The sequence below is a fragment of the Cupressus sempervirens genome, chromosome 11 (assembly GCF_028749045.1).
Source record: "Cupressus sempervirens isolate cs-2001-9-10 chromosome 11, ASM2874904v1, whole genome shotgun sequence".
Taxonomy (NCBI): domain Eukaryota; kingdom Viridiplantae; phylum Streptophyta; class Pinopsida; order Cupressales; family Cupressaceae; genus Cupressus; species Cupressus sempervirens.
This window is the reverse complement of record NC_143128.1, coordinates 643,571,629-643,643,717: the sequence shown is the minus strand read 5'-3', so window position 1 is coordinate 643,643,717 and position 72,089 is coordinate 643,571,629. Positions and strand designations below refer to the sequence as shown.

General features: G+C 35.1%; 1 protein-coding gene across 1 annotated transcript; it reads right to left on the bottom strand.

Annotated features, from left to right (window-relative positions):
* Positions 1-43,973: 43,973 nt before the first annotated feature.
* LOC149531401 (uncharacterized) lies at positions 43,974-48,967 on the bottom strand. The gene is made up of 4 exons (XM_089810458.1): positions 48,568-48,967; positions 46,211-47,061; positions 45,232-45,409; positions 43,974-44,909 (listed from the first exon to the last, which is right to left on the bottom strand). Exons 1-4 carry the CDS (start codon positions 48,770-48,772, stop codon positions 44,188-44,190), a joined length of 1,956 nt encoding a protein of 651 aa, XP_089666584.1. The 5' UTR covers positions 48,773-48,967; the 3' UTR covers positions 43,974-44,187.
* Between the last annotated feature and the right edge of the window lie 23,122 nt (positions 48,968-72,089).

Below are 72,089 nucleotides of genomic sequence, written 5' to 3'. Positions count from 1 at the left end.
GCTTCAGACATGGAAGTTGTAGAAACTTCAGCTTCAAAGGGAGGAAAAACTAGGCAAAAGAAAGCTTATAGGTTTTGGAAGAATGGATTAAGTTATTCCCAGAATCCTCAAATGTCATTTTTGTAGATGGTCATGGGTTCAATGACCCTTATATATTTTTTAGAGATGCTACATGTCCTAGAGTCATTGGTTATGAGCATTTTAGATATTTTTATTGCAACAAAGAAAAGAAGATCCCTATTTGCAATCCATGGAAAAAGAACTTGGCAATGTTAATCTTTGTACAGGTCATTGTCAATGTTGATTTGGTAAAGGCCTTAATCAAATCACATAATCCAACCAAAAAATCATTCCACAAAAGGGATGGAACTATTCTATGCACACTGGATCGTGCCTCTTTTATTGAAGCATTTGGATTGGAGGTGCCATGAGTGAACCAGTAGACCTGGTTGACCTATAACTAAAATTTGAGAGAAACGCCAAAGCCTACATAGGGAAGTCAATGCTACAACATATTCCCATAGACCTAAAATAGGTAGGTGATTACCCCAAGAAGGTAGAAAAGATGATGCCTTTGGAAAAATTTAAGAATTATTTTGTGAAACCTATATGTGGTGTCCATGAGGTAGTTGGTAAAGATGGAACTAATATGGTATATGGAGTAGAATTCATCATTTCCATATATGTTTGAAATGTATCTTTTCTAATTTTATATGATATTTCAAGCCTCAAATCAGATCTTTAAAATCAAACAACCAATATTTCAAAGATCCACCAATTTCTCAATAAACCCCAAATCGGGTATGCCAGAAATAGTGCCAAAAGCTTCACAGCTTCACCTATTATTAATAAATCTGAAAGTGGAAATTTTTACAGAAATTTGAGCAGAATAACAGCCTATAAAATGATATTTTCAGATCTTTATAACATGCACACAATAGCTCCCAAATGGAGGACAAAAACAATGCTCATCGGGCTCCCGAAAATAGCACAAAATAGCCCGGAATCACCACAAAAACTTAATAATCTATCACATAAGTATAATCATATCCAAATACATCTATTCAGATCTATTTTAACATTTAAAAGTCTGATATACAGCAGCAACCCAAACTGATATGAAATACTCAATCGGAAACACCAAACTCTTATCAAAAACTACACCCGAAAACCCACAAATTTGCACTGTTCAACACAAAGGCAAACTCTGCATGAGCATGCAAATGGAATAGCTTCAAAATCCCTTCCTTAGCCTTCCTAGAAACCTGAAAACTCCTATTCTTGGGTCTCCTTCTTCACAGGTTTGGCAGCCTCTGAAGAACAACAAAGCAATGCGAAAAAATCAAGTTCTGGAATGAGCCCAAAATGCCTCCTAACCCCTTAAAAGAGGGCATAACCCTAACTCACGTCCAAGAGGGATTAATAAAACATATTTTAATAATAATTTTCATTTATTAGTCCATTCACTTCCAAAGATTATCCCCTTTTTCTGAAACTTCACCTTTTTGGGCCTGCCTGCCTTAGCAAAGATTATTATTTTTAATTATTTGAAAAGGGGACATGACAAGTCCTCCCCTCCCAAATATTGCTTGTCCTCAAGCAATGGCTAAACAATAAACCAATCAATCCACCTGGATCCTAAATGTAGTCATGAACTATACTACTGCCAATTAACACAGACTCCTACAGTATCCTCTGTAATATGACCAAGAGGAATCCATAATCAAACTGACAATTACAGCTCAACCAAACTCCAAAATCACAACTTCCACAGTCAAAAACCCACAAGACGCAAACTCTTAGAACATCAAAACCCAAGTAAAGTGGAAAAATCAAACTACCAACACAGTAAATACCATCAACGCATCCTATTGGCCTATACGAAATGTACAATCCAACTCTGCAACAATGGTGAACGCTCCCGAATGAAACTGTACCAAGTATGGAGAATCCACACACTATACAACTCCTGCAGTCAACAAAACTCTATAAATCATCGACCACTATCTCATAACCATAACTCCCATGCACTGCTGATGGTGAAAAGACATTACAAGATAAATAGAAAGAAATGGAACCCAAACCAAATTTCCCATGACCAAGTGATACAGCCCACTGTGACTGACCACCAGCTAAGTCAGGAGATTTCATAGCCAAAGGAGTAGAATCAATAACAACAACTACTGAGGCATCACTCCCAAAATCTTGCTCTAAGTCATGTATTATCAAGCTGTCAACTGTAGACCCTATCGCCATGTCATGCCCATCACAACTCTCATTCCAAGGTGTCAAACCATCCCATAATTGATGACAAGCACTATGAACCAAAGTACATCTATGTATCATCATCTCATCAACATGGTCATCAAAGGTAAATTGATGAGCACACCTCATAGTGTAGTGCCAATAGAATGCGCCAATCTTAGTCAGTGGCTCAAACTACAATCCAGATGAAACTAACTGCAATCGATCACTAACCAAGTGGGAATTGACTACTACCTCCAAAGATATTGCCAAGGGAGTAATATTACTAGTAGGAACCATGCCAACTGCCGGCTCACCAACATCACACATGATCTTTGATACAACATCTCTAGTCTATGTGCCATTAGTACTAGAGGCCACCACCATGTCAGGCATACCATAACAATTTGCTGCAGCACCCAACTCAACTGAACTTGACTCTAGTGGGAATGAACCCAATATGTCAATGTTAGTATCAAGGATGGATGCACCCCCATCTCCACTATCTCTAACAATCTCAACCATGGACATCCTTAGATCACTAAACACCATAGCTTGTGACTGTACAAAATCTGGTAAAGATTGCAGTCGCTCCAACTCCATGGTCACCTTAGTCAAATAAAACTGTGACTCCTTGAAAGCCAACTATGTACTCTCAAGAATCTTAGAAGTCACCTCAAGTTGCTGAGTAAGCTCACTCACCTCATCTTCCTTGGCCAATAATGTGTCATATGCTATACTCCCCCACTCTGTAAGATAATCTCTATCGGCTACCAACTACATATAATTCTGTCTCAAAATACGAATAGCCTCCCATAAAGAGTGGATCTCTGTCAAGGAAAGATAACTACCTTCCCGCTCATCACTAGTAGGAGAACCCCATCCATAAACTGCTAACAACTGATGAGCAACATCAAAATGCTGGCAAGTGATAGCAATGTCTCACTCACTAACTCTCAACTGATTAGACACATGATGGCACTGGCTAGACTATCTCCTACAAACCTCCTCTGATGCACTATCTAAAGGAGTATCCCCAAAGTTACTAGTCTCTAGAGTATTACCATCCATATCCTGTGAATCAACTCCGAAGCTCATATCAACATACGAAGTATCAAAAACTGTAGCACTACTATCCAACTCCTCTATACCAAAAGAAACTACCAAGGAAACTAATTCTTCAAAACTGCCCATTGCATCCTCCTGGATGTCATCAATGCCATTATGATCCTGGGACTCATTTGTACACACTGCCAAATATGAAAGATCATCAACACATTCTAGCAAGTATGGTCGATTGGATATATGAACAAAGCCCAACATCGGTGTATAAAATCTAATACCAACATCGGATAAGCTACTAGCACAAGAAAAGAAAACACCGTGCAATCTACTAATCAAATCCATGATAGCACCCAAACAAACACTGCTACCAAAAAGTGTTAAAGATCTCCAGTCAACTGAATCCCAAATGCCAATATAACAATCTCGAGTCCATATCTGTAAACTAAAATCAGCTGGTAACTCAAGTAAACTCCTCACCTGAGTAATATGACCAATACCAACTAACTCCACATACCTGTCATGATGAGATAATGAAGTCACAATACTATCTTTGTTCACTTTCAGCTAGTTGGAAAAATCATGTGAAGTACTACCAACCTCTACCTCATGTGATGAAGCATCTAACTATGCCTAGTACTCTTTCTCAGCAAAGTCATGAATGCTCAATGTCTGCTCATCTCTACCAGGTATCTCACCATCATGTACAACAACATCCTCATAATCATCATCTGAACCCACTACGCTGTAGTCACTGCCTGTTGTAACTATACCATCCTAAATACCTGTGACATCACCCTTTGATGACCTGTATACACTTGTCTCAATTTGAGTATCAAGTTGACCATTACTATCAATTTGCGTAATATCCTTTCTCACTACCTCCTGTGGCGGAGTAGAATCTGAGACCTCTGCCTGGCTATAAGCTAGTTTCTCAAACTCCTCATGCAAGTTCTTGGTAATTGTGTCATCTGCCCTATGAGAAAAACTTCCAAACAGAAATCTAGTCAACTTATCCACCTTAGCTGGGTCGGACAGCGTGTCGTTCATCATACGGTGGTGCTTAACCAACTGTTCAGACATGTCATGCCTTATATTCCTAAGTTTATCTCGAATGTCTAAATAACCATCCTTTCTACTATTATAACTCTGGATATCAATTGTTCAAGATCGTGTCCTCTGAGACTTTGTACTATACCTGTCCATTCTAGATAAAGTAGAGTGTAACCCCAATACATTATAACTTCTTCAAACACCAAGAACTAACATGCAAATGATTAGAAGTAGCATGCAACCATAGATTTTGACATGCAACTAATTAGAAGCAACATGCAACCACCAAATTCACCAAGAACTAATATGCAAATGATTAGAAGTAGCATGCAACCATAAATTTTGACATGCAGCTGATTAGAAGCAACATGCAACCATAAATTATGACATGCAAGATTTGGGTAGTTGTCAAAACTAACATGCAAACTTCTACAAACCCTCAGGCTGGCAAGATCATAGCTCTGATACCACTGAAATGTCCCTTTTCTGATTTTATATGATATTTCAAGCCTCAAATCAAATCTTTAAAATCAAACAACCAATATTTCAAAGATCCACCAATTTCTCAATAAACCCCAAATCGAGTATGCCAGAAATAGTGCCAAAAGCTTCACAGCTTCACCTATTATTAATAAATCTGAAAGTGGACATATTTACAAAAATTTGAGCAGAATAAAAGCCTATAAAATGATATTTTCAGATCTGTATAACATGCACACAATAGCTCCCAAATGGAGGACAAAAACAATGCTCATCGGGCTCCCAAAAATAGCACAAAATAGCCCGGAATCACCACAGAAACTTAATAATCTATCACAGAAGTATAATCATATCCAAATAAATATATTAAGTTCTATTTTAACATTTAAAAGTCTGATATATAGCAGCAACCCAAACTGATATGAAATACTCAACCGGAAACACCAAACTCTTACCAAAAACTACACCCGAAAACCCACAAATCTGCACTGTTCAGCACAAAGGAAAACTTTGCATGAGCATGCACATGGAATGGCTTCAAACTCCCATCCTTAGCCTTCCTAAAAACCTGAAAACTCTCATTCTTGGGTCTCCTTCTTCACAGGTTTGGCAGCCTCTGAAGAACAACAAAGCAATGCGAAAAAATCAAGTTCTGGAATGAGCCCAAAATGCCTCCAAACCCCTTAAAAGAGGGCATAACTCTAACTCACATCCAAGAGGGGTTAATAAAACATATTTTAATAATAATTTTTATTTATTAGTTTATTCGCTTCCAAAGATTATCCCCTTTTGCTGAAACTTCACCTTTTTGGGCCTGCCTGCCTTAGCAAAGATTATTATTTTTAATTATTTGAAAAGGGGACATGACAATGTGCAAGACTCCTACCATGGTTGAGGATATGTCTATGTTAAGTATATTTTGGGGAGGATGAAGGAGAATATTGGACTAGCGCAGAATGTAGAAATGGAAAAATTCAAGCTCCATCATTACTCATTGTTGATGCACCCGATACTATAAAAAAATGTGGGGTATATAAGCCCAGACTTTATTGATCACACATTTGATGCCAATGGAGAGCTGCCAATTCAATTGTGGACATGGGTATGGGATACTTCCTATCATTACTCTAATTTTATCTCATTTTTCAATAATTTCAATACTATCACAATGAAATGTTAGACCTAGGTAACTTTAGGGTACCTAAGGTTTTGAAGAATCTTTTAAGACAAACCCTACTCCTTGAGAAAAAGAGATTAGATCATAATTTGGGAGATATTTACCTATTTCCAAATTTTTATTTGATGAACATTTATGGTTGTCCCCAACCTCTACATATATTGCCAAAATTCATTCCCCCTAGACTGGCCATCATTGAATTCATGTGGCAATTATTCATGGTAAATAGGGAGTACCTAGGACCTAAGGTACATTGAGGTATATTCCTATGTAGGTGTTTAAAGGTGGGGAACTTTTCAACTGGAAATGAATCCCTTGATTAGATTCATTCTTTCATCCACCATTACAATTTTTCACTAGTCCTTATAGGATGTATGATTGTGGTGATTGGATGAGGAGCACCCTTAAGGAAATAAGAAACTATGTGTTTCCTAGTACTAAAGAGTTGCCCCATAAAGACCTCATTCCCAATATTGCTATTGAGGGGGAGGTGGCTGAAAAATTGTCAAAATTTGATGATGTGCTAAGGGTAGAGAGGGAGCTAAAGAGACTAGATCCCAATTTTAAAGGTTTTTACCTAGATATCCCCTACCCACAAAGGATAAGAAAGATGGTGGTTGAAGATGCAAAAATTATGGCATAGATGCCAGAGGAACCACTTGGAGAAGAAGAGAGGGTGAATCCTGATAGCCCCTTAGAAATTGAAGAAGATAAGCCCCTTGAGGCATCGTGGGTCACTAATGGAAATGTAATGACCCCTTTTTGGATATCCTTTGGATCGCTCTTAGTTTCCAATTTAATGGCTTCCAATATTTATTTTATACTTGGAATTATATGGACTTTGTAATTATCTCTAATGAAATTCCAATCCTTTCAAATAATATACATATGTACTATATATTGGATAATTGGTATGTGAAGTAAATTATAATTCGAAAACTCTTTTTAATATCCTTCTCACATTAATAGTTGAGTCAACTTTGATATTTCTCCTCTATCTAGATTGAAACAATAATGATGAATTTGGTTATCGTATTGAATGCAAATGTGAACTTCAATGGAGTCTGATGCTGGTCGATACCCACGTACTATCCGACGTGGATGGACCGGTGTGTGGTGGTTATTTGTTTGTGTCTCCTAATGCTTTGTGCTTTCTGCCTACTTCCCTGTGCCAACGTCTCGACCCTGAGTAGAATACATTATGAACTTCACACCCTAATGCTGACCCGTTTCCATTCACTTAGCAGTGAATTTTAATATATTCTTTGCTTCTTCACAGCGAGGCTGAATCTGTGGTGTTCCCATCCAATGTTTGTCCCAACCAAATGAAAGGAGGTGGAGCCTTCTGTGGATTAGCTACACTCGATTATGAGAGATTGAACTAATAAGATAGTCAGCAATGTATCAAGCGCTGACACTTCAAAACCTGATGCAAATTCCCTTCAACAATGTTGGTGTCATTCCGAGTGACCACGTTTTAATGAATTCTGTGGAAGCTTGCTGGAAGTTTCAAAATTAATGCTTGATGCGATTCGATGCCGTCTATCATTCACGAAATCCTTATGATGATACCCGTATATACTTGATCTGGATGCTTTTGTATCTATGTCTCCACGTCCTTCGAAAGGCTCAAACTGGTTAGAACCCATGTGATTTGAGGGGAGACGTCCCAATGTATATTATATCGTGTTGAATTGCCTAGTTTGGATTTGTGTTATTTTTTTTCTTTTGATAATTTATAAGAGTCATATTGTATTATATATATGTATATGATAATGAATAATATAAATAATTATGAATGATAACTTATGTTAGTATAAAATAGTTGAGTAATATAAATAGGCTATAAATATTTATCCTTTCAAAGAATATATATATATATATATTTAAATATGTTATTTATATATTAATGTTTAAAATATGTTATTATAACATATTATGTTATGTAAATATAATACTATATTGTTTTATTAATTCTTAATCAATTTATTGTAATTATCATTAGTTATTAATATCATATATATATTCAAATGTGAATATATTATCATTATAATATTTATTATTAGCTATTCGTTGTTATTCTTAATTTTTATCATTATTCAAATATGTATATATCCTTAAATTTTGGGGTCATGACAAGTCCGCCCCTCTCGAAATTGCTTGTCCTCAAGCAATACTCGTTGTCATATTCGTTTTCTCTTATATAAAAAAATTGACTACTAGATCCCATTCAATTTTTTTATTTTTATTTTTCTTATAAGATTACTTCATTCTATTCTATAAAAAGTCACATATGTAGTATGCATTTGAATGCAAAGTTTATGAAGACACGAAGAACACACGAAGCATACACATTGATGCATGAAGACACAAAGTAGACACGATGCAGACACATCATACATAACTTTGATTAGATCCTAAAAATTAACAATGCGCAATGACTATACTTCTTCATTAGGCTTATGAACCCTGCAACCACAAAATAAGCATCGGTACATACATATATATAAACTTCAAAGAAATTTGAATGATATTAAGTTAATCCAAGCCAATTCCATGCTAAGCCCAAGAGTGGAACTTTGGCCCCCTTGTCCTCGGTGGTAGGTGTTAGGCATCCACACGAGGTGGTCTACTTAGTGGATTGCTTTTTTGGCTAGAAAGATTCTTGTGAAAAGTAGTCATTACTATCTTTCCCTTAACTAGCACTACAATAGGGTGTCCTAACTACTCTTCCTTGATTGCAGACTCCGTAGGAAAGTTGATAGGGTTCCCTTACTATCTTCCCCTTAACTAGTTCTACAATAGGGTTTTCTCCCTTGATTGCAGACTCCATAGGAAAGTGGTAGGATTCCCTTACTATCTTCCCCTTAACTAGTACTGCAATAGGGTATCATAGCAGCTCTTCCCTGGTTGTAGACTCCATAGGAAGGATAGATGCCCTTATAGTCTTTCCCTTAACTAGTACTACAATAAGGTGTCTTAACAGACCTTCCTTGATTGTAGACTCCATAGGAAAGTTGAATATGGCCTTTCCCTTAACTGATACTACAATAAGATGTCTTAACAGACCTCCCTTAATTGCAGACCCCATAGGAAAGTTAGATATGGCCTTTCCCTTAACTAATACTACAATAAGGTGTCTTAACAGACCTTCCTTAATTGCAGACCCCATAGGAAAGTTAAATATGGTATTTCCCTTAACTGATACTACAATAAGGTGTCTTAACAGACCTCCCTTAATTGCAGACCCCATAGGAAAGTTAGATATGGCCTTTCCCTTAACTGATACTACAATAAGGTGTCTTAACAAACCTTCCTTAATTGCAAACCCCATAGGAAAGTTAAATATGGTCTTTCCCTTAACTGATACTACAATAAGGTGTCTTAACAGACCTCCCTTAATTGCAGACCCCATAGGAAAGTTAGATATGGCCTTTCCCTTAATTGATACTACAATAAGGTGTCTTAACAAACCTTCCTTAATTGCAGACCCCATAGGAAAGTTAAATATGGTCTTTCCCTTAACTGATACTACAATAAGGTGTCTTAATAGATCTCCCTTAATTGCAGACCCCATAGGAAAGTTAAATATAGTAGAGTTTCTATATAGTCTTTCCCTTAACTAGTACTACAATAAAGCATCTTATAGACCTTTCTTGATTGTAGAATCCATAGGAAAGCTACTTGAAATCCCTAAATCATGTCTCAAATAATAAATTTTACACCTTTATAATTACATTAATTAAGAAAACTTACAATTTCATATTTTAACTATGGTTGAACTTCCTCGAAGCTCCATCTATTCCTTTGATCATATCTCATCTTCTTCGGTGTTGTCCCTTCTAATTCTGGGTCGAGTATTTCCTCTATTCTATGAACTTGACTTTTCTTCTCGCATTTATGTCCCGGTTCCTATGATTCCTTGCATTTGAAGCATAAATTCTTCCTTCTTAAGTCTTCTCATTTTTTTTGAGCTTTCTCATCTTGGCATATGTGGCCCTTTTCAAAGTCCTCACCACAGTGAAAACATTTTCTTTTTGGAAGCTCTTGCTTGTGCTTTTCACTCGTGTCATGGAATGGTTTGCTATGGTTGTTTGAAGGTCTACAATTTGATGATGAAATTTCTAATCTCAAAGCTATTTCAATGGCATCGTCCAAAGATGTTGGTTTAAGAGCACTAACCAACCCTCTTAGTGAATCTTTTAATCCTTCTACGAACAAGTGAGTGAGTCTGTCATTATCAACTCCTGTAACTCTGACTAAGAGTTTTTGGAATTCGATTATATAACCTTCGACTGACCCTTGTTGCTTGATTTGAGTCAGCTTTCTAAAATCTTCTTGAGGGTGCTTTCTATCAAACCTTTTGATGAGTTTTTGAGAGAATTCTTCATACGAAGTAATATTTTGGAGTCCTTGAGTGACAAGGCCATGATGCCACCAATCATGTGCCATGCCTTCTAAGTGAAGGATCACAAATTGAAGTGCATCCTCTTCTGTCATCGGGCTAAGGGTAAGATAAGTATTCAATTTTTGTAGCCATGCGCGTGCTATGGTTTTAACTGATCCATCAAATTTTGGAAGTGTTACTTTATTTACTTTGCTTTTAAGATCTTGATTTTGCGGTCTTCTTCCTCTCCTAGGAGTTTCTTTCCTATTGGCTTCACAGAATTCTCTAAATGTTACTAACTCTCTAATTTTTGCTTCAAGGCTGGCATAAGCTCTTGCATTCTCAATAGCATTATTGGTTGTTTGTCCTTCTCCTTCCATCGAGGGGTCCTCTCGAGTTAAGAAAGGGGGTTTGGGTACCTGAGATGATGAAGCTCCATTATTTTCTGAGTGGTTTGAACTTACGTCTCTTCCACTAGCATTATTGTTTTTAAGATTGTTTATGGAATTTCCCATGTTTTGTAATGCTTGAAGAAGTTCTTGATTCGATCTTTCTATTTGCTCTGCTAAGGTTTGGTTTGTCTGTTCCATAACATTCCTAATTTCATTAGATAATTGTTCACTCATTTTTTCTCCTCTTGCCATTTGCTATATTTTTAGGATGGCAGGATCAGGGCTCTGATACCAATTGTAATGACCCCTTTTTGGATATCCTTTGGATCGCTCTTAGTTTCCAATTTAATGGCTTCCAATATTTATTTTATACTTGGAATTATATGGACTTTGTAATTATCTCTAATGAAATTCCAATCCTTTCAAATAATATACATATGTACTATATATTGGATAATTGGTATGTGAAGTAAATTATAATTCGAAAACTTTTTTTAATATCCTTCTCACATTAATAGTTGAGTCAACTTTGATATTTCTCCTCTATCTAGATTGAAACAATAATGATGAATTTGGTTATGATATTGAATGCAAATGTGAACTTCAATGAAGTCTGACGCTGGTCGATACCCACGTACTATCCTACGTGGATGGACCGGTGCGTGGTGGTTATTTGTTTGCGTCTCCTAATGCTTTGTGCTTTCTGCCTACTTCCCTGTGCCAACATCTCGACCCTGAGCAGAATACATTATGAACTTCACACCCTAACACTGACCCGTTTCCATTCACTTAGCAGTGAATTTTAATATATTCTTTCCTTCTTCACAACGAGGTTGAATCTGCAGTGTTCCCATCCAATGCTTGTCCCAACCAAATGAAAGGAGGTGGAGCCTTCAGTGGATTAGCTGCACTCAATTATGGGAGATTGAACTAATAAGATAGTCGGCAATGTATCAAGCGCTGACGCTTCAAAACCTGATGCAAATTCCCTTCAAAAATGTTGGTGTCATTCCGAGTGACTGCGTTTTAATGAATTTCGTGGAACCTTGCTGGAAGTTTCAAAATTAATGCTTGATGCGATTCGATGCCGTCTATCATTCATGAAATCCTTATGATGATACCCGTATATACTCGATCTGGATGCTTTTGTATCTATGTCTCCACACCCTTCGAAAGGCTCAAACTGGTTAGAACCCATGTGATTTGAGGGGACACGTCCCAATGTATATTATATCATGTTGAATTTCTTAGTTTGGATTTGTGTTATTTTTTCTCTTTTGATAATTTATAAGAGTCATATTGTATTAGATATATGTATATGATAATGAATAATATAAATAATTATGAATGATAACTTATGTTAGTATAAAATAGTTGAGTAATATAAATAGGCTATAAATATTTATCCTTTCAAAGAATATATATATATTTAAATATGTTATTTATATATTAATGTTTAAAATATGTTATTATAACATATTATGTTATGTAAATATAATACTATATTGTTTTATTAATTCTTAATCAATTTATTGTAATTATCATTAGTTATTAATATCATATATATATTCAAATGTGAATATATTATCATTATAATATTTATTATTAGCTATTCGTTATTATTCTTAATTTTTATCATTATTCAAATATGTATATATCCTTAAATTTTGGGGTCATGATAGGAAACAAGAGGTAAAAGGTTGTCCACATCCCTAAAAAGGTTAAAAAGAGAACACTGTAGATCCTACCTAGTAGAATTCAATACTTTGCTTACTTAAGACAAAGTTATATCCAAGATTGAGTCACTGCAGCTGAGAACACATTGACTAACCTACAACTAGGAGCATCAAGTTTGGATCATAAGATTATCCAAGCCTAGCAATTCATAGAAGTTTATGAGTTCATCAAATCAACTGAGTTCAAGAGCTTCTTGTATAAGGTCAAACATAGTGAGCTAATGTTGAAGATGAAACTAGGTGAATTAGATGAACAGAAGTAGGAATTGGTTAAAAATGTTCACACCTACGATCTAGAAAGTAAAGTCATGACTCTTGAGGAGGCGAGGGATCTAGTGCAGAGGAGTGGGATGATCTTAGTTCCTAGTTGGGATTTGGAACAAACATTTATTCTTGACCAAATTAGAAGACAAGAGAATGCCATCTCATATGAGGCATATAGTGTTAGTGGATTGTAGAGAAAATCTGGATTCAACATTGATGCCAAACCTCTAGTGATATGGAGCATGGCTCCTACGACAAACAAGCCCAAAATAATGGATTTGTAGGGCACAGATCAAGGTAACCTGATTGTATAGACACTGCAAGGTACCTCAGGTACAAAGATCTCCAAGGTTGTAAAATACTTTTCATTTATGAATGAGGCCAAGGTAGAGGATATAGAGACAAGGCTAGCCAAATCCTTTCATGATTACATTGATGTTAGGAAGCTCTACGACAAGGAGCTTAAGAAAAGCCATGTATACAAGGAGAAGATTGAGGAGCTTGAGGGTAAGGTCCAAGGATTAGAAATTGAAGTTGCATCTCTTAGAGAGCAACTATCAAATGTTGAATAGGTAACCATTGTAGAATATAGCAAGGAACAAGAGACTCGGGAACAACCATCCAAGATCACAACATAGACAACAACACAAGTAGATGAGTTAGAGGAAGATAATACAGAGCCTCGAAGAATAAGCATGGATGCTCCACCAACACAGCAAGGTGATGAGGCAAGGACAACTGTCCCTAGATGTATGATTGGCCATAGGGTTACAACTCTAAAGAGAATATCACAATAGGCCCATACATTATATAATTCTTTACAAGATGTTAAGAAATTTTGCAATGAAGCACTTTAATGGCTATCACCCACATTCAATCTTTGGGGGCCATATATTCAACTCTTAGAGAGGCTTATTATGTTGATGGCTAAAAAGAAAGATATTCCTGATAAGATTATTATAGTAAAGGAAGACCTAAAATGGAAAAGGAATTAATTGGCTTATTTATTGAAAAACTACAAATAATACAAGTAAAAATGAAAGTTCTATCTCAGGGAATTGAGCCCTGTATTCCACCAGTTATGGATGTTGATAACAAGTTACGAGAATGATAGGAATGGTCTAATTCATTCAGTACAATGCTGACTTAAGAAGCCATAGTAGCAAATTTTGACTCCTTGTTCAGAGCTGAAATAGATTTAAATAATCTTTAAGTGGAGTCTACATCCATAACAGATGTCAGGTGGACTAAAGCCACAAAGGACTTAGGAGAAGTTAAATCAACTAAGTGGCCCACCAAGAGGGAGATCTATGTTTGAGAAGTAGTGGGATAGATTAAGGCTTTGTTGGAAAGACGTAGTTGAGGAGTTACTTTCTGAAGACAATAGAAGATAAAAGATTAAAGTTAAAGCCCCAACAATAAATAGCCACCTACTAAATTTACAACTATTTCCTATTTTTGGATCAAGTGCAGAGGAATGTATTATTGTAAACTTTTGCAAATATCTTGCCTCCTTTCTCTTCCATTAATGTTTTGACATGTTTCCTCCTCCTATTTGAAGCTTGTTGCAATCCTTTATAAAGATTTCCAAGATGTGGAGTAGAGGTCAGGAAGTCTGTAGATTTTTTAGTTTTATGTCATTTACAGTTCGTCCATTTTTGTTAACTTGAAGATATAGTGAATATGAATGATCAAGTTGTCAAGTTCTGAGTTATATTTTGAGTCTATCCTAGTATTGTATTCATTTTCAAAGGAAGTTCTGCATATGGGTATGTGCAAGATCATGGTGTACCAAACTATGGCCTTAAGTGGCAGTGAAAATTCAGCAAATCAGGGTTATGTCAACTTGACACATAATTTTAAAGTGGTTATGGACTTTATATCAAAAAGTTGTAAGAAAATAATCTGTAGGAAATTGAATTTAGTTTCTAAACTACTAGGCCTTATTAGGAGAAAAAAATAATTGATTGGTCAAAAGTTTGGATTTTAATGCAGTACTACGAAATTTTTAGGGCAAAAATAAAAAGTAGGTGTATGTCTGACCACCTTAATAAAAATCAAATAATAATATTTTTTTAATATAATTATAGATATAAAAAGTAGACTCATGCCCAGATGTGACGCATATTTGTTGGTATTTTTATTCCAAATAAATAATTAAATATGAATTTTCTACCAAAACTTTTTTAGAAAAAAAAACTCCCGTGTCTAACAACCTTAACTAATAGAAAATTTTACCAAATTCAATTTTAAAAAAAAAAAAATTTATACTAGGTGAAGCATAGAATGTGACACAACTTTTAGATTTAAAAAATGTTAAACTGTTTGAAAGTTATAGCTATTTTTCAATGAGTATGTTAATCAACACTTTATAATAATCTTCATTGAAAATTAACTAATAAATACTTATCGAACTCAGAATTTGACAGCAATTATATCAATGGAATCTCAAGAGTGATATTAAAAAACTCTTTTTGTTTCATTCAATTTTGATCAAAATAACATTGTCAGATGGCTACCTGAAGTCTGAGTGTCACTGAAACCCTCCTCAAACACATTTTTTGGGTTAACTAGGTACGCTTGGTAAATACGAGGCCTAATCGGATGTCCGATTTCAAATTAGATATCCGATATGGCCCAGTAAGTTCCAACCTATTTTTGGAGGGAAGTTTCAAAAGGGAATTTTTTTTTAATTTTAAATTTGGATGGAGACAAATTTAAAGGGAAATAAACTTAATAACTTTAGACAATTTTAGAAGAAAATAAATTTCGTAAATGTGTAAACATTAACATTATAATTATTATTATATTATAGTAATTAATATGATTATTATTATTAAATATAATATAGCTCTAAATATAATATAGTGATATATATGATATATATTATTATTATTAAATATATATAGTAGTATTATATAACAAAATTATTCTATATAATAATATATATTGTTATTATTAATATTCAATCTATAATCTAGAAGCATATATGATTATTATTGTTATATAATCTAATAATATATTATTATTATATTAAAATAGACAATATAATATAATTATTAGATAGAATATTATCCCCTCGACCCATACGAAGGATTCTAATATGTCCCTAGGGGTCCTATATGTTGTCATGTAATGGGTAAAAGGGACCCATAGAAAGCATTCTAATATGTCCTTAGGGTCCTAGGACCCCTAGGGACATATGTCATCATGTAATGGGTCGAAGGGGGTCATAGGTCACCCAATGACCCCGTTCCACCCATATGAAAGATTCTAACATGAAACCCTAGGGACATATGTCAACCTATGAACCCCTTCGACCCATAGGAAGGATTCTAATATGTCCCTAGGGGTCCTAGGACCCCTAGGGACATATGTTATCATGTAATGGGTCGAAGGGGGTCATAGGTCTCCCCATGACCCCCATCGAAACATGTGAATGATTCTAACATGTCCCTAAGGGTCCTAGGACCCCTAGGGATATATGTCATCATGTAATAGGTCAAAGGGGGTCATCGATCACCCCATGACCCCCTCTGACCCATATGAAGGATTCTAACATGTACCCCTAGGAACATATGTCGTCATTTAATGTGTCAAAGAGGGTTATAGGTAAACTTATAACCCCCTTCCACCCATAGGAAGCATTCTAACATATGTTGTCATGTAAGGGGTTGAAGGGGTTCATAGGTCAACCTACGACCCCCTTCAACCCATAAGAACGATTCTAATATGTCCCTAGGGGTCCAAGGACCCTAGGAACATATGTCATCATGTAATGGGTTGAAGGAGGTCATAGGTCAACCTATGACCCCATTCGACCATATGAAGCAATGTAATATGTCCCTAGGGGTCCTAGGACCCCTAGGGACATATGTCATCATGTAATGGCTCAAAGGGGGTCATAGGTAACCCTATGACCCCCTTCGACCCATAAGAAGCATTCTAATATGTCCCTATGGGTCCTAAGACCCCTAGGGACATATGTCATCATGTAATGGGTCAAAGGGGGTCATAGGTCAACCTATGACCCCCTTCGACCCATACGAAGTATTATAATATGTCCCTAGGGGTCCTAGGACCCTTAGGGACATATGTCATAATATAATGGGTCGAAGGGGGTCATAGGTCAACCTATGACACCCTTCAACCCATAAGAAGGATTTTAATATGTCCCTAGGGGTCTTAGGACCCATAGGGACATATGTCATCATGTAATGTGTTGAAGGGGGTCATCAGTACCCCATGACCCCCTTCAACCCATATGAAGGATTCTAACATGTCCCTAGGGGCCCTAGGACCTCTAGGGACATATGTCATCATTTAATGAGTCCAAGAGGGTCATAGGTCAACCTATGACCCCCTTCGACCCATATGAAAGATTCTAATATGTCATCATGTAATGGGTCGAAGTGGGTCATAGGTCGACCTATGACCCCCTTCAACCCATAAGAAGCATTCTAATATGTCCCTAGGGGTCCTAGGACCCCTAGGGACATATTTTGTCATGTAATGGGTCAAAGGGGGTCATAGGTCAACCTATGACCCCCTTCGACCTATAAGAAGCATTCTAATATATCCATAGGGTTCCTAGGACCCCTAAGGAAATATGTCATCATTTAATGGGTCGAAGGGGGTTGTAGGTCACCCTATTACCCCCTTCGACCCATAGGAAGCATTCTAATATGTCCCTTAGGGTCCTACAACCCCTAGGGAGATATGTTGTCATGTAATGGGTCGAAGGCCCCTTCGACCAATAGGAAGCATTCTAACATATGTCATCATGTAATGGGTCGAAGGGGTTTAGAGGTCAACCTATGACCCTCTTTGACCCATAGCAAGGATTCTAATATGTCCCTAGGGGTCCTAGGACCCCTAGGGACATATGTCGTCATGTAATGGGTCTTCGACCCATATGAAGCATTCTAATATGTCAGACCCCTAGGGACGTATGTCATCATGTAATGCATTGAAGGGGGTGATAAGGTGACCTATGACCCCCTTCAACCCATAAGAAGCATTCTAATATGTCCCTTGAGTTCCTAGGACCCCTAGGGACGTATGTCATCATTTAATGGGTCGAAGGGGGTCATCGGTCACCCCATGACCCCCTTTAACCCATATGAAGGATTCTAACATGTCCCTAGGGGTCCTAGGACCCCTAGGGACATATGTCATCATTTAATGTGTTGAAGTGGGTCATAAGTTAACCTATGACCCACTTCGACCCATACAAAAGATTCTAATATGTTCCTTGGGGTCCTAAGACCCCTAGGGACATATGTCATCATTTAATGGGTCGAAGTGGGTCACAGGTCAACCTATGACCCCATTTGACCCAAAGGAAGCATTCTAATATGTCCCTAGGGGTCCTAGGACCCCTAGGGACATATGTCATCATGTAATGGGTCGAAAGGGATCATAGGTCACCCTATGACCCCCTTCGACCCATAGGAAGCATTCTAACATATGTCATCATGTAATGGGGCAAAAGGGGTCATAGGTCAACCAATCAATCTCTTTGACCCATAGGAAGGATTCTAATATTTCCCTAGGGGTCCTAGGAGCCCTAGGGATATATGTCATCATGTAATGGGTTGAACGGGGTCATAGGTCAACCTATTACCCCCTTCGACCCATATGAAGCATTCTAATATGTCCCTAGGGATCCTAGGATCCCTCGGGACATATGTCTTCATGTAATGATTGGAAGGGGGTCATAGGTCACCTTCTGACCACCTCTGACCCATAGGAGCCATTCTAACATATGTCATCATATAATGGGTCAAAGGGGGCCATAGGTCAACCTATGGCTCCCTTCGACCCATAGAAAGGATTTTAATATGTTCCTAGGGGTCCTAGGACCCCTAGAGACATATGTTGTCATATAATGGATTGAAGCGGGTCATAGGTCAACCTATGACCCCCTTCAACCCATATGAAGCATTCTAATATGTCCCTAGGGGTCCTAGGACCCTTAGGGGCATATGTCATCATGTAATGGGTCAAAGAGGGTCATAAGTCGACCCATATGAAATATTCTAATTTGTCTCTAGCGGTCCTAGGACTCGTAGGACCCCTAGGGACATATGTCATCATCTAATGGGTCGAAGGGGGTCATAGGTCACCCTATGACCCCTTTGATCCATAAGAAGCATTCTAATATGTCCTTAGGGGTATTGGGACCCCTAGGGACATATTTCATCATGTAATGGGTCGAAGGCAGACCCATAGGAAGCATTCTAATATGTCTCTAGGGGTCGTAGGACCCCTAGTAACATATGTCATCATGTGATGGGTCAAAGGGGTCATAGGTCAACCTATGACCCCCTTGGACCCATAGGAAACATTTTAATATATCCCAAGGGGTCCTAGGACCCTTAGGGACATATGTCATCATGTAATGGGTCGAAGGGGGTCATAGGTCAACCTATGACCCCCTTCGACCCATATGAAGAATTCTAATGTCCCTAGGGGTCCTAGGATGCCTAGGGACATATTTCATCATGTAATAGGTTGAAGGGGGTCATAGGTCACCCCATCACCCCCTTCGACTCATATGAATGATTCTAACATGTCCCTAGGGTTCCTAGGACCTCTATGGAAATATGACATTATTTAATTGGTCGAAGGGGGTCATAGGTCACTAGGATCCCTAGGGACATATGTCATCATGTAATGGGTCAAAGGCCCCTTCGACCCATAGGAAGCATTCTAACATATATCATCATGTAATGGGTTGAAGGGGGCCATAGGTCAACTTATGACCCCCTTCAACCCATAAGAAGGATTATAATATGTTCCTAGGGGTCCTAGGACCCCTAGGGACATATGTTGTCATGTAATAGGTTGAAGGGGGTCATTGGTCAACCTATGACCCCCTTTAACCCATAGGAAGGATTCTAATGTGTCCCTAGGGGTCCTAGGACCCCTAGGGACATATGTCGTCATGTAATGAGTTGAAGGGTGTCATATATCAACCGATAACCCCCTTTGACCCATATGAAGCATTATAATATGTCTCTAGGGGTCCTAAGACCCCTATGGACATATATGATCATGTAATAGGTCGAAGGGGGTCATAGGTCACCCTATAAACCCCTTCAACCCATAAGAAGCATTCTAATATGTCCCTAGGGTCCTAGGACCCTTAGGGACATATGTCATCATGTAATGGGTCGAAGGGGGTTATAAGTCACCCGATGACCCCCTTCGACCCATATGAAAGATTCTAACATGTCCCTAGGGGTCCTAGGACCCCTAGGGACATATGTCATTATTTAATGGGTCGAAGTGGGTCATAGGTCAACCTATGAACCCCTTCGACCCATACGAAGGATTCTAATATGTCCCTAGGGGTGCTAGGACCCCTAGGGACATATGTCATCATTTAATGGGTCGAAGTGGGTCATAGGTTAACGTATGATCCCCTTCGACCCAGACGAAGTAGTGTCATCATGTAATGGGTTGAAAGGGGTCATAGGTCACCCTAGGACCTATGACCCCCTTCGACCCATAGGAAGCATTCTAACATATTTCATCATGTAATGGGTCGAAGGGGGTCATAGCGTAACCTATGACCCCCTTCGACTCATAGGAAGGATTTTAATATGTCCCTAGGGGTCCTAGGACCCCTAGGGACATATGTCATCATGTAGTGGGTCCAAGGGGGTACCCCTTCAACCCATATGAAACATTCTAATATGTCCCTAGGGGTCCTAGGACCCCTAGGGACATATGTCGTCATGTAATGGGTCAAAGGGGGTCATAGGGACCCATAGGAAGCATTTTAACATATGTTGTCATGTAATGGGTTGAAGGGGGTAATAGGTCAAGCTATGACCCCCTTTGACCCCATAGGAAGGACTTTTATATGTCCCTAGGGCTCCTAGGACCCCTAGGGACATATGTCATCATGTGAAGGGTCAAAAAGGGTCATAGGTCAACATATGACCCCCTTCGACCCATAGGAAGCATTGTAATATGTCCTTAGGGGTCCTAGGACCCCTAAGGACATATGTCATCATGTAATGGGTTGAAGGGGGTCATGGGTCACCCTATGACCCCCTTCGACCCATAGGAAGCATTCTAACATATGTTATCATGTAATGAGTCGACCTATGACTCCTTTCGACTTATAGGAAGGATTATAATATGTCCCTAGGGGTACTAGGACCCCTAGGGACATATGTCATCATATAATGGGTCAAAGGGGTCATATGTCGAAGGGGGTAATGGGGTGACCTATGACCACCTTCCACCCATTACATGATGACATATGTCCCTAGGGACATATGTCATCATGTAATGGGTGGAAGGTGGTCATAGGTCACCCCATTACCCCCTTCGACATATATATATATATATATTTATTTATTTATAGATTATAATATTAATAACATAGGTCATAAATCATCATTTGAGAATAGGTATATATATGAGACAAACTTGTGTTGATTTGAATCTAAATTGTACTACTTTGAGAAGAGCACTTAGCCAACGAGAGAAAATTGATGATCATTTTAAAAATGAAACATGGGCATTTGGTGGGAGACTTCCACATTTTGATAAGAAACTATCCGATGATGTGAAAGAAGAAATTACAAAATTTTGGCACTCTAGCTCACAAGTATCACCCAATGCTAAAGACGTGTTAAAGTTGAGAATTGGCATCAGAGACTACACGCCACATCCTAAACACTATTTGGAGGTAAATCAAACTATTTTGTTCAAAAAATTTAGAGAGAGTCATCCAAGTCTTCATATATCACAAAGGGCTTTTGAATCTTTGAAGCCATTTTATTGTGTGCCACTCAAAATTTGAAATACATGTTGTTGCAAATATCATGTTGAGTTTTCTATGCACCATGAACTATTACGCTCCATCTGTTTTACTTTGCATAGTAAAGAAATGTTGGAGGATTGTTGTGCTAGTGGGCTTCCAAAATCATCAAGAGACTTGCTAGATCACCTTTTATATCGTATAGTTGATGGTTGTTTCTTTTATAGAGATGGTTGTTTAAATGAGAAGTGTTCAAAATGTGGTGGCTTATCCAAGTTTGACACATGTTCTCATGAGGTGTGCGAACAAGATCTTGGAAAGACAATAGTGAAAAAAAAGGTATATGAAATGGTGAAATACACATTGAAGAGTGGGGGTGAGAGCTCTAGATGTGAATTGGTTGGAAAAGATATCAGTGTGACTAGTTTTATTTCAGATTTCAAGGAAAATATTTTTTACAAGTATGCAAGACATAGTCATAGGTCTCAGTGGTTGGATCAACAATTTAGAATGTGTAAGGAGACTTTTCCCATTGGCACTATTATATTAGTTGTTGATTTTGCTGAGAACTACACATTGCAACCTCAAAATGAGAGACAATCTCAATATTACAACTCCATTAAGATTGTTATTTTTGTTCACATAACATATAGACATGCCCCTGATAGTGTGGAAGATAATCGGAAGATTATTAGAGAGTGTCATTTTTATATGAGTGATGATAGATCTCACTCTCACGAGTTTGTGCAACATTATTTCGAGAATTATTTTGATTTCTTACATGAGCATGCAATTTTTATGGATAGACATATCATTTGGTCAGATAACTATATAGGTTAATTCAAGAATTCTTGCATGTTTTATTGGTTGTGTAGGGTGCACGTAGAGAGAGGGGTGGCTCATATTTGGAGTTTTTTTTAGTTCGTCCATTGAAAAGGGGAACATGATGGAGCAGGGGCATGTGTGAGGAGAGCTCTAGTTAAGGAGCAATTGAAGATTTCAATAGTAGAGCTTCTTGATGCTCGTATCATTGTTGATTGGTGTAGTTCAACATTATCATAGAGGGGGACTCTTGATTTAGTGGTACGCAAGTTCTTTTGGTTGGTTGAGGAAGGGTCCATAGCTGATAGATCAGATTGTGCTATAGTGAGAGACTCATCAAAAATGCATTCATTCTGGAGCTTTGATTCTAGTACATGGACCATTTGGACATGACAACTAGCTTGCTTTTGTCCTAGTTGTTTTCAATGTGATTGGGATCACTGTGAGTCAAGTGAGTGGGTGGACACATGGGCTCCACATTGCTTGTGGATATCTTATTACAAGTTTGGATTTTTCCTTCTTTGACATAGAGCTGACATTATGATTATTAAAACTATTTTTATCAAACTAATCAAATAAGAAAAATCTAGAAAGTATGGATGAACAATTAGAATACTTGATTTCTTAAAAAATAATTTGAGGAAGGTGTCAATAAGTTTGAATACTCATTCGCAATGAAGCGTTGAAACAAAAAGTGATTTTATGATGCTAATATTGTGTAAGCCTTTTACTACAAGTCTTATCAATGCATTTCATTATTTTTTATGGTGTAAGGTTTCCATTGTATATTTTACTTATTATTTTATTCTAATAATGTGATCTTGTATATTGTCAACATTATGGACTGAAGTAACATGTTGCATTTGATCCTCTCCATAATCATCTTCATGTTCAAGTCCATCGTGGCTCATAGTGTTTCTCCTTTTTGTTGGTTCATCATGGTTACCATGCATTATTACAACCATGCCAACTCTTCCTCCATTGGTTACCATGCTTAGAATAATTAGGAAAATTGCATATACTCTGAATTTTTAGTAGCAAGGTTCTCACAAAATTTTTTTACAATACTATAAAAATAATCTTCTAAGCTTTGGTTGAGTTATTCATTAATATGGTGATTTAACATCACCAAAACATTTTGAGCTCTTAGGCCCACCCCTTGAAACAAGAGTAAAATCAACAAGAATCTCTTTGCATGCAGTCTCAAGCCTCCCCAAATGAACTAGTCATTACCAAGGTGGTTCAACATCACCCATTAGTGTTGAACCCTTAGGCCCACCCTTCCAAGTGAGAGGAAAACTGGTTCTTAGTCCAATAACATTAATGAAATATAGGGTTGTTGATCATCCATATACCTACTACATCTAATAAAAAGAATTTTCAAGAATGCATGACATGTTTCCAAATGCATATCCATAAAAATGCACAAAAATGAAATTCTATAATATTAAAGGATGCTATTCCCTTTGTATACACCCTTTAGCATCTCTAGAAGAGCAAGTGATTTTCGTGTGGATTCAATATCACCGAAACATGTTGAGCCCTTAGGCACACCCACTTGAATTAGTGGGAAAATGGATTGGTTATCCAACAATTCTCACGCTAAGAAAGCTTGTTAATCGATCACATACCAACCACATCTCATCAAAAATAAATAAATCAAGTAACGCATACATGAGGTATGCACAATCACTAACCATTCTATGCACTTTTTTATCACATCATTACATGGAACACTATTGCAAAGAACCTAATCATTTTTCTTTTCTTGATGTAATAAGGTCTAGGGATAGATCTAATGATCTCCCTATGACCATCCAAATTTGTAATGGACACAAGACCCCATGGTGCAACTATAAGCCTTAGCCATCAATTGGTCCAATAAAGTAAATTTTTGGTAAATTCCATGTTTTTTGGGTAAGTCTAGATGTTTAGAACATTATTAGGGTCGCTAGGAGTTTGTAGAGTCCATTTGCAAACAAATTTGCAATAAAACTTGTCCTAGCGCAAAAATTGCAAAAATTGCAAAAAGTTTCTTAGCAACTTTTGCAATTTTTTTGACAACTTTTCAAAATCTAACTCCTAATGGCTAGAACTATTCAAATAATCAGCTCCATTAGCTCTGAGTGGATGGGTGAGCCCTAGTGACATCCTTGTTCTGGCCACGGAGACCATCCATCGTCCACAACCACCTCATACCGAGGAGTCTCCAAGGTACTCTAAGTGCATTTCGAGGTCAATCTTCTAAGGGTCATAACTCAAAGCTCGTGAGGGCTATCGATGAACTGTCAAATGCTATAGGATGATGATGCTGAGACCTAAAATAACCTATCTCATTTTTGAGAGATCACATTCTATTTGGATTTGGTACAGTGATCTCGCTCAATGCCAAAACTCACAGTGTGCCTCAGTTCATAGGTGCACCACAGCGTAACTTTGAAACCATTGATCTTGGCATTGAATCATCAGCGCCATTAGCTCTAGGTGGGTAGGTGAACCCTAGTCACACCCTTTTTTAGGCCATAGAGACCATCAATTGTCTGCGGCCACCCCGTACCAAGGAGTCTTCAAGGTGCTCTAAGTGCATTTCGAGGTCGATCTTCTAAGGGTCATAACTCAGAGCTCATGAAGGCTATTGATGAATTGTTGAATGCTACAAGATGGTGATGTTGAGAACTAAAATAATTTATGTCATTTTTGAGAGATCACATTCTATTTGGATTCGGCACAGTGATCTCGCTCGATGCCAAAACTCGCAGTGTGCCTCAATTCATAGGTGCACCACATTGTAACTTTGAAACCACTAATCTTGGCATCGAATTGTCAGCACCATTACCTTTGGGTGGATGGGTGAACCCTAGTCACACCCTTTTTTTGGGCACAAAGACCATCCATCATTCGTGACCACCCCGTATCGAGGAGTCTCCAAGGTGCTCTAAGTGCGTTTCGAGGTCGATCTTTCAAGGGTCATAATTCAGAGCTCATGAGGGCTATCGATGAACTGTTAAATGCTACAAGACGGTGATGCTAACACCTAAAATAACCTATCTCATTTTTAAGAGATCACATTCCATTTGGATTCGGCACAATGATCTCGCTCGATGCCAAAACTTGCAATGTGCCTTAGTTCATAGGTATACCACAGCGTAACTTTGAAACTGCTGATCTTCACATCGAATCGTCAGTGCCATTAGCTCCAACTGGGCAGGTGAACCCTAGTCACACCCTTGTTCTGGGCATGGAGGCCATCCATCATTCATAGCCATCCTGTACCGAGGAGTCTCCAAGGTGCTCTAAGTGCGTTTTGAGGTCAATCTTCCCAGGGTCATAACTCGAAGCTTGTGAGGGCTATCGATGAACTGTCAAATTCTATAGGATGGTGATGCTGAGGCCTAAAATAAGCTATCTCATTTTTGAGAGATCACATTCTGTTTGGATTTAGCACAGCGATCTCGCTCAGTCCCAAAACTCGTAGTGTGCCTCAGTTCATAGGTGCACCATAGCGTAACTTTGAAACCACTGATCTTTGCGTTGAATCGTCAGTGCCATTAGCTCTAGGTGGGTGGGTGAACCCTAGTCACACCTTTGTTCAAGCCACAGAGACCATCCATTGTCTGCAGCCACCCTGTACCAAGGAGTCTCCAAGGTGCTCTAAGTGCGTTTTGAGGTCGATCTTTTGAGGTTCATAACTTGGAGCTCGTGAGGGCTATCAATGAGCTATCAAATGTTACAAGATGGTGATGCTGAGGCCTAAAATAACCTATCTCATTTTTGAGAGATCACATTCTATTTGGATTTGGCACAACGATCTCGCACGATGCCAAAACTCACAATGTGCATCAGTTCATAGGTGCACCACAATGTAACTTTGAAACCGCTAATCTTGGCATCAAATAGTCAATGCCATTAGCTCTAGGTGGGCGGGTGAACCCTATTCAAACCCTTGTTTTAGCCACAGAGACCATCCATCATTCACGGCCACCCCGTACCAAGAAGTCTCCAAGGTGCTTTAAGTGCGTTTCGAGGTCGATCTTTCGAGGGTCATAACTCGGAGCTCATGAGGGCTATTGATGAAATTTTGAATGCTATAGGACGGTGATGCTAAGACTTGAAATAACCTATTTCATTTTTGAGAGATCACATTTTGTTTGAATTTGGCACAACAATCTCACTTGATGCCAAAACTCACAGTGTGCCTCAGTTCATAGGTACACCATAGCGTAACTTTGAAACCACTGATCTTTGAATCAAATCGTCAGCACCATTAGCTCCACATGGGTAGGTGAACTCTAGTCACACCCTTGTTTCGGTCATGGAGGCCATCCATCATTCGCGGACACCCTGTACTAAGGAGTCTCCAAGGTGCTCTAAGTGTGTTTCGAGGTTGATCTTCTAAGGGTCATAACTCAGAGCTTGTGAGGGCTATCGATGAACCGTTGAATTCTACAAGATGGTGATGTTGAGGCCTAAAACTCACAGTGTGCCTCAGTTCATAGGTGCACCATAGCGTAACTTTGAAACAGCTAATCTTCGCATCGAATCGTCAGTGCCATTAGCTCTAGGTGGGTGGGTGAACCCTAGTCACACCCTTGTTCAAGCCATGAATACCATCCATTGTCCGTGGCCACCCCATACTAAGGAGTCTCCAAGCTGCTCTAAGTGCTTTTTAAGGTTGATCTTCCGAGGGTCACATAACTTGGAGCTTGTGAGGGCTATTGATGAACTATATAATGCTACAGGATGGTGATGTTGAGGCATAAAATAATCTATCTCATTTTCAAGAGATCACATTCTATTTGGATTCAGCACAACGATCTCACTCGATGCCAAAACTCGCAGTGTGCCTCAATTCATAGGTGCAACACAACATAACTTTGAAACCGCTGATCTTGGCATCAAATTGTCAATGCAATTAGCTCCATGTCAGTGGGTGAAGCCTAGTCACACCCTTTTTCTAACCATGGAGACCATCCATCATTCATGGCCACCCTGTATCGAGGAGTCTACAAGGTGCTCTAAGTGTGTTTCGAGGTTGATCTTTCGAGGGTCATAACTTGGAGCTCATGAGGGCTATTCATGAACTGTCAAATGCTACAAAACGGTGATGTTGAGACTTAAAATAACTTATCTCATTTTTGAGAGATCACATTTTTTTTGGATTCGGCACAGCAATCTCGCTCGATGCCAAAACTCACAGTGTGCCTTAGTTCATAGATACACCACAGCATAACTTTGAAACCGTTGATCTTGGCATTTAATCTTTAGCGCCATTAGCTCCAAGTGGGTGGATGAACCCTAGTCACACCCTTGTTCCAGACATGGAGGCCATCCATCGTTCGCGGCCACCCCGTACCGAGGAGTCTCCAAGGTGCTCTAAGTGCATTTTGAGGTCAATCTTCTGAGGGTCATAACTCGGATCTGGTGAGGGTTATCAATGATATGCCAAATGCTATAGGACGGTTATGCGAAGGCCTAAAATAACCTATCTCATTTTCAAGAGGTCACATTCCATTTGGATTCGACACAGTGATCTCGCTCGATGCCAAAACTCACAGTGTGCCTTAGTTCATAGGTGCACCATAGCGTAACTTTGAAACCATTGATCTTCACATCGAATTGTCAGTGCCATTAGCTTTGGGGTGGGTGGGTGAACCCTAGTCACACCCTTTTTCTGGCCATGGAGATCATCCATCATTCGCGGCCACCCTGTACCGAGGAGTCTCCAAGGTGCTCTAAGGCATTTCAAGGTCGTTCTTTTGAGGGTTATAACATAGAGCTCGTGAGGGCTATCAATGAACATTTGAATGCTACAAGATAGTGATGTTGAGACCTAAAATAACTCAGAGCTTGTGAGGGCTATCAATGAACTGTCCAATCAAGTCTCTTAAGCTGAGATATTTTGAAGTTATGTTGAAATTAAAAAGTTGTAGTATGAGGATTGTAACAAAGTGAAGTGCTAGTTATCAAATATTATGAATCTATGAATGACTTGGTGGTTGGGAATAGAATCCATGGTTGATAAGTGGAGTCCTTAACTATGTTGAGATTAGATTTGAAGCTAAGATTTAGTTTCAAGGTTGAAGGTGGAGTTTAAAATCAGATTTGGGGTTAGATGAACCTTGTGTAGGAGGTTAACAAGTGTATTTATGTCATGATAGCACTTCAAATTATACATTGCATCCAAATTTTATAATAAAGGTTGTTAAAATGTTATTAAAAAATTATTGCATTTGAATCGAATATAACAAACATAATCAAAATTAATGATATTCCATAAACGTGAACATACACATGATCCATGATAAATTGAACAATACTAGATACTAAATTAATATGTATATCATTGTGCACATAAATGACAAAAATATATATCCAAATACATGTATCCATAGACAAAAGTTTACACAAATATATATCAAAGATCGTGTATCCATAGACAAAGTACTCAAATATATATCAAAATACATAGATCCATATACAAAATGTGGCTAATCATGCCATCAGAATGTGTATAATATCAATGTTTTTGTATACAATGTGGCATATGCCATCTCAAAATGTCTCATGATGCATCCTACGACAACTATACTATCCTAAGGTGCTGGTGGATGATCAAAATGTAGCCTCTTCACTGCACTAGGTGGATCAAATGCCTCCTACATAAATAAAAAAGGAAAACCCAAAGTTAGACTACTGAATTTATTTGATTCTTTGTATCTAACATTGAATTACTCAAATGCATAATGATCTTTTTTGTAATGAAGATTTATACTATCAAAATTTTATAATAAATACCTCTCTCGTCGACCTCCTACGCTAGTCAGGAGTCCTCTTGTCTGCCCTTGAAACTGTTTGTACCTCTCTAATTGTGGGATGTATATGTTCAAATACATTTGTCAAATGAATCTAAAATTTAAACTATAACAATATAATTCATAGTATAATAAATTTATAAAATATTTAGTCATGACTTCAAACAACAACTTACTATTGTAGGCTCCTCCTCAAGAGAGAGTGGTCGCATCATCAAATCTACATAACTCTCCCGTCGGACCTCATGTGCACTAGGAGTCTCCTATGAGATACAAAATAGTAGTTGTTAATATCATGAAAATCAGTTTTGAATTTATTTATGAAGATAAGGATAATAAAAAATAAATGATACTTATACATACAATGGAGCTCTCAGTGCGAATGGAAATCCCAGATGGTCTATGACGTGAAATCTATATAGGCTCATTGCTAGTAGCCACACCCTATATACAATAAAGAATGCAATTAAAAGGGATTACCACAAAAAAATTACAAGAATGCATCGATATTTAATCAAATAGAAAGCACCTAATTACCTTTCCTTTGTCAATGCGTGTTGGCTCACCCCTCGCACTTTGTCCCCCCAAGATAGGTGGACCTGCAAGATAAAAGAAAGATTATCAACAATATATGCTATAATATCAAATAGAAAAAAAAATGCGAACACAACATAATGTACCATAGATGTCTCAAGGCCAAATGAAATGGCCTAGAGCATGGCATCATCAATCTATCTGAGCTCCTCCTTGGTCATCAACTAAACATGGATGAAGATCACATACATATAAAAGTCAATATGGCTTAAAAATTAAAATTACTCTATTATAAAAATTAACTTTAAATCGCATATTTCATAACAAAAAAATATATACACTTACCGACACTGAAGGAGTCCATGCCTCTACATTCCCATCCTCTCTCGCATCAGGGTCTGTAGCCTCTGCGCGTGTGTTTGGTGTATCCTCGTCTAAAATAAAATGATACTCAGGAAGATCACCTATGGGACCCAGGCAAATATTCTTGCATGCAATGCAAGTGTGAGGCACACAAACATGTGATGAGCTAGCCAATGATGAACTGGCACCAACATCATCAAAACGAGGAGGCAAGACTAACCTAGCCTGAGATATCATTAGGTTACTTAGCCTGTGAATGGCTCTGATGGTCTAACATCTAGCCTTTGTCATAATATATGGATGTTGTACTCGAGGAGGGGGGGAGATATTAGTGGGGGGGACAAAAGTGTTAGCTTTCTTTCGCTAGGAAGAGGGTCTATCCTGAGGAGCTCCTAGTCCTAAGCCCATGTTGAACTTCATGCTCCAATAGTTCACTTTAAGTTTCAACACAAATTCTGCATATAATTTTCTAAGAAAATAAAATGGTATGTCTAAATTGCCATGTGGAGGGATATCAAAGACCATCCACCAACGATCCCAAAAGTTTGCACGTATGGCATCATTTGTGCACCATTTAATCGATAGTTTGGATTTTTTTGGGTCGACTGGTAAACCCATTTTCGAGTTCACAAAAAGGCTAGCCAAATCATCTTTGGTTATGTTGAGGGCCGCAACCTCATCATAATCCAAACCATCATCAAACATCTCATGCATTTCATCACGTCAATGAAGAGCAGCATTTTGTTGGTTCGTAAGGGTTTCAATGTTATCCACTATGGTGTTTAACATGGATAACATAGGAGCCAATGTGGGTACATTATTATATGTTCTATGCAAACCTCTCAACTTAGTGAGATTTTCATTTATCAAATCCTCGATTTGAGGAGGGTTTTGAAGGGGTAGAGGATCATTTGGTGGATGATTTTGTGGGGGTACTGGATCATTTGGTGGGGGTTTACAAGGAATATTATTCCCTACCTAAGTGTCATCATTCTGATCAGCCATTCCTATTGAATTGCAAAATGTAATATATATTTAAAAAAACCTTAATTTTAACCATTTTTTCAAAAAAAACCCTAGATTCAACTAAAACAAACAAAATCATCCTAAAATCTATTGAATTTAGGTTAAAAATGAGTTGGAAAAAAAAATGCCTTAATATATAATATCCAATCTTGAATCGTATATCCGATCGCTCTTGTAATACTTGCCCCAAATTAACATAATAAGAGGGCCCGTGGGTCTATGTTATTATTTCATGTTATGTGCAGGCATTGGATATCTGATATGCCTGCAATATTATATATTAATTATAACATATAATATCTTACATTTTTATTATTATATTATATTTTATATTATATTATATTATTATAATATAATATTATTATTATATTATATAATAATAATATTATATTATTATATTATTATATTATATAATAATAATATTATATTATTATATTATTATAATTTATAATATATTATACTTTTTTATTATATATTATATTATAATATATTACTTTTTTATTATTATATTATATTTTATATATATTATATTACATTATATTATATTATATTATATATATATATATATTATATTACATTACTATATATTATTTATTATTATAACATAATACACTATAATATTATTATTATAGTATAATATTATACGATTATAATATCATAATAATATTATTATATTATATTATATTAAATAATATATTATACTATTATAATATAATATTATTATATTATTATATTATAGTATAATAATTATAATTATTATATTGTTATAATATGATTACGCTAATTATTGGATATCCGATAAGGCTCGGCCTTACCTTCTAGGTTTGGTACCTGGATAGGTGAAAAAAAGTTAGAGCGAATTTTCAAGCGATTTTAGACGTCTTCAAAATCTATTTTTTTCACATCGCCATTTTTTGGCACACCATGATCCTGCACATACCCATATCTGTGTATCTGAGTTTTGTCTCCATTCTTGTATATTTGTGATCTTAGGATTGAAGTGAACAATGTTCTTTCAGTTTAATGCAATTTAGATAAATTGTATATCTCTTGTTGATTGCTTTTGGTTCAAAGAATTAAGTAATTGCTATAATTAAGTGATAGGGTTTTTGGTAGATGAGAGGGATATGATAAGAATGAGATTCAGAGTTCACTATTGACAAATTTAATTGCAAGTCAATTAAATAAGTCTAAAGTTGCTGATTTTTACTCTATATAACAATGGATAAGGCATTGCTCAATTAATTTCAGTTACAAGTCGATGGTTCATATGGTTGCAAAGTACATATATCAATCAAAAATCAATTTTCCATTTTATGTAATGAAGAACTAAAGTTGTTGGTCAACACTTATTTGTAATAGCTTTCCTTTGGTTTGAACTAACTATTGTAATCAAAAAATTTATTGCAAATCTAAGAAGAAATTGTGACCATTATCTACTATAAGGGATAGTCTTGAAAGAAAAATTATTAGTGAGCAAGTGTCTAAAGAGAAAATCAAAATAACCAGTCACATTCATATCCCTAAGGTACACCCACCTTGGCCTTGTAGAGCCTAAAGTGTAGAGAGTCTAGTGCGCTCTGTTGAATTTGGTTTAGAGCTAAAATTAATCTTACTGATTATGGGACCTAGCTAATCCTTAGGCTTGTTTTCATCTTGTGCACCCTGATATTGGGTTTAGAGTACCTGGTAGTTCAAAAAACACCAACAATACCTTTCAACAATTGCTTGATCCATATGATATTTGAACAATCATGGATTGAGGCAAGGCCACTCCCTCTCACCCTACCTCTTTATTATGGTGGCAAAAGTTTTGGGCAGAAACTTTACTTCTAAGGTCAATGAAGGTTCTATTAAAGGTAATAAATTTGTCTCCTCTCTTCCCCTAGAAGTCTTACAGTAGTTCATTGGTGACATGTTCATTTTTGGAACTACCTCCATTATTGAAACTAGGCATTGTAGGAGGCTCTTGAATGATTATGCAATTTTTTTAGGGAAACATGTCAATTTTGAGAGATCCAAGGTTTACTTTGTTAACTATGACATTGACTTGCAGTATCATATCATTTAGTTTATGGATTTTCAAGTTGTTTCTCTACCAGATACCTATTTGGGCATTTCCTTAACTATTAGGGAGGTCCCTCAACAGTTCTACAACTCCATCTTGGAAAGAATGCAAAGAAATCTTGCAGGATGGAAAGGTAAAGTGCCAAGTAATGTTGGCAAGCTTCAACTTCTCACGGTCTGCCTTCAAAGTATCTTAGTCTACTTCCTTTCTTTATTCAAAATATCCAGATGTATGGTGGAGAATCTAGAGAGGATTCAAAGGAACTTCCTATGGATAGGGATAGAGGAGAAGGATAACATTAGCCTAAATAACTGGGATATTGTTTGTAAACCCTAAACTCTTGGTAGTTTGGGTGTTAGAAAGGTGTCTAATCTTAGCAAGACCCTTCTCACCAAAATTGTATGGCTACTTGCTTTGGATAATGGGGGCTGGCAACAAATTATGAAAGCTAAATATTTCTAGCATTTCTCGTATCTCCTACTCGAGAATGACCTCCCTTGAGTTTCTAAGATTTAGTACAATATTATTAAAAACATGACCTCTTTGAGGAAGGACCTTAGGTGGTGGGTGAACAAAGGAAAAAAAATTAGATTCTTGGAGGATAATTGGTTGTGTAGAAACCCTCTTGTCTTGAGTAACATTTGGCATATTATAAATATAATGGATATTTTGTTTGGGCCACTGGTCAGAAACTATATTTCCCCTCTCAACAAATGGGAACCCTTAACAAATGGAAACCTTTTTTTGTTAATCACGTGACAAACCCTTAGGATGCTAATTCTGTAAAAGATCTTCAAAATATAGTCAAATGAGTCATTCCTACCTTCCTTGCATGTGGCAGATTTGTTTGGAACAAAAGCCAATACGGTGGTTTTACTATCCATTCCTACTACCTCCTTTTGGTTAATTTGAAATTAGTCCCTCTTTGCTAGAAAAATATGCTAGAATTGATCCCTATTTTTTTTGGACTGCTATGCACAGTAAAACCCTAACAATTGAAAATTTAAAAATGAGAGGATTCCAACTCCCCAACTAGTGTGTTTTATGAAAAAGTGTTGAGAAGGATATCAATCACCTTTTTATCTATTTACCCTTTTCTTTGGAGGTCTAGGCCATCATTCTTAATAAGTTTAATCTTTCTTAAGTGTTCAGTAAGAATTGTCAACAACTTGTGTTCAATTGGTCCTCCCCCTCATCTCATCTGCTTATCCAATTACTGCAAACAATTATTCCCTTGCATATTTTTTGGAATGTTTGGAAAGAAATGAACAATTAAATATTTAGAGGCTTGGGGAAACAAGTGGGGGTGGTTTCTCTTATTCTTGTTATAGATAGATATCATAGTCTCTAGTTGAAAGAGGCCTACCACACCGACAAATGGACTATCAAGTTGTGATTAATTGGATCCTCCTTGGCTCGTTTTACACATTTGACAACTCTAAGATGTTAGTTAGAGCTAACACCAAATGGGCTATGATGAGGCCTTCTCAATGCAACTAGTGAACACCTGGAATGAGCTCACTATTAATGGGATTACCTTCAAAATAAATGAAGATGACATTGTACAAGCCACTAGGATTTTTACACAGGGAAGGAAGTAGAAGAAGGTTACTAAAAAGTGTCAAACGAGACCAATCTCAATAGACTCTTCAAGGGAAAGGAAACACCAACCAGATTGTGTGGCGGCTTTGACAAGGAGCAACTCCCCAATCCTTGGAACAAGGTTTTCTTTCTGATTAGGAAATATCTCATCTTAGAGGTGTGCTTTGAGGTAATTTACTATTACCACTTCACTCTGTTGAATCACTTTAGGTACCATGATTTGGTTTCCATTTGTTATTTCTACTTCATGACCTTAAAGCCTTGATTATGGAGGTTCATGAGTGAAGACAACTAGGGAAATACTATGTTATCCCACATTAGGGTTTGATCCTATGCCTTTACAACTTTCACCATTCTCATTGCCCCCCTCATAGCATTGTCCTCTTGCAAGCCCCTATGCCTAATACCATTCCTATCGTAGACTCTATTGAGCATAATCATACCCCTCGGGTGTGCTTAGATACACCACCTATCAATAGTAAGAAAAATAAAAATAAAAACCTTCCGAAACTGCCTTCAAGAAGAAGCTTAAGGTGGACCCTCCCATTGATTTGGGTGAATGAGATGTGGAGTTGGGAGGTGGGTGTAAACATTCCAAAAAACTTGCCAATAACCTTAGGTGGACACAAATGGTGTACAAAGATTTTAATATGGAAGAGGTGGAGTCAGGCTCTGACTCAAAACAAATTGAGAGGAGGAAGGCGAGTAATTCTAGGGAAAAATAAAGGGTCATTAGAAAATATTATGTTGAGGAAGATTAGTTGTCAAAGTTGGACAATACTAAAACCACCCTGAAGGTTGATGCCACTGTTAGCAGTAAGGAGACAACTTATGTCTCAACTAACTTTAAAATGAACATGGTGGATCTTACGATCAATAAGGATGCTGGGGATTGCATTGATACCTCTCCCCTTACCAAAATAGCTAAGGATACCTCCACATCCTCTCCTAGTAACCCTACCATCAGAGGTAAGACAATGCTTAATGATCCCTCTAATCCCTTATCTCTACAGGATGTGCCTACTATGAAGGACTCAAAATATGTTAGGACCATGGATTGTTGATTGAAGATGTAAAGGACCTAAGAAAGGATTTTGAATAGATGAGTGGCATGGTTTCTGAGCTAGATGAGAGTTTCTCCACTCTTGCAGAGTTTTCAATTAAGATGATACACGTTGATGCTACTATCGAACAACTCCTTCAACAAGAAGGAGAAAGGTTGTAATACCCTGCTTGGGAACCCAAAACAAATAAACCTAATATGTTACAAATTTTACTGAATATTTTTTTTTAAAAGTTTAAATAACATCAAAATAACAATAATGTTGAAGCAATATATACATACACATCAAGAACACATAATCAATTACAAATACAGTTTCAATTTTTCAAGGGTTCCTTCACGTTGAGTCACATTTAAGAAAGTTTTATTAATAAGTTTAAGTCTCAATTACAATTTCTATAATCATAAAATGAATAAACACATACATAGTCATATAAGAAAATGCATAAATACAACTAATAATAAAAAAAAAAAATCTAATGAATAACATCCACTACACATGTCAAAGGGTATGTGAAAATAGATACAAGTACATCAATATACAATTCAATATCCCACATGATACATAGATACATCAAATAAATAGAAGTCTTTAATATAAGAGGAAGAAGGATAATGGTACCACTGTATCAAGGAGCGTCCAACATTTGACAATATAAGGGGGATCCAAATGGTAAGAATACACTACCTACCAACCATGTGGTCACCTAATTAGGCTCCCACTCCCATCGTGCATGAGAGATAACGTATGATCCACACACAGATAATCAAATCATAAAATAATCCTAAGCGAGGAATCTTGATAGTCAAATCTACCTCAAGGGTAACACAAATTACTCAAGAAGAAGAGATAATCAAAATTGAAAGGACACTAATCCAATACAAACACCATATACCAAGTCAACATACAAATACCAAGACCAAAAATATACAACCACCTCAAAATCAATGTCAAGTGACACAAGCACAATGACCAACAAATAACAACTGTAATCAATAAAAGTAAACTACCGATCACTAACTCCAATAATAAAAACATCACCACTGAATAATTAATCATTCATTAATATAAGTCAACTATCAACAATAAATGATATTCAATCAATAAGTAACAATTCACAGTAAATATACCATCAAAAGCAATATCCAACAAGTACACCACTAGAGGCAAATATTAAAAAAATCATGAAGGAGACTTAGGGTACATACTATGGAGTGTCATCACGTGAGCCAACTCTAGAGTTACCCTAGCAGTTTCTCAAGACCCTGGCCCCCTAGTGACTCTATGTGGAACCAGAATACTCTCTCGTGATGATGAGGAAACTAGTCATACCTCTCAAGGTATCATCTCCATCTCATCCTTAGCTTATACAAGCACTCAAGGCATGGATGAGGAAAAATCTCTAACTTATCTTTTTAATACATCTCAAGGAAAAGGGCTAAGCAAGATATTTTAATTACTATGTTATCACTTGTTACACAACTTACAATGAGTTGCCCTAGCAGTCACTTTGGACCCTGGCCCCCATTGCAAACCACTCCCATAGACATGCACCTAGACCACCTTGCCAAAAATTGCAAACCACAATAGTGTCCCATACCACAAAAAGTAATATTGATTGAATTTGGTTCCTTAGCAAGCAACCCAAAAAATAACATTGGTTCCCAAAACCCAAGTTCTCAAAATTGTTCAATAGCATAAAACTCATAAAACATAAATCTCAATTCAAATAATAAACTTCATCATCACACCTAGTCAAATAATCATAAAAGAAATCTCAAAAATCGTCTCTAGTTCACATCCTAACTTGGCCAACTAAACAACCCGCAAAGAAAAATCATCATAAAAATAAACATCACAAGACTATAAATAGAATATTAGAAAATATATAGTTTTCAACCACATGATATAAATTCACCGATTTCTCTTGTTTAGTTTGGATCATAAAGATGTGTTCAGAAATAAAGTAAATATATATATTAATATAAATTGTTATGCTGATATACTTATTTAAAACAATAAATATTTAAATATCCAATCTTTTTGTGTATATAAAATATAATGCAATATGATCATGTTACTAATTTAAATAATCTTAAATCATATATATATATATATATATTTCAATTTCTAAAATATTATGACTTTTATTTAAGTTTAATATTAATATTTATTTTTCTTTTAATGCATAATGCAACTAGAGATAAAATTATAAATTTAATTTAATTATTTATAATTTCTCTCATAAAGTCAAATAGTTATTAACTAAATGATTACAAAGTGAACTCTACTACAACTTCTCTTAAAATATAATAAAATTATAAATATTTATTTATTAACTTCCCTCTTGCATTAATAAATATTAAATTATGTATATACCACTAAGAGTTTAATTAGACTTAAAGAATCACTAATATTACTAACATCCACTTTAACTAAATGAATAATATTTATTTAAATTTTTAGAAATTAATAAATAATTTTAAATTTTATTTTTAATTAACTAATTTATTTTTTAAATAAATAAATCTAAAAATTAAATTATATTAAATAAAAATACACATGCAATTAACATTTTTGCATGATCTCTTAAATCATGCAACCATACTATACTTATTTTTTTATTTTTAGCATATTTATTTTCACATGCAACCTTACTATACTTAGCTTTCTATTTTTAACATTTTTATTTTCACATGCATGTAGCCATACTATACTTAGCTTTCTATTTTTAGCATATTTATTTCCACATACATGTAACCATACTATACTTAACTTTCTATTTTTAGCATATTTGTTTTCACATGTATGTAACCATATTATACTTAGCTTTCTATTTTTAGCATATTTGTTTTCACACGCATGTAACTTCACTATCTTAGTTTCTATTTCTAACATGTTTGTTTTCACATGCATGCATAAGTTTAGTTACAATATGTTTTCCTCTCAATTAATCTTTTTCCTCTTTTTTTTTCAATAAATTTTGCAATTAAATTATTTTAAACATAAGAATAATATTCATCTATATTTAAAAAATTCATGATAATCTCATAGTTCTAAAGACAAATTTAAAGTTGAAACTCTAATTGTTCAATTTATTATTTTTCTTTCAATTTTCAATGATCAAAATTTTGTTATATTAGAAAGGGGTTTATAAGAATACAGTCACAATAATTTTCTATAGTTTTTCTATAAATTTTTTCAGTCCATTGTCTTGATTAATAACTTTAAAAAAAAAATCTATAACATAATTCTTTATTCAACAATCAATACCGTAAATTAATAAGCAATGTGCAAACACCCAGGAAGACACGAAGTAGACAAATCTTTCAATAAAGTTCTACAATGGGTTTTCAAATCCTACTTCAAAACCACAGCTAAAATATGAAACAATCTGTGAATGCAAGCAAATCCAAACCTTTTGAAACTTTCAACAATTCCTTTGATCCAAATATTGAATTTTTCTTCCCAAAACTTGTGTATCTAAAAATGAGCTATAATTTTAAAAGTCGCAACCCCCCCCCCCCCAAAATCAATGCTTTGATCATGCAATCATTCGAAAACTCTTCATCTTTAATTACTATATTTTTAATTTTCATGCACACACTTTATTCAATTTAATTAAAATAAACTTTATTAAATTAAAAATTTCTCTCACTTATTAAATCATGTGACGTTTTTAATATAATATTTATTAATTTAACTAATAATATTATTTATAATTTATTAAAAATAGAACTCCTAAATAAATTATTATTAAATTAAATAAATATAAATACACCTAAATTATAATTTTAATCAAAACTTTTAAATTTAATTCTTTCATACACATTTAAAATTTTTTTTAATTAATTTATTCTTTTATATTTTCTTTTCCTCCACTTATTAATTAGTGCAAGCACTAATTAAAACATAGTTTATTATTTAAATTAATAATAATAATCAAAGCTCATTGTTTAAAAACATAGTTTATTATTTAAATTAATAATAATAATCAAAGCTTATTGTTTAAATGCAACTCTAATTTAGTTATTATTAAATAAATTATTATAATAAGACAATATTAAATCTTTAATATTTTAATTCTCGTTTTGTCCAACTTCTTAAATTAAACTTTTAAGTTAAATCTTTTAAGCTGAAGGGCATATTTAATTAATTAATAATTAATTAAATATCATCAAATTATAATTTCTCTTTAACCAATTTTCAAAATTTCACTTTTAAATTAAAACACATATTTAACTAGTTTTTTTTAATTAATTAAATGTTCTCATGCTTTAATATTTTCTTTTTAATCAAATAATATTTAATTATATGATTAACCCAAATATTATAATTAAATTGTTTACCAAATAAATCACAACGAAATCTACATAAAAGCACCATTACCAAAACATACCAAAACAAAAGATTAAACAACACAAACAAAGATAAACTCACGGGTTTTAAAAAGGGTGGAAAGTTAGTTATAAGTTCTCCTTGCAAGACAAGTATTTAGGCTATGGCTGGGATTGAACCTGAACATTATCTCCGCATTCTTATCATTGGATTATTGTAATAGGGCACGCTCATCTTGGTTATTCCGGAAAGTCGATGTCCGGTACCTAGAATCCTACATAAAAGACGAGCATGTACACACACACACACACACACACACACACACATATTGTAGATTTCGACTAGCAGGTGACTCTGACTCCCTCCCTTAACCACATCAAACATGACAAATAGAAAGATAAAACAGACACATGCACTATACACATGCAAGTATGGGATAAGTACCATAATAATTATAAGTCAAATATCATATGCTCAGATAAAATTATGCATCGTTACAAATATGAAGTAATCATCATTAAAGCATCATTAATGCATCAATAATCATAATCATTAAACAACATATGAAATATAGTCAACTAAGTAATCATCGTTGATATATCTCTAGTCCAAATTATGAAATAATATTCTTGAAACTAACACATCTATGAAATAAGCATAAAAGAGTTTGGTAAATATAATTGGAAAAACAAACTATCAGACTCCAAGCGCCTCTACAAGTTCCTAGATGATGATTCCCTGTGAATGTTGTTGTCCAAGTTATTGTCCTCGAGAGCCAAGAGAATTCAGGGTTCAGCCTCGATTTATGTAATCTTATATCTTGTTAAGTCGATTTTACTACCTTGCTTGGCATCTAAAAACTTTTATTATATGATAATTATGGTTGCTCTTAGAAGTAGTAGTTCTGTAAGTACTTTCGGTGGTTTGTTGAAGTTTTGGTCATTCTAACTTTACTGTTCTTCCTTGTTTATTAACTTACTTTATTGGTTGACTCCGTTTTTAAAAATGATGTTTTTGATGTTAAAAAATGGTTTTGATTTTGAAAAAGGGTATTGGGTGATGTGCTGGTGTTTCCCCCACTGTTGATCTGCTAACAGAGGTTCTATCTCTCGTTGTATTGTTGGGTCAGCCACCCTATTTTAACTGTTTTTAATATAAAAACACATAAAAAAATTTAATAAATAAATAAGGTCAGACAATATGAAGAAAAAACACATTTGAAGACTGTTCTTGAGAACTTTTTGGCCGAGCTGAATCAAACAAGATAGACAAGATAGAGCAGCTCGAGAGATCCGGTGATAACTATTCCCTTGTTGCCAATCCCCCGTCCCACAACAGCTACCTGTTGCTGACCATGTGACCATATGGATGTAAGGACATGGCTGGGTGGCTTGGGTAGGCAGAAATGGGAATGAGTGAGAGGCCTGACTCGTACTTTTTTGTATATGATAGTCATCCTTTTCTACAGCAGCAGTTTTGGGTACACCATCTCACACAGAATCATGTTATACAGACATTGATATTTGATAGTTTTTTTCGTAACAGATATGATGTCTTACAATCACACTATTATCTTTGAAGGGTAGTGTGTTTACTTTGATCGTTTTGGTCATAATAATATAGTCAGTCTGTTTTGATCAGTATATATGTCCATTTGACATTGTATCCTTGAACTTATTCTATCTAAACAAAAGTATGAAGTTGCAGCATATAGAATGCAGTTTCTTGATAGGATCATATTAAATAGATGTTAGGTTCACTTCATTATTTTAAATGACATTGCAATTAACCTTTTAAACTCAATTAAACTTACTACAACGTATAAAACTGAAACTGATAGGCAAGTATTAATTAAAAAATAAATCAAATAATTGAAATTTTATCCATTCATTGTATGATGGATCAACACTCAAAGTTGGAACAATATCTCCAGTCCTTAAGATGAAGGTTGTTTTGTTTTATTCCAGCAATATCTATCATGCTGTAGCTATTTCTACAGCAGCAATGTTTCCATATGATCTCTTTCAGCTGCAATGATTTTTCATCAATTAAGAGAATTCTTCAACCATAACAAAGTAATTTCAAAATTAAATACTTTGGCAGTATGGGTTTCTTGAAAAGATAATATAAGATAGATGTTGAGTTCACTTCAATATTCAATTAAACTTTACTGTAGCATATAATCCTGAAACAGACGAAGACTATGTAAGGAATGTTGGATGCAGATCCAGATACAGATGTGAGCAAATTTTTTTTTGGGGGGGGGCGTATGCGGGGGCATGCGTTTCTAGTTATACTATGTATATGTAAAGAAATGAAATAAATATACAAAATTGAAACATTTGATAGTATGATACTTGAAACTTTACCAATACATACTCACATTGAAATTCAAAGATTGTAAACCATATCATATGTGTCTATGTTCACAATTCAAATGCAAATCAAAAAATCATCACAATTACAAAATCAAAATCTAGTTCATCATTCAATGTTTCATCAAACCAAATTCAAATTATATGGATTTGCAAAAAAATCATCATCTCTTTAGGGCCGTTTTAAGGTTTAGGAGTAAACCATAGTTACACCGCCCTGCGGGACAGGGGGCGGCAGGACGAGGGGACAGGTTTTCGAGATGGGGGGACAGAAGGGGCCTTGATTTGGGGACGGCGGGGGATGGGGGGAGCAAGTGTGTATAAACTATACATATGGTACTTAAAATGCTAATTATGAAATGATGTATTACAATTATACAATATAATAAGATATAAAGATGTAAAAAACTTAAACATTGCATTGAAGTTTTGAATTAGAACATCATGATTCATGATCAAATGACAAACAATGAACATTGAACATCAGCAAATGAAAGAGTGTCAAATTATATAATTTTAAATTTATAATATATATCAATCTTCAGATATAGAAATGCAAATGGGAATAAAAATGAAGAGTAGAAGGCTTTTGCACAAAGGGGTAAGGAATGGACCTCACATCCCATAATAACAAAAATAGAATTAAAAAAATATTAAAATAATGCCTTATTTTTATAATTTTATAATGTCCCCCATCTTGTTGTCGTGGGAGGCATCCCGGCATCCCCTAGCACCCACAGGGGACACGGAGACATCTTGCTGTCTCCAGTGGAGGTTGTGCTTTGAGTGGCGCCACCCGAGATGCCGTCTCCAGTGCGCCCCGGTCTTGGTGGGAGGACGCGTCCCTGTGTTACACTAGAGTAAACAAAAGGTTGAAAAATGTATTTTCCAATGTGCTAATAAAGTGCTTTAAGTGGCCAAAATAAGAAAACAGGCTTTTCAGCTGTCTGGGCCTTCAGAGGCTGATGGAGGCACCCAGATGCTCATGGATGCTTCCGGCCAGCTTCCACCAACCTCCACTCCCAACTCCGCCTCTGGTCACATCTGTTTCCGCCTCTGCAGGCAGAAAGCCTGGATAGGTATCTAAGGATAAAAGAAACTTTGATAGATAAAAACCAAACTGAGCTAGAGAAAAGGGTGTCTGTATCGTCTAGGTAAATGTCAAAACATTAAGTCTTGTTTAAATAGTCAAGATTCCCTCACTGATGCCAATAGATTTTTTCCTATATTTTTTATGGAAGCGTTTAAAAAACTTTAAGCAGATCATTTGAAATACGTTTGGATCACCACACTGTAAAGGTTCAAGTTTCTGTTCCTGCGCTATACAATTATAGTTTTAATCAAACAACTTTAGAAACACTGAAAACATAAGCCATGCATAAAAAACGCCAGTTAGCAACAACAGTAATATTATAGCTTTGTATCCCATTTCCATACATATTTGTAAAGTGCGAAGTCCAACATGTCACAAAGAATTTGTGGAGAACTCCCATTACCTTAATCTCAGAATAATAAAGGAAAAGCAATAAAAAAGGTGCTTTCACTGTCAGTTTCTAAGAAATGTCAATCTAATGTAAAAATTCACAAATGATTTTTTATCGGAGAATTAAATATGATCCCACTCATTGAAGTCAATCTGTTCCCAAGTTGAATCTGATTCCAAACATTGATTTTCCTCCAAAGCATGTCCACCATCAACATTTTCTAAGCCATGGACATCAATTGGAGATCCAATCTTAGACGGACTTCCAGACATTGCACCATCTTCCATCAAAATCTGTTCCCAACTTGAATCTGATTCAAAGCATGGATTTTCCTCTAATATATGCATGACATCAACATTTTCTAGTTCCTGAATATAAATTGAAGACTCAATCTTAACGCAACTTTCCGTTGTTGAATCATCTTCTGGCAAAGTGTTGCCACCATAATCACCGATACACTCTCTATCAGATTCAGAAGAGCTCCTGCGTTCTTGTAGCACTCTGAATTGACCTTCAATTCGCTTGGTTTCTGCCTCTGCATTTGATTGCCCTGGATTATCAGCACTGGTAATCAAACTACTTTTATGAATAGGCTCCTCACTAATACTGCTTTGGCAAATAGCACCATCTTCACATTTCTTCATGCAACATTCACCTATGAGTGATCCATCATCCAGTATTGGATCCAAGTTCAAATCAGGTAACTGATTACTTTCTTGTGAATATAGTGCACGTGTGCAGAGAAAGTCATTTTCCAACATACATAAATTCAATTCTGGACAACTCCCATTGTTTAATTCATTCTTGTTTGCTAAATTTTCAATGTCTCCAATTTCATGTGTACCTGGTTACATATAACAAAACAAGATAATATCAATATTTTAGGAAATAAAACATTGCAGAGGGCCACAAGTGAAAGTAGTCATGAAAGGATTGGGTTGCTTATAAAAGGGGATTTAAACACAATTCCTGAAACCTAGAGAACACATTTGACTAAACCTTTAACTAAATCGTCTTAATGACCAACATTCTCTGCAAATAACATCAAATATTTTAAATTTTATAGAAGCTTTTCAATGCAACTGTGTCAACAAACAAGGCAATCAGTCTATTAAAAACAGCAATTCCAGAAAGACACCATGATAAGAGTATGCGTAATATGTCACCTGCACGAGTCTTCTTTAAACCCTCCATTTCCAGCTCCGTTCTGAGACACCGGATTTCACATTTTATTGTATTTAATTCCACCTCTATATTAGCCATTTGCAACTGACAATCTTTTGCAGGCAGTTGAAAAATCCTTTGTCCAACAGGATCTTCCTTTTCTTCAGCAGCACAGCAGCCCTGTAAAATAAAGCTTAAATTCAATCTCTCTGGAATGTGAGGACAAGAAATAAGAATAGCAATTTCAAGAAGATCAATCAATAAAATTCCAAAACAATAAACACAAAAGGAACTGATAGAATATAGAATAACTGATCTAATGCATTTTCCTTTTTAATTGTAAACCTCAATAAACAACAATGATCGGAAATAACAACGAATTGATGTAGAAAGAAAATGTATCTGCAAATAACAATGGACTTAAGCAATATCTTAAAAAGGGAGAAAAACTTACTACATTTTACAGAATCAAAATGAAAAAAAGAGCATTCTATTACAGTAATTACCTAAGCATTATTGGAAGGGAATTCCATTTTCCAATTAGAAACTATGATATTCCATGATCCGAAGGGACCATAAGTCATGATCCGAAGGGACCATAAGTATGCCTTCGGATGTTTGCGATACATATCAATTGAACTATAGCTTTTTGAAGACAAACCTTCTCTATTTCTGAATATAATATTTATTTTATTCCATATAGTGTGACAGCTTTACATTCTAGAAGAATTTTAATGATATCAAAATCAACAATTGAAACTACAACTAAAATTTATGTGCACTTGGAACTGTTTAATGAGGAAAAAATATAGATTCAATCTTCCAAAGTGTAAATAATATTCTTTAACCATTCAGAATTACTAAAAAGAAAAAGTCAATTGCAGTAGAGCTGTCTTAAATTATTTCATCTATCCTTATCCAAAAGCTATTATAGTCTAGAAATTGTAAGCGTGCAATGCTTAAGGGTGAATGAAATTAAACCTTTCCAGTTTCCTCCACTTTGGCAGCAACCAGTTCTTTATCAGGCATGAAGGCAGATAAGTCTGTTGATTTTGAAGCAACTGTACTTTTCATAAGACACTGAGATAGATTGCAGATGACAGACTGGAGAATTTGAAGGTCAGATTTGCTCAGATTGCCTGAATCGGATGAATTATTGAGCAGCAAAACCGATAAATTATACATAGATTGAACAACCTTGTGACATTCTGCAGAGTCCGGAATCTCTTTACAAACTTGTGTTATGATTTGTGGAAGAGATTCAACACCAGTGCCAATAGGAGATTGAAGACAGTCATCCAATTCTATATGCTCCATACTCGAAGATGAACACTGAGGAGGCTGTATTTCTTCACAGTCTTTAAATTCATTCAAATCCTGCCTTTCAGATTTATCCTCGTCTGATGAGGAATAGACCGCACATGAATTAGACCATGACGAGTAAGAAAACTGGGATGAATGTGATGCCAATGAGGATTTTACTTCAGATGAGCGTAAGGTTGATGAACTTTCTGAGGCCGATGATAAATAATCTTCAAAATGACTACCATAGGCTGCAAAGGAGTCATCTTCCAATGAATCTAATGCTGTTGAGTTATAATCTTCAGAATAATCTGATGCTGATGAGGAATAATGTTCAGAGTAATCTGATGCTGATGAGGAGTATTGTTCAGAGTAATCCGATGCTGATGAGGAATAATGTTCTGAGAAAAGTGAAGGCCATGAAGAAAAATGTTCCTGTAAATTAGAGGCTGGTGTTTTCCTGGGAATTTCATGGCAAAAATTGCTTTCCTGCTTAAATTTGGACCCCATTGAACCATCTATCCAAGAGCCTACAGCATGATACAGAAAAGGAAAAGAACTTCAGGTAAAAGTGTGCTCAATCGATTCTGAAGAATGCAACATTAATCTTACCAGATGAGACTAATTTGAGAGTAACATAAAATATTTTAGATGACATAAAAATTTAGCATAATCAGGAAAATTGCACATAAAAATGGGCTGTAACACAATCAGCCCTTCAAATTGTCTGTAATTCCAGCCAATGTAGATATTTATCTGTCCACAATACAACAAAATGGAAATTTCTATTCCACATGGTGTTACCTTTAGATACAAACAAACAAATATTTATGTTCCCCCAAGTTTCCAGGATGAGGACGGGGACGAGGATGGCAGGGGACATCAGGACAGGTTTCCGGGACAGCAAAAACATTTGCCGATTTTAAAATATTTATATGAAAACATAGATAAAGCATGTACTTATACATAATAGAACCTTAGTATAAGAATCAGCAGATTTCATATGCCAAATTTTTCTTATTTTGAGAGTAAAAGTCTAATTTGTTCTAAGAGTCAAAGTCAAAGTCCCCTAGGTGGTCAAAGTCCCCTAGGTGTTCCCAAGTCTCTCAGATGTTTTCAGGATGGGGGCGGCTGAAAATATACCGAAGGGGTAACACTGACAAATATCTAAATGATCTGTTCCAAATGTTGTAATAGAGTTTCCTTTTGCTGAGCTCAACAATCATTCGTTTACATTCATCCACATATAAAAAATAAAAGGAATGAAAGAGTTATGGTCTAAAGTTATTTTGAGAAGAATTTGTTAACCCTCATCTGGGATGCTCTTACAGGCCCTAAAATTCCGAGCTCCTAAACCCTTCCAACCCAAACAAAATTAATTCGATTAAGTGAAATGAAATATGTCCAAATTAATGTCTTAAATCCTACAGGGCCAAGACTAAGGAATTCGACTAAGAAGATTAATTTGTGGACTGGATACAGCTACCATTGCTCAACTGCCAAATCGAACTTCAATTACTTGAAAGCATTGAAATTAATCCCACCCCAATCACTACAAGTCACTTCATGGTGAAAATTGTGACAAGGAATACTTCCAGCGTCTTCCTGATTTATATTGTACCTTCTCAAATTGAAGAACTAAGGATTTTCGCAAGCTAATGGGCAATGCTAAGATCTAGCTCTATCCTAATGTTTGGCCACAAAATATGCGGTACCCAAGTATGCATTATTAAAAACATGTGTACCCGATTTCATGATAAGAATAACGGGTTCTAAAAATTCTGTATTTTATTTGACAGGGAGCAGTATTGGGTTTTTCTTATTGAGGCAGAGAACATGCTAATTGCTGATTGCAGAAGATTGAAATCTTTCATGAGTCGTATTGGGTTCCTCTTATTCAAGGAGAGGACATGCTAATTGCTACATCCAAGCAAAGCTAATAGCAAATTTTGAGGAACGACTGCGTTCTGGTTCATTGCTTTAAATTAAACAAAAGAATCGATGTTTTAAAGCAAGGGCAAAGAAAAGAATCGTACCCATTGCAGGTCGCTGGTTCAAATAGCTGCCGAGTCTTTCTTGGTTCTGAGGCTTGAACTGGGCACCATTCTTCCTTCCCTTCCTTGGGCAATCCCTTACAAAATGACCACGCTCGCCACAACCATAACAATTTCTATTACGAATTTGGTAGCTCTGTCTATTCTGTGAAAAAGTCCTTCCCTTTCCTGATTTATAAGACTCCATTCGCGACTTGATAAACACAATGAGTCGCAATTTCGCTCAACACAACAGCAGATGATGAATTAACAGAAACATGATTCACTATGTCACTCCGAGGCGGGTTTTTTATTTGATAATTTCTAAAATAAGGCTGGAGCAGTCCCACCCGCCACGGTAATGGGCGCATTGATAGGATCGATTAAGTGAAGAGGTAGTTTTCAAGTAATAGTTTGTTTCCACGAGGTTTTACTAATTGTAGTGTAAATTAGAATGGATACATTTTTAGAGTAATGTTTTCACTGCACTGAATCGAAAATTAATTTGTTAATTTGCTGTTTGGCAATTGTGTAACAAAACCACTTATTTAGCTAATAATTTTGACGGGAAAGTTGTGATTGATAAAGTTGTGAGTTGGCTTAAAAAATAATAATAATAATAATTTATTATGGCTTTTAATTTTCATTTCATTTTCAATCACTTCCACTTTTAATTCTTGTTTTGATATTTAGTTGTTGTTATGGTCACTTTTAACTATCATTTTTTTTCTATTTATTTTAAAAAATAATTATTTGTGATTTTCAATTAGCTCATGTTGTTGTCATCTTATTTATTTAACTTTTGATTTTTAAAATTGATTTAGATTTTAGTTTTAAATTATTTTAATTTAGTTGATAGGCTATTTGTGGGGTTTTGAAAATTAAATTTTTGACGATAAATTTGCAAGAGTTTGACCGAAAAATTGAAAATCCTTCCCATTAATTATTTATTGGTCAGTTTCTATTTCTCTCCACTTTTAACTCTTGTTTTGAAATTTATTAGTTGTTATCTCCACTTTTAACTATTGTTTTGTTTTTCTATTTTTTATTTATCATCTCCACATTGTTATGATTATTCAGCGAACTTTTAATTTTTAAAATTGATTTAGATTTTAGTTTTTAAATTATTTTAAATTATTTTTTATATTAGTTTAATTTTTTCTTTAAATATTATTTTTTAAGTTTTTATAATTTATTTAGTCAATAGAATATTTATTTTTGAAATAAAAAGTGACTAAAACAAGGGGTTCGACCCTTACAACCAACACACTACCAAGAGAAACAAACAGAGACCAACCACTACTACATAGAACAACAACTAGTAACCAAAAAATCACACACAATATTTGTTAGACATATTTTTTTTTATTTCTCTTATTAATTTTTCATAATAGATTTTTTAATGAAATTTTTTAAATGATTATTTTTTCATATTTGATAAATTTAATTTAAATAAATAATTTTTATTAATCTATTTAAAAGATTTTAGTAAATATTATCTTATTTAAATAAAAAATTATTAATAATTTAATTTGTTCATATAAGATTATATTTTAAATATCCACTTTTAATTATTGTTTTTCTTTTCATATTTATTTTTAAAAAATTGCTTGTCATCTCCACATTAGATTATGTTGTGATCTCTATTTATTAAACTTTTAATTTTTTAAATTGATTTAAGTTTTAGTTTTTAAATTACTTTTAAAAAAAAATTATTAGTTTAGTTTTTTCTTTAAATATTATTTTTTTAGTTTCTATAATTTATTTAGTCAATAGAATATTTGTTAGAGATGTCGTTATTTTTCATATTATTTTTTTGCATTTCTCTTATCAATTTTTGGTAATAAATTTTTTGATGATTTTTTTTTAAATGATTATTTTTTTCATATTTGATAAATTGAATTTAATTGTAAAATCTTCAAATTATTGAACACGTTTCTTATGTAATATTCAAATGTCCTAAATATTGTAAATTTTATATCTATGTTTTAATCTTCAATTTTTTTATTTTTTTTATTTTTATTTTAAAAAAACTTATATTTACATTATTTAATGTTCATTCTACATTTTTCTTTTAAATCTCATCTCCTATCAATGCACTCGTTGCATGTACAAAAGTATGCGACTGCTAATTTATTATTTATATTAGCTTAGTTCTTTAAATATTATTTTTTATTTTCTATAGTTTATTTAGTCAATAAAATATTTATTATAGATTTTTTATTTTTTCATATTTCTCTTATTAATTTTTTATAATAGATTTTTGATGGTTTTTTTTAAATAATAATTATTTTTTACTTGATAAATTAAATTTAAATAAATAATATTTATTAATCTATTTGAAAGATTTTAGTAAATATTATGTTATTTAAATTGAAAATTATTAATAATCTAATTTGTTCACATAAGATTGTATTTTAAATCTTCATTTTTTTACTATTATTTTTCTTTTCTTATTTATTTTAAAAATAATTACTTTCTCCACATGTAATTTGTATTTATTTAGCTTTGATTTTTTAAATTGACTTAGGTTTTAATTTTTAATTTATCCTTTCATATCAGTTTAGATTTTTTTTTCAATATTGCTTTTAAGTTTCTATAATTTATTTCTAAGTCAAATATAATATTTTTTAGAGACGTAGTTATTTTTTCTTTTTCTTTTTTGTATTTCTCTTATTAATTTTTTGTAATAATTTTTTTGATGGGTTTTTGTAAATGATTTTTTTTTTAATATTTGATAAATTAAATTTAAATAAATAATATTTATTAATCTATTTAAGATATTTCATTAAATATTATGTTAGTTAAGCTAAACATTATTCATAATCTAATTCACATAAGTTTATATCTTAAAAAATAATTTTATTATCGAGCACCTATCGACTTATTGTTGCAAGCACAAAAGCGTGCGACTGCTAGTCCTATGTTATGTGCAAATATGTCTTATTAAAATAAATTTTTGATTTTACATTCTCTTTTTGCATTGGTTGTGATCATTTTTCTCTCTTGTAATGTATGACGATCTATTATACATGATAATAATTCTTTCATAGTCTATATGCCTTACCATGTTGTGTCATTTTGTATTAGTTTTGATAATTTTCCTTACAATTTGTAGCATGTCATATTGGATTGCATTATCGAAGTCTTCTATGAAGTTTTTCTCTAATAAACCTAGTAGGAGTTCCAATAGTGGATGTGAGTTCACATGTTGCCAAGGACAATGGGGTGAGAAATGAATGTGGAGGCACACCTACCATAGTTGTTAGATTAGGTGAAAAACTAATCTCCCAAGAACACCTGCATGCATAAACCTGTCACATGGATGAAGCAAAGAATAGAGACAAGAAAAAATCATGGAGGCCAAAAAGCCAGAGACATCTTATGGACATGCAAAGAGAAATTTTTATTATGATCCAATAAGTGAATGAATAAAATACAAAGAGGTGAATCCTTATAAAAGGAATCACAAAACCCTAACTAGGTTTGTGCATTATAATTAATATAAAATATTAATTATATGCACCTAAAAGAAAGCTTAAGAACTAGAGTAATAAACCACTTAATTAACTAAATCAAGATAATCTAATTAATAAGTGAAACAAAATAATTACTCTAACACCCCCCCTTAAGTGAAGCTTGGGAGAAAGCTAACCTAGCAAAGCTATGAAAGCAGGAAAATGGGTCCTGGCAACAAGGCCTGATCAGGTACCCAATACAAGAAAAAGAACTAGATGAAGGAAACAAACCCTCCAATCTAAGAAATGTCCCAAAGAAAGGAACAAGAAAGAGCATGAAGCATCTCTGAAGCATGAAGCTGCAAACACTGTCAGAAGAAACTGCTGGAACCCCCACTGAAATAGTGCATGACCAGGTAGAGAAGACAAAGTCTGAAGAGTTGATCAATCGAAGAGGTGACCTCCAAAAGTAGAAATGAATGAGTGTCTATATAGTAGATGAACCATCTCACCGAAATGCATAGGTGCCTAGCCACTGCATCCGCCTAGTACATAGGAACAAAAATTGAATACGTAGATCACTCAACTGAACCAAGGAAGCAAAAGAGCCAACAGGTGAACCCCCCCCATGATGCTAAATAGGGAGAGGGGTGATAGGAACACTAAAATGCAATGCCAAAAACATTTGCAAGAAGAAGAATCAGGAACACAACCAGTGCAAAAGAAGTACAAGCACAGGATAAAGGGTGGTGTCATCGACACACTGCATGGGCTAATGTTGAGGAAGGAACACTCACTTGACAAAGGTGGATGAGCACAAAATGGCAAAATATCATGACCCCCCATGGCACTTTATAACTGAGTGCGAGAAAAAACAAACACAAGGTGTACAAGATCCCAGATATGCAAAAGCAGGCGCTTTATCTCAGTGCGTTTACATAAAAAAAAATGCAACAAAAGAGAAGCATACAATGCTCATAAATCAGAAAGAAGAGTGAGCCAAAAGAACAGAAGAAGAGATCCCAGGACCTGTAGAATCCAAGTAATCCGCCAGAGTGCAAAAGTGCAAAACTCAGAGAAGAAAGAACCTAGAGCAGAATCTAGATAAAAGACCCCTGCAACTGAATAACTCACAGAACCAGCTTTTCAACAATATAAAGCGAGCCCAAAAAAGAGTTCGGATGAGCGAGATATGGCTCCTGGAAGGCAAAACAAAACATCTAGCTTTGACTGCCAAAACAAGCAACCAAACTGCACCAAAAATTAAAAAAACTATACCATCATCTCTGTCTCAAAAACAACTTTCTGACGCATTTTTCGGATCTAAAAAAAACGTCTGTATGCTCAAGTTATGGAAGAAAAACCTCCAGGCTCTCTGAAAATGCATGAATTTTTTTTTTTTTTTAATAAAAAAATAATTTTAAAAATAAAAAAAAAACCTCCCCCTCCGCACCGCCGGCGGAGCGGCGGTCGGGAGGAGGGAGGGCGGAGAGCTGCCACCGAGAGGGGCTGCGACAGACACCGCTGCGGGCCACGGGCGGACCGCCTACGATGACCGTAGTGGTGACCGCTAGCGGCTAAAACAACCACAAAATGATTTTTTTTGCAAATTGTTTTAATTTTTTGCCTCAAACTGCGTGCAAGGGGCCGTACGGCCCTATCGAACAAATTTTTTTTCCTCCCAGACCAATGGTGTCCAAAATGGACAAATTTTATATGGATTCTAGGGTTTTTGGGTGCTCTGAGTGCAACGGTGATGTCCGGTTGAGCCCAAAGTGACCAGAAAAAAAGGTCCCCCCTAAATCCACATAAAAAGCTTTTGAAACCCTTGGAAAATGTAGCTTCTGAAATGCTTCAACAAACCACGAACAACGAGCAGCAAGCTTGCTCTGATACCATGTTAGATTAGGTGAAAAACTAATCTCCTAAGAACACCTGCATGCATAAACCTATCACATGGATGAAGTAAAGAACAGAGACAAGGAAAAATCAAGGAAGCAAAAGAGCCAACAGGTGAACCCCCCCCCCCCCCCATAATGCTGAACAGGGAGAGGGGTGACAAGAACACTGAAATGCAATGCCAAAAACATCTGCAAGAAGAAGAATCAGGAACACCAACAGTGCAAAAGAAGTACAAGCACAGGATAAAGGGCGGTGTCATCGACACACTGCATGAGCTAATGTCGAGGAAGGAACGCTCACTTGACAAAAGTGGATGAGCACAAAATGGAAAAACATCATGACCCCCCATGGCACTTTATAACTGAGTGCGAGTACAAACAAACACAAGGTGTACAAGATCCCAGATATGCAAAAGCAGGCACTTTATCTCAGTGTGTTTACATAAAAAAGAATGCAACAAAAGAGAAGCATACAATGCTCAGAAGTTAGAAAGAAGAGTGAGCCAAAAGAACAGAAGAAGAGATCCCAGGACTTGTAGAATCCAAGTAATCCGCCAGAGTGCAAAAGTGCAAAACTCAGAGAAGAAAGAACTTGGAGCAGAATTTGGATAAAAGACCCCTGCAATTGAATAACTCACAAAACCCTAACTAGGTTTGTGCATTATAATTAATATAAAATATTAATTATATGCACCTAAAAGCAAGCTTAAGAACTAGAGTAATAAATCACTTAATTAACTAAATCAAGATGATCTAATTAATAAGTGAAACAAAATAATTACTCTAACAATAGTAGAGTGCACAAATTGGCAAGATAGTAGTAGAAGCAAGTGTAGAGACTCAAACATGTTATCAAGCAATGCTAGGATAGACCACTCACCAAATTATAAGTTGCTATAGGAAGATACAAGACCTTTAAGCAAAGGAAAACTGATTAGCACAAGGTAGGGTGTCAAATGTGTGATCTTCACAATTTTGGGTCTTGGATAGGTCTTCCTTTCCCTAAGGGTCAGTTTGGTTGCTAGAATAGGAATAGGAAATTAGGAATATGTTTTGTATTCTTTCTTTAGTGCACCAAATCAAAATTTGGAATAGGAATACATATTCCCATTTTGTCGTCAAAATGAGCATATGTCCATTCCAAAAAATACATGTTATTGGAATAGCTATAACTATTCTCATTTTGACTTTTGCTTATTTGATAATGTTTTCAAATCCATTTTGACTTCCTATTGCATTTCTATGTAGAATGATAGACCCTTGGAATGATAGTTTTTGTAATAAGTGTCGAGAATTGATTCACAAGCGATGAATTAGCTATGTACAAAAACTAAGCAAAGGATGTAAATTGAAGCAGAGGATGTTATCCTACCATCTAGAGGGACAATTGTTAATCAACAATTTAAAGGATAAAATTTTACTAGTATTTTAGACAATACTTTGGCAAGATGTTCTACATAAGAGGAGGAGTTGTCCACAAGGGTTTGAAAGAGGAGGCATGTTTTAATGTATTGGACGATCAACATTTTTAAATCAAACCACAATAGTTTAATATTTTAGGTGAACGAAACGGGACTGGAATTGTCATTTTCCATTCTCATTCCCACTTTCTATTCTAAATTTCAATTCGTATGCTAGCAACCAAACATGCCCTAAGAGAAGGAATTGTAAATGATATGAAAAAGAGAATATGATCTGTAAACATTTAAGTGCTAAAAGGGGAATGAGGATAATGTACTCATCTTGAGGTTAGTAGAGGATGCAAGTTCACATTTATAAAATCACTATAAAACTATGTCAAAATTAGAAATAAGTCTATATTTGGAACCTAGAAAGTTGAATATGTGATCTATAAAATTTTTAGAGCTCTAAGAATAGGTCGACTTTCTAGGTATAGGTGGAATGTTTGACCTATACTTGAGAGGCTAAAAACTAAAAGTTTCATGTCTATAATTGAATCTTCAACTCCAAATCTACAAACTCAAATTCAAGACTCTATGATATGCACCTACACAGAAGAGAAAAGGGGAAATTATTGTAGGGAGGGGCTTGCCTTGGTCAAGTCTTTGTATAAGAATTAAGTTTGAAATGTAATTGAATGGACATGAGAAAATGTAATCTAGATCTGAAACATAAGTTACCTTATACCTCAATCATGCAATTTCACATTGGAGATTATCACAAGTGTTCATTCAATTTCTTAGACTCCACAAAACCCAATAGAAAATTAAAAAACCAAACCCTTGAAAGATAAATGTCATAGTTTGTCACAATGTTGGATTGAGTAAGAAAGAGAGTAAGAAGACTTAAATGGATGAATGCAGATATTATCCCTTGATTTCAAACTCCTTTCCTTGACCTTCAATTGGGGTAAGAAGCTAGATCTATGGAATTAAATGCCTTAGATGCATGATGGTAATGATGGGTTAATGACTTAGAGATCTTGAATGGACCAGAGCCTTCAAATCTTGGATTCAAATCGTTGTTGCTAGAAATCACCAAAAATCTCTCGAATGCACCTTGGACTTGATTTCTTTCTCTTGAGGTAGCTTATAGGTTGTGAAAATGAAGGGAGGAAGATTCCTTTTATAATGATTGTGGGCTCCAAATTTGTGAGGGTCGACTGCACTTGGTGGAAAAATGAAGTATCCCAAAATGGGCCCCAAAACCCAACAAAATAAAATCCTCAAGGTATGGGTTGAACATGTTCAACCTATACCTTGAGGTGTCAATTTTGAGGTATAATTTGTGAAATCCAATGGGCAATAAGTGATTTGGGACAAAATGAAAAGATGAGAAAGAAAATCAAGCATAAACACATCCCAACCTTGAAATTACAAAAATGGGACCTAAAGGGAAATGAATTTTGTGATTGGAGGGAAAAATGAGAAATCGCACATAGAAATTAGAGTTGACCTCAAGTTTTGAACCAATAATATTGGTTTTAAGGATGCATAAAAGTGCTAGGAGAATGTGAGATTAGTGTGAGAACCCATAAATGTTAAATTGAGACTTAAAATGAGCATCTATCAAGGGTGATTACTTTTAAATATGATACATTTAGCCCCCACTTTAGTGGGAGTATAAGTCCACCTCATGGTTAGGGTAAAGTAGTAGAAAGAGAGAAAGTTGAAGATCATGTGCAAATTACAAAGTGATAAGACATCACGAAGTACAAGGACAAGCCCCCAAACTAAGTATCTTAACTCATATGTTCATATAGAAGGGCATAAAACAAAAATCAATACCTAGTGCTTACTAAAATTCCAAGTCAACTAGTTGAAGAGACCTTGCAAGAGAAAATGTCTCAACCACTAATATTATACTTAGAAAGCTATTGGAAGAGCACAAATGGTCATTTCAAAAGATAAAGAGTATATATCAAGGATAAGAAGATTTCATGATCTAATCCAATATCTCCAAGTGTGTTATGTTATGGAACCATAGAGGAGAGACCAAGACAATCACGGATGGCACATGCTATGCAATTTTTTCTTTTGCTAGGCCATCCATGAGAGAGAGAGAGAAGAGAAAGAAAGGAGAATTGATGGTCTACCAAATTGTGGTTGTTGGAATATTCAAATATGGAAAGAGTACTTATGAGAGGGGGGGGTGAATCATAAGTACCAAACTTTAGCCAATAAATTTTTTAACTGAAAGTAAGTTGCATGCATGTAAATACATCAAATAAATATATAACAAAACTCATGCATCAATAACACATAACACTAGAATTTGGTAACCCAGAAACCCTCCAGGAATAAGAAGGTAAAACTTGGGTGGGGATGATACCCACAAAAATTTACTCCAGCAATATTGTTCAACCACTTTTGATGGTTTGCCCTATTAAAGGCCTGCCCTGTTAAAGGCTTTACACTGTATTAATAGTGACCTGGTTAGAGGATTTTCAAACACTTAACATGAAGTGTCACCTGGTTAAAGAATTTTAATCACCTAATCAAAAGGTTCTTACAAAATAGCTGTAAAGCTAACCTATCACCATAGGATTTTCATTCTAATACAGTTGCTAGAGAGTATTAGATAAAATAAACCTGATATATTACAATCCTTGATTGCTGAATACAGGCTCCTTTTCCGCCTTCTCCTGATCTTGATCCTTTGTGATCTGATAACTCTTGCTTCTGAAAATAGATTTTCTTATGCACCCTTGTATGTCCTTCAATATATCTCATCTCTCACTTTTACGGTGAAATTTTGTCTTCCTTATAAAGACTTCAAAGACTTAGGGTTTGTTTTGGATCTACGATCCATATTGAATCTCAATTTCTCGCTCAATACTTATCTTTTGCTGATTGGTTGCATGCCTTTAGCATTTTTCTTATTGGCTACATGTGAATTGCATAGGAAAAATAAAGATTTGATTTTATCATTAAATCCCTCGAAGTTTACCTTCTATCGACTGTAAAAATTGTTTGCATCATAGTTTGTGCAATTCCAAACTTTTATGCTGATCTACTGAGTTACTCGGCTCCTGAAGTATTTCTAATACTCGGCACATGCTGTTTCCTGGATAGCTCGACACTTGAACAAAACTGTATCACTCGACACATGTTGCACTCGGCACTTATTATCACTCGACACCTGTTGCACTTGGCACCTGTTGCACTCGGCACTTGTTATCACTCGGCACCTGTTGCACTCGGCACTTGTTATCACTCGGCACCTTATCTTACTTGGCACTTACTTTTGATCTTGGTTAATTGTATTGACACTCAGTTGTCAAATTTATTCTTTAAGCTAACAATCTCCCCCTTTGACATGAGTGGCAAACACACTTAATTAAGATCCATGTGACTCAGTAATTTATCCTTCATTCAAACTTTTCTCCCAAAATTTGCTATCTCCCTCAAAATTTCAAAATTTTCTATCTCTGCTATCTCCCCCTTTTATTATACTTATCATTTCATTCCTGTACTCAACTCTTATTACTTATTCTCCCCCTTTTTGACACTTATGTCAAGGGTCTTTACAATGAAATCCCATATTTGGCCAAAAATGTGCTATTTACTTCAAGGAGTACCTTCAGAGCTGCATCCCAATTTGCTAATGCGACATCTAATGTCTTATGCTGGATGGCAATCTCTGCTGCTAGGTGTACAAGTCCATCAGATGAAGAAAGGTTGGGATCTTTCCTGAGGACTGTCTCTGCATTTATCTACTCCTTGTGAAGTAATTCCAAATGAGGTGTAATTGACGATTGCATTTGTATCAATTTGGATTTTGTGGTTGCCTCCTCTACTACTAAAACAACTAACTCTCTTTGTGTGTGAAGCGATTGGACAAAATGCTTCTTACTCTGAGCTGGATCTGTGGGGAGTTGCATGCTAGAAGTTTTCAGATTATTTTCCAAGCTCAGTATTTTCTGGCTAGTGTCTTGTGTGAATGTGGAAAAATCACACAACTTGTTGTACAGGGAAAAGATGTTTCCTAGTATAATTTTAACTGTTATAACTTTCTTTGCCAGTTCTTCTTGTGACAGTGCTATATCACCAAATATTTTACTATTTACTTTTCCTTGGAACTTCTTTTCTGACCATTCAAGCAATCTGGCATTTGTTTCCTGGTCTTCATTAGTCACCTGGTCAACTATATCAGATAGTTGTTCCATGATTGGTCTTGACTCATCTAGAGATTGTAAGCAAAAAGCTTCTGTGAATATGTCTTTAATTTCATTCAATGTAAGCTTATGCTTGTATTCCTTTCTTAGTGCTTCTTGTCTCCTTCTTTTGTGTAATGCACTCTGAATTTCATTAATCTTTTCTTCAATAAGAGTGCTAGATTCATAATATGGGATCTTTATTTCTTCATCAAGCTCAGGAACTCCATAGTGAAGTCTCTTGACTGCCTTTGATGAGCTCGAGCCTGGTGTTCTGATTTTCAGCTGTAATCCATCCATGCTTGGCTGTTGAAGAGTTTGTGTTGGAGTACCAGATTTTGGTAATGCAACCAATGTTTGTATTGCAGTCTCCTCCTTTTTTTGTGTCTCTTTTTCTTCAGCTTGAATATCCCTTTTATGAATGCTAGGTGGGGTTGAACTTGTTGGTTGTTCAGATGTTTCTTTTATTTCCCCTGCTGCTGTACTCGGCACTTGGAGTGTATTAGTGATTACACTTGGTGGAGGTGGTGGTGGAAGGAATAGAATACCAGTAGTTTGTATGGTCAAAGGTGGCACTTGTGCTTTTACCTTGACTTTTGGATTTTGTAATTCATCAACACTGACCAATACAGGATTTGAACTTAATTTTGCTACTAGTGATGATTGGTCAAGGATTTCCAAATCCTCTACAGTTAATGGATTGATGTTTAGATTTGAAATGTCTGTAACATCCTTTATTTTTATGAAATCTGCAGGTGTGATGGTGGCATGAGGAGGACTAGGAGGAGATACCTGTATGTCTTGCATACTTTGATCTTGTGGCTCAGCTGTATCTTTCTCTTCCTCTTTCTCCTCATTATGTGCCTCTTCTTCATTTTCTTCTTTACTCTTCTTCTCCACTAGTTTCTTCTCTTTTGTTTCTGATGCTTTCTTTTCCTTTGTCTTGGCAATTGCTTTTGCCTTATATTCTTCATTATATACATCTTCAATTTTCTTGTAAACTATTTTCCACAATCTTGTGGATTTAGTAACTATCTCTTCAATTTTATTCTGCAATATGTTGAATGCTCTATACTTGGGAGTGAATCTGTTATTATGCCTTCTTACGGCATTTATTAATTGATCTTTAGTCAAATCAGGCAACAATCTTGCCAATGTTGACTCCCTTATTTCTTTTTCCATTTGTAAACAAAAATGCCATTTATCCTCTATAATTTTATACAGTTCTCTTGGCATAGATTCATCTAATTCTAGAGGTGTGTGCTTATACTCAGCCATCATAGCATACACAGATTCCTCTAATTTATTTTTCTCTTCTTGGGTGAGCTTAGAAAAATTCAGGTTCTTTAGACCTTTTAAATCATTATTTCTAATTTTTGAACATAATTTATAAACAACAGTCTGGGGTTTGTGTCTTACCACTTGAAATTGACTATTGTCCTTTGACTCTGTTTTCTCCTCATCTGTTTTAGGCTGGGGAATAAATTTCCTTTTCTTTAACTCAGCAACAGTCTTCTTTGAGTCTTTCTTCTTTCCTTTTGCCTCCTCTTGGGCTTTTTGAGCTGCAGCCCTTATGGTCGGTCTCTTTGGTGTAGGGGCAACTACTTTCCTCCCCTTGGATTTAGGAGCAGAAGGAGTTGTGGTCTTTCTCTTAACTGGTGCTTCCTTGGCTTCTTCTACCTTAGCACTTTCTTCTTTGTCTCCTTCTGACCCTTGAGTCTGACCTTGAAGTTTATCTCCTTCTTCTTCTGCTATTCCTTCTTCTTCTACGCCAAATTTTCTTTTGATTTGTCTCACCATTTTCTCTTTCTTCTTTACTGCTGAAGTAGTCTTCAAATCTGTTATTACCTTTGATTTGACAACATCATAAGTTAATTTATTTTTTGCATTTTTATCTTCTTCTTCTGCAAGTAAGGTTGTTATTGCTGCAGAGGCTTGATCAACATCAAGTTCATAACCTAGTGGCCTAAGCCATCTTATTCTAGGTATAACTGCTTGTCTATAAGTATAATCTATATCTACAAGAAAAAAAATATCTTTTTCATATTTCTCAGTCAATGAGGCTGGAATTCTCATTCTTTGTTTCATGGATTTTTTGAAGTCCTCAAAATAACCAGTCATTTGGGCATCTAAATTTTCACCCATCTGTTCAATGTATCTATTAATTTGTTCAACAATTGTTTTATCTGGATTCCATTTTACTTTACCCATAGAAGGAAATTCTTTCATCAAATAGAAAAATATACACATCAAAACTGATCCAAATTTGCATTGAGCTCCCTTGCTCTTCCTTATAGCTCCCAAATTTTCATTAATCTGTTGAAACATGAGCTCTGCCAGATCATAAGTGTGATCCCTTTTGATTATCTTGTATGCAACATCAACTGCTATACAAGGTACACTATTCAACCTGCTTGATTGATAGAATTTGTGTGAAATAATTCTCACAGCAAAATCTAGTAGGGGATCTGTGACTATGTCGATAGTCATTCCTCTATTGTTCCATTTGGCACCTATATTTTTCTCTGTTACTTCCCTTTTGTCACTTCGCAGGGTCTTTGGCCAATCTAGGGTTGGAATACTAGTAACCCTATGAACAGTTTTCTTGGTAAATTTTACTAGCCCTGACTCTAACCAAAAAGCTCCGTCATGTATTCGGCTCAAAACTATCCGTACCCATTCTGTTTTGAAAACAGTAAAAAATGCTAGGGTTTTGGTCAATCCTTTTCTTTCTATTATTGAAAACTCATTTTTCAGTACTTTGTTTTCACACAGTTTATTATATGCATTATGAATTTCTAAGTCTCCTATGGCACCAATTTTGCAATTATAACATCTGCAAACATCTTGTACCATAACAACTTTATCTGAAATAACTGATAATGCACCTGCAGGATCATTCTTGTATGCTACTTTTGGAATGGGCTTAAATTCAGGTTGTTTTACTTCGTTGCTGACCAACTGAACTTCATGACTCTCTAAACCCTTGGTGGTTCCTGACCCAGATGCCATTGTTTGCCAAACTAGGGTTTATAATTTAAACAAGTTTATGAGTCCTACATAGCTCGACACTTAAGTAAAATACCTTAAATCGATGAAATTTGTCTTGAATAACTGTTGAAATCTTTCACGAATGGCTTCTGAGCTGTTCTTGATCTTCTCCGCTCTTTTTTGGCTTTGCTTCTTGTTCGAATGGTGGGAAAATGATCGAGAATAGGATTTATGTACCCTTCAAAATAGAGTAATAAATGCTTAGTACGTTGCCAACTGTCTACTCGACACTTGAAAGGTTTCATCATAACTCGGCTCCCATTATGTTTTACGTTACTCGGTTCCTATTGATATTTTATAGCTCGGCATCAACTATCAATCTCGATCGTTGTTAGCAACTCGGCTCCTGAAGGAAACTTTGACATATTTTCACAAAAATTCTCAATTTTGACTTAGCATCTTTGTTTATGCTGATTTCATTTTTGCAGTTCTTATATGTCTTAGGACTGATTTATGATGTAACTAGGTTTATCAATCCCTCACACTCATTCTTTACTTAATTTGATGAAGAGTGATCACTTGACCTATTAGGTGAAGTGATCTCTGTATTTGATGTGCTAGACTCATCTTTCTTCCTCCATGTCTTATTCATTTCACTTTTGATATGTCCAACATCTATCTTTGCCTTTCCATTACTGAACTCAGAACTTGATGCCTTTGACCTTGTTGGGCAATTCCTGCTGACATGACCAGTTTTTAAGCAACTGAAACATGTGGTTTGACTCAACCATCTTTTGTAGTTCCCTCTAAAATGTGTTCTTATGCAATTCTATGGGATATGTCCATATTCTTGACAATAGTGACAGCTGTTCCTGGTGTTGTAATCCCAAAATTCATGGTTTGATGTCTTTGCTAGTTGATTTACTATCCACATAGGTTTTGATCTGCATTCAAATGCCCTATGTCCATACTTTTTTCAATTATAACAATGTCCATCAAATCTTTGAGTCTTTGTGACATTGGATTTGCAATTTTGTGTCATATGTCCTTGCATGTTACACTTGTGATAGAAACTTTTGGGTATGTTTGATTGATTGAATCTTCTACTCCTGCACACATTAGTTGTATGTCCCTTCTTATTACAGAAATGACAAGTGGGTTTTGAATTCTTACCTTTATCACTTCTTTGTTCAGCACTCTTTGAAGATTCTCCAACTTCAGTGCTATTGTATCCTAGTCCTGATGTATCATGGGCAAATTTTGGTGATTTCAGCAACTGTTCAAAGTACTTGATTGCTTCACTTGATTTATTGAGATTCTTTGCTACCTCTTTTTCTCTGTTCAATTCATTCTGCATTTGTTCATTTTGCATCTTCAAGGTAGAGATCTCAATATCCTTTACATTGAGTTCATGATGAAGATTCATCATTTGGGCAAGTGTATCCATCTGCATGTTTGAGATCCTTGTTAGTTCAGTACATTTTTCTTCAAGTCTATTTAAAAGATTCCTTTTGTCATTTTCCATCATGACCTTATCATCAACTACTCTTTTCTTTGCTCAGTAATTTCACATATCATTATAGCCTGTGATTCATGTTCCATCTTGAGAATTCTTATCTCATCTGCTTGAATTTTATTTTTCTCCATCAGTTCTGCTATTGCTGCATCAAACTCTTTAGTGTCTCCACTAGAAAATATGTTGGTGGTATCAATCTCCTTGTAGTGTATATCATTTTCAGCTATGGCTAGATCCTTCCTCTTTTTTAATGAGTTTCTCAATTTGTTTCTGAATTCCTCCAAGCTATGTAGAGCAAGTTGCACATCTATCACCTGATTTTCAATGATCTTTCCAAGTTTGAAAGCTTCCATCTTTAGATCTTTTCCTCCAAGCTGTTAGGCTTTTCCTTGTGAGAACCTAACCTGCTCTGATACCAATTGTTGGAATATTCAAATATGGAAAGAGTACTTATGAGGAGGGGGGGGTGAATCATAAGTACCAAACTTTAGCCAATAAAATTTTTAACTGAAAGTAAGTTGCATGCATGTAAATACATCAAATAAATATATAACAAAACTCATGCATCAATAACACATAACATCAGAATTTGGTAACCCAAAAACCCTCCAGGAATAAGAAGGTAAAACTGGGGTGGGGATGATACCCACAAAAATTTACTGCAGCAATATTGTTCAACCACTTCTGATGGTTTGCCCTGTTAAAGGCCTGCCCTGTTAAAGGCTTTACACTGTATTAATAGTGACCTGGTTAGAGGATTTTCAAACACTTAACATGAAGTGTCACCTGGTTAAAGGATTTTAATCACCTAATCAAAAGGTTCTTACAAAATAGCTGTAAAGCTAACCTATCACCATAGGATTTTCATTCTAATACAGTTGCTAGAGAGTATTAGATACAATAAACCTGATAGATTACAATCCTTGATTGCTGAATACAGGCTCCTTTTCCGCCTTCTCTTGATCTTGATCCTTTGTGATCTGATAACTCTTGCTTCTAAAAATAGATTTTCTTATTCACCCTTGTATCTCCTTCAATATATCTCATTTCTCACTTTTACAGTGAAATTTCATCTTCCTTATAAAGACTTCAAAGACTTAGGGTTTGCTTTGGATCTACGATCCATATTGAATCTCAATTTCCCGCTCAATACTTATCTTTTGCTGATTGGTTGCATGCCTTTAGCATTTTTCTTATTGGCTGCATGCAAATTACATAGGAAAAATAAAGATTTGATTTTATCATTAAATCCCTCGAAGTTTACCTTCTGTCGGCTGCAAAAACTGTTTGCATCATAGTTTGTGCAATTCCAAACTTTTATGCTGATCTACTGAGTTACTTGGCTCCTGAAGTATTTTTGATACTCGGCACATGCTATTTTCTGGATAGCTCGACACTTGAACAAAATTGTATCACTCGGCACATGTTGCACTCGGCACTTATTATCACTCGACACCTGTTGCACTCGGCACTTGTTGCACTCGGCACTTGTTATCACTCGACACCTGTTGCACTCGGCACTTGTTATCACTCGGCACCTTATCTTACTCGGCACTTACTTTTGATCTTGGTTAAGTGTATTGACACTCAGATGTCAAATTTATTCTTTAAGCTAACAGTAGTATGGTATTCAACTCCACCTTGAGAGCTTATTTAGCACCTACTGGCTACTTAAACAAGTCTTTATGCCTACTAGTGACTTTTTCTCTGTGTGTGTGTGTGTGTGTGTGTGTGTGTGTGTGTTTGTGTGTGTTTTGTACCTCATGAATCCATTATATTCATGAATTATTTTGTTGTATGTGTACTTCATGGATGGATACCAATCTCTTATACCATGACTATTTTTTTGTTTATGTGAACCCATGGATTGATACACATCTATTATATCACAAGGATTAGTTGTATATGTGCACCTCATAGATTCATACAAATATATTGTACCATGATTTGTATATCATGTGCACCCCATAGATGGATATGGATCTCTTATACCATAGGGATTAGTTGCATGTCATGTACTAATGTGCAAGGGGGTTGCATATATGCCTCCCCCTTACCTTGGAAAAGTAAGTGTTATTTTTCCATCTTAAGGAAAAGAAGAAAAATGAGGAAGCACTTATAAAACCAAGATAGCATTCACAAGAAACAACCAGTCCAAACCAAAGAGATCACAACTCGTATGAGCGCATGGAAGGGATGAATATCAAGAGATACCATACAAGAAATATAAAAGAGATGCTTGTGAAGGATGACATGTTATTTAGTCTCCATGGTAATAGGTTTATCTTACATAGAATCCCAACAATGAACAATACAAAAGGTTATGATCAAAGAAGCATATCCTTAATGTTTACCAACATTTCTATGTATAATTAAATGTCACATGATAAATTATAGCTATCACTTAACCAATGGAAAAGTGGATCCTCAAGAGAATTGGAGAGATTGGTTTAATACCCTCACCCCCAAGTGTAGAAAAGGATAAAGGTGACCTATTATGCTACTCACAAAGTGCAGAACAATATGCATGACAATGAGCACCCAAGAAGTACACTACAATGTTACATACTGTGGAGAAACATAACATGAATCTAGCTATTATTTAGAAATATTAGTATTTAAAATTAACTCATTGTGAGATGCTATGTGAATAATAGCATTATCAACAAGTTGCTTGATTTTATAATGTGAATCTTGACAATTATTAGTAGAGCGATCATGATAGTAGTGATATGTGCAAAAAAGAAGAGGTCATAAGATGATGACTGTGTATTTTCATCATTTCAAAATGGAATTGGGCTCGTCTTTAAATAGGTACAGTCATAATGAAATCTAATAGTATGGGTCAAATGCTTGCAACATTATATTTCCATCACGAGTACCAATGAGAACTCGTCTAAGATGTATCTAAATTGAATGATTGGAATGACAACAAGGATCCAGATAGTCTCAATGTTAGATACAATGGCCCTAATGCTCGATGGAGGATGACAAGTATATCATATATGTATAATCTCAATGTTAGATACAATGGATGTTAGATACAATGGCCTAATGCTTGATAGAGGATGACAAGTATATCATTTATATAGTCTCAATGTTAGATACAATGGCTCTAATTCTTTATGGAGGATGACAAGTATATTATATATAGTCTCTTTGGCGAACACATCCCACTGAGAGTCTAAGAAAGAATGCCGCTCTGAGAGGTCATAGAGTTCGGGCCGAGACTATTTTCCATCAACTTCTAGGCGTGCCATGAACTTCCAGTATTTTCCCCACTTGGCAGTATACAAAATTTTAGTTTGAATGGGCAATCTCAAATAGTTATCGGTTACAACATTTGAAGATGAAAGCTTTGAACGAGAGGAAGATGGTATTAAGCCGAGCATGGTTCTTTCCAAACTGTCAATGTAATAGGTTGCACATACTCGATCAAAGAGCGTGGAGTTTCATTTTTAGTTGATGGTGCAAGGCATTTGGTCCCTGTATAATACATTTGAAGAGTCACGATAATAGACAAGATTTGGTGGATGTAGTAACATATGTGGCAAGAATCCAGATATTGAAACGGGGAATATTGGAATTTAAAACATCATCCAAGAAGGTTTATCTCCAAATCTGAAGGATGAAATAAGATGTGCCTAATATAGTAATCTTCTTCATTGCAGGTCACTTGTCAAGTATAACTAGGGGTTTTGACTCGATTCCATTTTATAGCAACAACACATGCTAGCCTATTAAAACATAACACATCCTACCATGGAGGTCCGGGTCATCAGTGTTAAACTTTATCTTTCCTTTCTTTATTAAAAAGAGAAAAAGTTGTATAATGTTGTAATGGGAGGGGAAGATAATATCAAATACATAAAAATGTTTAGGAAGGGAGAATCACGAATGATATGGTAAAGAAATGAGTTATGTAGTTACAAGATTTAGTTACACTTTAGGAGATTATTCTTTAAAAGGTGGAAATTGTAATCAATAAGGGGTTCCATATTTGGCCTTTTAGCATGGAGACTTTTTGGTGCAGATGGGGAGAATCTTTTTTGGTTTCTAATTGTAATGTAAAGGGAAGAGTGATATTTTGTTTTTCAACTGTAATTTGGGTGCAGAGGCAATGAGATCTTTATTATCTTTTTGTATGTTTGGAGAAAGGGGGTATTAGTATACTAAAACTTTAAGTTTGGATACTTATCTTCTGATTTTTATTAATCTTTGAATTATATTCAATTTTCTCTAAATACAACACTATTTCATTTATTTACGAATATGTATATTTCTTAGTCTTTGAAGCCTTGATCATTCATATTCTTAGAAAGAATGGATATGCCTTTCTTCTCTTTTAATTTATTTATAGTTTTAAGGTTTGAATAAATGGACTTTGTGTCACTGATGTGATGTTCTTAGTTGTTCACTTCTTCATGTCTATTCCATGTTCATGGGTAGATGTTTGTGTGCCTTTCTTTCTTTCAAGTCAAAAGTATGCATGTTTGTAGTGTAGTGGATTCATTGGAAATATCACACGAGGAGTTGTACCCTATAAAATTCAGTTAAGAAGATTATCAATCTCATGATAATATATCCATCTATTAGCAATGATTGCAAAATCTGTGCATCAGGTTTCATTTTGTGTTAATTTTTCCAAAGTGTGAATCTATTAACTAACATTATGCAATATTTGTTGTTAATTATTTATAGTTTATAAATATTGCAATAGGCTTTCTCACCTAGGTTTTACAGAGCCCAAAAAGAAGAAGAATTCGGTTATTTCCAAGTAATTCATAAGTAATTAATTTCAAAGTGCAAATGAAGAAACCAATAAAATATATATAGAAAAAATAAATTCAAAGAATAATGTTAACTAAAAAAAGACAATTTTACAAGAGACATGGTCATGTCACAATCAAATCAAACCAACATAAGAAAATATATTGCATTCTTGTCTCTAGAGGGACAATGAGGATAATCCTAGTTATCCTGTTAGATATGTTAACAATTTAGAGCCCATATTATTAAACCTTTCAAACACCATAAAAACATTTGACACATCTAGCTAATGATCTTGGAATACATGTAAATATTACAAAATGTTTCCAAGAAACACTCCAAATGTTGAATGCTTTCATTAAACAATAGTAATATTTCTACTATATTATCATTCTACTACATTCTAATGTGTCATTCCATATATATGATATATACTTTTTATTCTCATTCTTTCTTTTCTTTGATATTTGTGAAACATTTATAAAAAATATACATCTAGAATTTAGGATTTGGTGATTATAATATAGTTTGAATTGATCTTACTCACATATAACATGTTATATCATGTAATTTGCATATGAACAATAAAAGTTATATATTTTACTTATACTCTCTTGTCACAATATTTTCCATAATTTCTAATATTTCTTTTATTATTGATTACATTGTATAAGTGAAAAGTTTCAAGAGACTAAAGCTCATATCCTTGATCTATTCCTACTCTTTCTAACATTGTGGTTAGATTTTGAGGATCCAAAGAAAGTGAGAAAGAAAAGGTAAAATCAAAAGATATATCCATTTTTATGGTTAAAAAAATAAAAAATGAGAAGGGACAAATAATAGTTACTAATTGAAACATCTAAGTTTAATAAAATACTAAATCAAATAAAGAACCTATTTGAAAAAGATATGGCAAGAAACCAAGAGATATCGTAGAAGGGATTGCTTGTTAGCAATGGAAACGGAGATATAAGAAAAGTGATTGAAATGCATAGAAGAGAGAGGAAATATGTACAAAAAAATGACATTAAAGGCTATGAGTTAGAGAGTCTTAGAGGGATTACTATCATAGAAGATGAAATTGTTGGGATGATGATAAAAAATGGATGACATTAAAAGGGCTACTATTTATAATATCTGAGAAAAAGAGGGGTCAACATACCAAGAAATAAGTATAAATGAATGTGTCCATAAAATTATAAATAGACCTAGATCTCTATGAAACTTGATATAATTTATCACACTAAGAAATAATGAATAATTCTACTATCACATAATAAAATATATGTAACTCAATGACCACCTAGGCAAAGTAAGTACAATTTTATAAAAGATTATATAATATTAATGCAATCAAATTTCCTCTTGCAATTAGATTGTGGACACCTCTTGCTCTCTCATCTTGATGATGGATCACGTAGTGTGATTCAAAACGTTGATGAAAAATCTCTACATAGTCTAATCCAGGAACTTAGCATTATAGATTATATAATATTCAAAAATTACTAGAAAAATATTGGTAAGTGCACAAACTTGTGGTATTGTGGTACCAAAAAGATGCCACATTTGTTTTTTCTAATATAGGAAATAATGTGATTGCCCTATATCGTGATCGCCCTATAGCACTATCACACTATAGTGTGATCATGCTATGGTTTGGGTGGGATGAGCCTATGACTCATGAAATTGAAATACTAGTGTGATCACACTATTTGATATATCAATGAATAAGGTAGCGTGATTGAGCTGTAGTGTGAATGTCTTGTTGATAAAGTTATTAAAAAAAATTGAGTCATTTGTCATTTCTCTTCATTTTCTCTCACACAACTTTGGTGAATTCTTATTTTCCAAGTATCTCGAACATAGTGTTCATAGTAGTTTTCAACTGCATTTTGCATCAAAAATGGCTCCACGTCATCGAAAATCCAAAGCCAGCTGAAGTGGTATGGATTTTACCCCTTGTTTTTGTTAAATTTTGTGTTTTATAATGGTTTTTATGAATTTTGATTTGGATTTGTTTAGTTTTTAAAAATAGTATTGATTAATTGTCAAGTAATGTAGAAAATCCACCTACTTTAATCCTCCTATGAAAAATCCACCAATCCCAAAAAATCCACCACCACATGATTAAACCGAAAACCCTCAAAATGAAGAAAAACCACTTCCACGACCTCCACCAAATGAAAGACCTCCTCTAGGGACACACAATTTTTTTTTGAATGAAATTGAAAGAGGGAAAACCAAGTTAGAAACAATTATTAGGAGGCTAAACAACTTGCTTCAAAATAATCTTGGTAGGGCACAATTGACACAATCCCTTGAGACCATTATGGGTCAAGTAGCATCTGTTAGTGGTCAATTGAATCCATGGAATAATAAAGGAGAAGAAAAAAAATTATATTTTGCTAATAAATTATCGTATGAAGATGTAAAAAATAAGCGGTTTACCAAAGATGACATATGTGCTTTGTTTAAAAAGCTAGGAGAACAAAATATAGTGAGAACTATAGCTAAAAGGTTCCCCATCCATTGGTGCATTCATGAAGGCATTAAAAATAAATTTCAAGACATGATGGTGGAAAGTGTTTGATGCCCCTCCTTGTAACAATCTTGAGGTTCCAAAGTATTTCTTGAGGAAATTGTATTGTGAGTTTGTCCTTGGGGAGATCCCCAATTATTTTGATATTCTTCCTTCTCAGGGTAGAGGTGGGGGGTCATCATTTGATAGGTCAGGGGCATTTCATGACCGTAATATTGTTACAACACCTATTGGCAAGCTGTAAGTGAAGCATGTTATTATTCCTTCTATTGTGAAGGAATGCATAGAGGCCAACACACTAGGTGCACACTATTAGAGATTTGACGTAGACTCTCATTCAATGTGTCACTCCTTTGGTTGTGGATGAGCCTCTTCAAAGTACTGGTCACATGTGGATGTCATGTAGATCTCTATGCACATTTGACACTTCCAACGAAGAGGATAACGATAATGGGATGATGATGTAGATGACTTTCATAATGCTGCATTTGGTATTAATAGATAGATAGATATAAATAATTATATTTTAAACTATTTTGATCACATCTCATATGTACACAAATGATTAATAAATTACTACATCCTGATGTTGTTCAAAACTCAGGGTTAAAGTGTTGTTAGTGTTAGAAATGCTTTAGAATAACTGAGAGGGGGGGTGAATCAATTGTTTAAGATCTAGATGTCCTAATAAAAAATTTCACTAATAACAGTGAGCCCATCCAAACGAACCATG

Coding starts and splice junctions, on each gene's coding strand:
- LOC149531401 (XM_089810458.1), bottom strand. CDS start 48,772: ATGGAGTCTTATAAATCAGGAAAGGGAAGGACTTTTTCACAGAATAGA. Junction 47,062..48,567: donor GAACCAGCGACCTGCAATGG/GTACGATTCTTT, acceptor ATCATGCTGTAG/GCTCTTGGATAGATGGTTCA. Junction 44,910..45,231: donor TTTAAAGAAGACTCGTGCAG/GTGACATATTAC, acceptor ATATGTAACCAG/GTACACATGAAATTGGAGAC.